Here is a 71,673-nt window from a genome sequence, read left to right on the forward strand (position 1 = left end):
GCTGTTGTATATGTTGTAAACAGATCTAAAGAAAACGTGAGCAAGTATGGGCATATGGTGGAAGAAGTTAAACATTTTATCAATGGTAGTGCTAATTGGAGGATTCAAGCGGAAAAGGGGACTGCATCTTAGACAGTCCGATTTGCCGGCAACTAGAACACTCATTAAAGGCGGTGTCGGTAAGTGCGTTGGGGGACGTGTAAGTGGTAAACTAATTCTGCCAAGTCTAAAGCATTGCTCCAAGAAGATTCAATTTTTTTAGCAAAGGAAACAGCTTTCAACGTCTGATTAATAAGAAATAAATTAACATAATTAGCAGATAAATTTGCTTAAGAAGCAGAAGTTTTCCTTCAAATCTTGATCACATTTTACTTCAATATGGAAGTGTTTCTCACTTGCGCAACTTTCATCTGTGTCGGATTTCTTATTTTAAAAGCCTACGTTGATTCTAGTATTAATTTTCTCCTCTCTTATTAATTTCGATCACAGCATCCGATTTGATTCTTAGCATCACAGGAATACTCTTGTTTGTGAACTGTATAATGGAGTAAGGGTGTGTCAGTGTGAGCGAGATCCTAAAGGAAGCTAATATAGTAATATGCATAGTGAAGAAGCCTGAGAATATTTGATTCCAGGCCATCTAATGTACATCCAAATATTGAGTCCGTAAGACCTACGAGAGAAATGGGATTCGGTTCAGAGCTCAGAATTAAAGAGGTCGAGACAGGAAAACAACTGTAAGATGGTGAAGCTGAGAGTTCACTCACCCCAAGCAAATCGAAGTATAAAGTAGGAAAGCCAGGTTGTTTACCGTGCAGTGATCTGAATCATGAACAAAGACAGGATAGAGATGACAAAACTCAGGCCAAGTGAAAATTCTTCAGAAACTCGCTAGAGGCAGTTTGTCAAGGCGGATAAAGAAGAAAGACAGAATAATTGTTTTGCATCATAAGGCTAATTTGAGATGGGTTTCACAAATCAATCGGTGAAGCATGGTGAATACAGATGAACCATTGACCGTCAATCCTCTCAAATACATTTGTAGCAAACTGTACCCCCCATTTGGTACCTTCAGTCTTAACAAATTCCCGGCATGTCACGTAGCCTACATCCCCCTTAACATGAACCCTTACATCTTTCAGTTGAATCTCTAGGGGGAACTCATAGTCTGCCCATACAAACTCCCAGCTCTCCATAACATCGTCATAACCAGATATCCCACTTGCACCTGGGTGTACAACACAGGCCTCATTGCCTTTGGCCCAAAGGGTTTGCATAGCAGCTAAATCCCCAGTCCTGAATGAGTCGTAAAATCGAGCATTTGCTAGCAATACTGAAGTCTTGCTATCCTCATGGAGATTTTTAAGGCTATCCCTGATTTTTGCTGCTTCAACATAGTTTTCCTCGGCAATGGCAATCTGTAGGTCCTGCTCCAAGGTTTGCTCATCCATTATAATGCTTTCACCACCTAAAGGATCCTGCGTATCCTCTCTTTTCACTTGGCATGGTCTCAATGAGACCAAGCTGGAAGCTTGTTGAAAGAATTCTGCACTAAGTACACAGAATTATAAGTGCTCAAAACTCGTGCCTAATAAAAAAATTAGAATATGATTCAGGAAAAAAACCACGCACTGTGGACGGTCGATGGACTCAAAATTGCAGTTACACATGATGGTGTAATTATTAATTATGAGTACAAGCGGACGGGGCAACTGAATATAACAAAGAGAATGTCAAAAGCATCTGACTTACTGGATCTTCTGGTTTGCAAACTGAGGCGACAACAATTAGGCAAATCCCGGTTCCTACATCCTTGTCCAAAGGGTTTAGCAAAACCTATACCGTATTGCTTCAGGAAAGGTTTTGAAAGACAATGAAGTTTTGCAAAACTATTGACAAATGAACAAGGCAAGCCATGAACTTCCCTGGTACTAGAAGCATCTCCCTGTAGAAGTAAAGGTTAGGAGAGACATATATAACTATGACTGAAACAAACACATAAAAGAGCTGTGGACAACATAAATTGAGAGGTATAAACTTTGGAATCAATTGTCTTACATACCATTTTTCACATGAAGACAATATCTGACTTATTTACGCAAGTTTAGCAATCCAATCTCAATTTCAACTCAGCTAAATATTGATTTGATTATAATAGCAGGATGCCAAATATCATCAATAACCAATACACTTTTAATACTAGCATTCATTAATTTCAACCTCAATTAAGGTATATAATCAAGCCACAAGTAAGGTACTTGAGAAGCCGTTAAAATGAAAGAGCCTCAAGCACTTCTACAAGTTTTAAGTATTTTCCACCTCTTTTTTCCCTCTCACATTTACCAAAAAAAAAAAAAAAAATTCCAAAAGCCACAGCCAAGAAAATTGAAAATCCGAAAGAGGGTTTTACTACAAGGGTTTATTTATTACAAACCTAAACATTGGGATCCGGATAAGTTAACTCCAGAAAACTACTTAGCTCCTGATGGCTTCTAACAGCAATTTATGGCGATCGGCACACATGCCTAAGCCAAATGTACCATGAACTGAAAAGCATTAAATAATAAAAACCTGGAACCTTTCGAGCGAAACAAAAGATAACTTAGATAAGCGCGGAAATGCATAACTCACATTGTAGCAGAAGCTAGATCCATGTAGCGCCATGGTTGAAGAGTTCAATTACAAAGAGGTCAAGAATTATGAAGAAGAATTGGGGGTGGGGTTTTGACCGTCTCTTATACAAAGGACTGCTTTTTTATCTTCTCAGGGATCGGATCACAAGCGACAAATTTGTATGTCGGCATGGGACCAAAGGCCATACGAGGAAAAAGGAAAGGCAAATCGGCTGCTGGGCTTCATAGTCTGATGGAATGGAAAATGGGCTGTGCTGGCAGGCCAGGATGAATGGATCTAATGGAGTTGCACTGCCAACGTTTTTTAAGGATAATTAATGTGTTGGAGTTTTATTTTTTTAATATAATAATTTATTTGTTATGATACAATATTCTTAACTTTTTTTTCTTCTAATTTTATCCTCTTTTATAGAAAAAATGTTATCTTACTAAGTTATGTTATTAGAAAACTGCAGGCGAGTTTGTAGACTTGCACGCAAATGCCACTGGAATGAATAAAACTCTCCGTTTCGAGAGTTTCAATTTGTGACTTTATTTTTTTCTTTTATCTTTTTCTCTCATTGGGAGAAATGGGAGCAAAGGCAGCTACGATCTGTTTGCATTAGTCGCAACCAATTGTTCCCCATTCTCCCTCTTCATCTCAAATGCTAGCCTCGATGGTCTCATTTCCAATAGGACGAAGAAGCCACCGTGGCGATGGCATAACTCTCGCGTGCTGCTACGTGTAGAGACTGTATTGATCAGCTCTATTCGAAGCTTCATCGACTGCACTTTTTAGATCCTGATCTTGCGAGTACCTAAAATCGAGGATTCGAATTCTCAAAAGAGCTTGTAGTGCCAGCTTAGATGCATTTTCGAACTAAGAATTCTCAAAGAAGATACAGGAATTGACACTCCAGTTCCAACTTTAGGGAGGACAACATTGTCACCATCGCCATGGATGATTCGGAATCACATATAGTTTTCAATTCCAAGGATGTGAATAGTGCAGATAGTAGGAGCAGTTTCAACATTGGCATCAACTTTGTACAAACTTAGCACCAAATACCAGAAGGTCCAAACCTATCCTCGGAGCTCAAGCCTCTATGGCCAGAAATGTGGCAAGGGCCACCGGATTAGGCCAGAAGAGACAAGATAATTTGTAACACCTATTCAAATTCACACTTAAATAAACTGACTTCGAGGGAAGCACCTCTAGAAAGGGAAAAAAGATAGAAAGAAAAGGGGAAATTTAGGTTTTTGATTACTTTTCAGATGCCTTACATTTTTCCCCTTACGTTACAATTTACATATGCTCAGAAATTGAAAAAGGCTATGAGCCTACTGCTGGACTCGACTAAAAAGACTGGACTACTAGACTGATGACAAGAAATAAACAAAACATCTTCTAAAGGGATAATGGCCCCCACGACCCAACTGACTCAAACTAACTGACTTTGGGCCTAGCCCTTACAAATAAACCCAGCTTATGACTAACTGATAACCCAGCCCATGACTAACTTACTGACTCAACACTTCCGTTCACACACAACACCTCACTTAAGACCTTACACGTGTGCACCTAGGGCTCGATCCCATCCTCTTCCTCATAGCCTCCCCTCCATCGTTTGTGTCTCCTTTCTAGGGTTCCATCCACGCCGTGTTACAAATTCCTTGTGAGTATCGAGCGCAAGGTGAACAACGTGGATCTTCTACTTTCACTTCGAATGATTAAGCGAGAGATGCAATGGCAGGAGGGATACTTCATAGAAGTAGGAGAATTGGCTTACCACTCGATAAAGAAGGCCTTCTAGTCGACGGTGTTCATAATCAAAGAACTGCAATGCTACACGTTGCATATGAGAGAGCTTCTGTTTTACGAAGATGTGCATGGGATTCTCACGCTGGTTCAGAGAGAGATGCACGCTTCGTTCATGTGGCTCTTTCAGTAGGTCTTTTCTCACACTCCAACCTTGATGGTGTACATGATGATTCTCCTCGTGAACGTCTATTCCATATCTCTTGCAACCTGAAACTTATCTTTTTCTTTTTCTTTTCATTTTTTAATATAAGAAACTAACGTGGAGTACATAAGCAAACTTGCCTGTGTGAAGCAGAATTGTCTTTTGGAAGATGATAAAAATATAATTTTTTATAACTTTATTTTGTACAATTGTCTTTTAAAAGAGTGAAAAGTATATTCTTACTGAGACATCCCATTGAGATTAGGTCCTGTTATTTTTTTACTTAATAATTAAAGAAGTATTTTTTTTAATGATTTTGTATGATAATGTTAGTTTTCATCCTAAATATTGTCATTTGTAATTACATTTATTGATATTATACATTTTAAATGATTTCTTTGAAGAGAAGTACTGTTTTAGACATAAAAAAGTTTTACAAAAATAAACTCATAAATTGACATGGCTTAATTTAATATGTCAGATTGTAAAATTAATTTTATTATAAAATAGATCTAACCGATCATTTGAAATCAAATTAATTTATGAGTTTATAACTTTTGTGAATTCAAGTTTCTTCCTCAAGGTTAAATCAAGATTTGGTATAATTATTTTTTTTCCTGTAAAAATCTTAGGGTATAGGACTATGACTCAAATCTTATATCCTAGTTGATTAGGATCCAAACTAAGAAGTATATAAAGGAGTTATTATCCAGGAAAGCCGAAGGGATCTGGACCTACTACATTGGGCGGCCAACCAAGAATAACTTTGCATCGGCCATCGAATTTATAACCACAATGACCAATTTCTTCTATATATATTGAAAATGCTATAGCAGGCCGTTTTCTTCTGTGAAGACGAAGGAAGGTCTCTAAAAACAAAGACTCGGTCTTCAAAGACTTCCTGGAGATAAATTTCCTCCACCATTTCAGCTAATTATGATTTGTTTTTACAGATGAGATGAGTTAAGATAAAAATTAAATAATATCTTGTTAGAATCTATTTTTTTAATAATATATATTTTTAAAATTTGAAAAAGTTGAATTATTCATATTTTTTTGTACGAGAATTTGAAAAGTTATAATTATTAAATGAGATAAGATAAAAATATGCTATTTACTCAGATTCTATATATACTAATAAAAATTTGATAATTTTGAGAAAAATAATGGAAATGGATCGGTTAATCTTTCCTAACATGACAATTGCTTTTCTTGTGCTGCATTGCTGCCCAACGGCTCCACCACCATAGAACATTACTTGGGTTAGCAGAATAAACGTTACCTGGGTTAGCAGAATAAAGTTCAAAATTCACATACTTTCCCTCCATTTCTTTTAAATATCATGATTTGGATAGGTTAGGTCCTTGAAAATGAATCTCTGACTTGGTCAACTTTGTTCGGTCAGGATGTTTAAAGGAGTCCATGTTTTCTATTATATTATCATTTGAATTCACCCCTTTTTTTAATGCAGCCCTTTTGAAAACTTCCAAGTCAAACGTTTTAAATATGGTTGGACAGGTTGATGATGATTGAATTTCAAATCACGTTTGAATCGGACTATCGGAGGATCAACCATGCTGCTCAATAACAATTATATTTCATCCCACTTGTTTAATTTGTTAATTGACATGTTGATCCGATAAATAATATTTGTAATTTTAAGTGTACAAGTTTCACGTATTTTTAAAAAAAAAATAAATTTAAAATTATAATGAAAAAAATTATTTTGTTTAAAACTGTTATATATACAAAGAGATTATATAAAATAAATCCATAAACTAATTTGATTTTATGAAATTTATTAGATCTATTTTTAATAAAAATAATGTTAAAATCTAACGTACTATATCAAATCATATTAATTTATAAATTTATTTATATATAATTTTTTTATAATTAAAATATTTTTATTTTTCTAAGAACACACGTCACTTTTTTCAAAACTTTTAAAAAGTAGAACAATACCATAATTACAAATCAAGTACCTTGAATTTCGAAGTTTCGGTATTATAATTATTCAAAGAGTTTTGCTATATGCAAACACAATCGCGTATTAATTTGTGTATTAATACTGATTCATTCATACTTAAAATTTAAATTAATACTGTTTTCAATATAATCTACTTTTTGATCAATCACATCATATTAATGTACAGATTAATATATAATTATACTTACAACTATAATTTTCCTTATCCAAAACTAAGGAGTTAAAATATATGTACGTCGCCCATGTGTGGCTGTGTCAGGCGCCAGTGCCTTATTTCACCTCCATAGAATATGTCAAGCAACATGATCAGGAAGCGAGGATGGCCTGGGGGAGAGTCTTCACATGAGCCACTGTCCAGCAGGGGGACCCTTCATGTATGGTCTTAATTCTATGGTAGATTTGATCTCAGGCATGCATACAGCTGGTGTACGTCTGTTTTGAGAGTAAAATGGGCACCAAACATCTGGGCAGCTACAGGTTAACTTGATGCTCATCATGTTGAGTAGAAGGGAGGCTAATGCAACAATACAAAATAAGCCATCCAACCAATCAACAATATCACTCAGTGGCTTCAGTTAGGAGGTCCTAATTTGTAACAAAAAATAATAACGTAATTTTTCACAACACTTAACATAATAATATTTTAAAAGGAGGAGTATTTTTGTAAACTACCTTATAAAAATATATTCATTTTATAAAATATTGTGAAATGTGTTGTATATGTATCATTATTCTATCTGGACACTACAAAATAAAATAAATAAAAAGAGCCGGTAGACCTTAAATGATGGGGATAGATCCTCTAAAAAAGACTTTTAGATATATAAATACTGAGATGTAGAATATAAATCAATTGACAAAAAATAGTTATTAAAGTTTTTAAGAAATTAAGCATTATTTCATAACATTTGGGAATAATCTTATTGGGCAGAAAATAAATAAAAAGAAACATGTTTCAGTTTCATACTATAGAGAAATAATATTTGCAGTCGTGATTATGCAAGCATCACGTAATTTTTTTGAAAAAAATAAATTAATATGAGATCTATATTAAAAAAAATTAACTTTTTAATCGTAGACCTTACTCTTTTCAAATCAATTGTGCGATATTTACATATTCTACCACTGTATGTAGTATTATTTCATACCATAATATTCTAATTGTTCCACCAAAAATCAAGATAATATTTTTTAAAAGAGCTAGTGGTCCTTAAATGATGAGTGAAAATATATACAGTCATATAATATGTAAGTTTCACATATTCATTTAAAAAAAAATAGATTCTATTATAAAAATAATAATTTTTTTCCTGCATGTAGTAGTTGTACATTCTATAACTGTAAATATTATTTTTATAATATAAATTATTATGAAATGTCTCATTCACAATAATGTATGGATACATTAGCATGTGAGCTTTATTTATTCGAGATTACTTTATAAATTTAAAAAAAAAATTAAAATTATTTAATTAAAGAGTTTGAGTTAGGATTTTAATAAGTTATTTTAAAATAGTAATTACGGAAGCAAATATTCGTACGAAATGCGATTGATGCAAATCTGCCTTCGGATTAACGGTATCGTTAAGATTTGCTTGGAAGGGACGAGACGTCGTTATCGCGTCGAAGAAGCCGCCGTTGGCCGAACCTCTAGAAGAAAATAATATATTATTATTGTTGTTATTATTAATTTATTTATAATGTATTCATGTATATGTACGGCACAGCGCACACCACAACGTGACGGTCGGCTATTGCGACCTTTAGACCTTTGACTCCAAAATATTATTTTCAAGTCCAAATTGCTACGCCCTTCCCCCGTCCATTTTTCTCAGGCTATTAATATATAGAAAAATAATATTTATAATTATAAATTATGTCATATAATTATTTTTAAAAAATTAAATAAATAAGAGACGTGTTAAAATAAAATTTATTTAATAATAGACTTATTTTTTTTAAAAAGATTACGCGATTTTTATGTATTTTACGATTATATGTAGTATTACTTTATTAAATAAATATTGAAATGTGGACATCTATTTTCTAATATATTTTATAACTAATAAGGCACCCACTTCATAAATAATATTTATTTTCAAAATTTTGAATTTTAAGCAAAAATTCTAAATTTTACTTGCATATTTTAAAAAAATGTTAAATATATTTAAGAAAAATTTATAAAAAAGTTATTTTTTTACATATTAATTATTGATATACAAAAAATATAAAACTTGAATTTAAAATAAAAACTAACAATGAATTTTATAAATAACATTGTAAGTACAATAAGAACTATTCTTTATATAATATCTCCTTGAGGTCCATTGACACGACTGTCTTAGATTAGAATTTTGAAAAAATTAATATTATAATAACATTTTATTTACATTTTAACTCATTTTATCTTATATTATCTAAATTTCTGAATTTTATCACTCAATAGAAAATAAGCACATGAATTGAGAGTTATAATATATTAATAATTTAGAATTTTTCAAAAAATATTGAATATCTAATAAATAAATATTTAAAAAGTTAAATTTCAAAATTCCACCAATCTTTCATTTCAGTCGGAAGTTTCGTTGCTGCTCGGAACTTAATACGGAGCGCTATTTCAATTTTGCTTGCTCTTATAAAAGGCCTCTCCTTTTTCATTTTGCATTCTCAACTGTCGATCCGTGTTCAACTCGCGTGCCCCAGGAGTCAGCCAAAAGCAATAGAGAATCAGATATAGAACAGAGAAAGAATCTGAGGGGTCTTTTTATTTTTTTCGATTTATATTCAATCGGATAAACGCGTTGGGGTCTAACCTACCACTTTTGAATTATCAAATCCCCTTCCCTTCATCTTCTTCTTTTTCTTCGTCGTCGTTGTCATTTTTGTTCATTCAGATCTCAATTGCCGATTACGAGGTCTCGATCCGTTGCATAGCAGTGAAACGCCAAGTTTTGGGTGTTACTTTTTCTGGGTTTTCTCCAAGCTGAGGAGCGGGATTTGCCGATACCGTATCGACGAATTTCCGGCGATGAATGATGTTGACCTCATTGGTTTGGTTGTGAAGTAATATGGAAGTGGTTGTTACACGCCAATACCATGACGATTTACATTGGTCGCGAGGCTTCGAAGGTTGGTTAATGGTTACCCTCTCTTATTCGGTATCTCTTATGCTATGCAGCTATTTGTTTGTACGTGATTCATATTGATCTGGTTGGTTTCTGTTTCTGTTTGTGGGGGTGAAGTTGTGGAAAAGAGTTTGCGCAGAGACATCGACAGAGATCAACCTTCTTGCAGAGAATTGGAAATACCTTCTCGCCGGTCTCATTCTTCAGGTTTCTCTATTTTGATCGATTGCTGGATAGTCCGACTTTTACTTTCACCGACGTGCATTTCCCCCCCTTTTTTTCTGCGAGAATGTGTTAAAGAATCCAAGTTTTCCAACACATTGTAACTCCTTTCTTGACACTTTTCCAGTTTCCCCAAGTGGAAATAATTTGGAGAATGGCGGGCTCTTTTTTTTTTTTTTTTTTTTTTTTTTTTTTTTTTTTAATTTCGAAATGCTGGAATCAATTTGGTCATGTTTGGGGGATTCTTTCAGATATGTTTGATCTGATTCATTTTGGAGAATGAAGTTTAAACTTGCATTTTGTGTTTATATCTTTAGTTGTATGTCAGTGTTAATAGAATCAATTATCTTGCTTCTCCTTTTACTCTTAAAAGCAAGAAAAAGTTCTTTGTAATTTGAGATTGCTCATTATTCATCAAAACCCAAAAAGCCCTTTCAAGTTTTTATTATTTTTTGCTTTTTACTTTTCATTGGGCTTTGGTTGAATGTTTGGATACGGTAATCTTGTCGCCATGTCTTCCTTCTAACAGCCAAGGCTATCATGACATCCCATTGCGTTTATGAATGTCATTATGTATTCAGATTTTAAATTTACTTGGTTATACATTTTTTCTGTTGTCGAGATTGTTTTGTTTTGTTTTTTGAATTTTATGCCGTTTTCTTTTCTTATATATGTCTAACAAATACAATTCTTGCTGCAGTATGTACATGGTCTGGCTGCCCGAGGAGTTCATTATCTTCATCGGCCAGGGCCAATACTTCAGGATGCTGGGTTCTTTCTTCTTCCGGTTTGTATCCATTTGTTCTTTACTTTTACTCTTAGCATTATTTCAGTTCTGTGTAATGTACTTATTATAATAAATTTATTTCCTTACATTTCATTTTCATGTGAAAATAGGAGCTTGGCCAAGACAAAGCTTACATCAGTGAGACTCTGTTCACCTTCATTTTCTTATCTTTTATCTTGGTAAGGTTCTTTCCTTTTTTCTTTGTTCACTATCTTGCTCTTATTGCTTTTGATAGTTGCATCTTTAGCTGTTTTGTTTTCCTTTTCAAAAGGGCAGTAGATTTTGTGGATTTGAAACTGCTCTGTATTTCATTGCTGCCTATTGTATTCACATTTGTGGAGACAGTTTGAATTCATTACACTCATGGAGACATCAATGGGCAACATTCATGCTCAGTGAAACTTGCCGCTCTCGAATGTGAATGTACAATATATATTTTTCTCTCTCTCCATGTGTGTGTTGATTTTCCCACTGGCTTCTCTGTCTTATGGGATTCAGACAAATTAGGATAGCAGTGTGCATTATTTTTCAGCACGGAGACAAGGTGTGTGAGATTTGGCTTGCAGAATTTCCTGCTAAATTAGTTGCCGGGCAAGAAGTCTAATGCTAAAGAAGTTCTGATCTTATGGTTTTAATCGTTCATGATATCTACTGTTTCTAATGACTATCATTATACAGTCTATTAATTGCTTGGAAATTTTCTGGCATTTTTGTTAATTGATATTCATGTTCTATTGATGCTACCATTCCTTAAGTATTCCTGTCGTTTGTCACTAAGGTTCTTTTTGAGTTCTGATTTCCTGGATCAATTTTGCTGAGAAAGCTGTATTTACTTTACCTAATAATGTGTATGTTGTATTGCAGTGGACCTTCCATCCATTCATCTTGAAGAGCAAAAAGATCTACACAGTTCTAGTATGGTGCAGGGTTCTAGCATTTTTAGTTGTAAGTGACAATAATATTGTGTTACTTCATCCTTTTTGTGCTGTCCTTGTTCATGTTTCGAGGTTCCTTTTTGGCTTTAGCTGATGTAGATTATGGCAAAATATATGATAGACTTTGTTGTAATTTCTATTTTAGAAAATTTGTCAATAGTCTGAATTCTTATGGCCTGCTTTGTACCACTCAGTAATGCTGGTTGTTTGGCAAAAGTTGCTGTGATAGGTACTCCTGTTGAAGAGCATACCATTACATGATTGATTGATAATCCGCTACTGTTCTTTATCAATTTGGTCACAAAAATTTGTAGTTTTTAGAAGAAAAATATTTGTGTTTTTCATAATTATTATTTGTATTTTAGTGGTACTAATTGATTTCATGATGCATACTTCCAAGCATTTGAATAATGCTAAAGTGTTGCTTAATTAACCAAACACTAAGTTAATAGAAATTCTGTAATGGCTGTAGCAAACTAACCTGTTATAATGAAGAAAGAAGGAAGAAAACTCTACCATATGAATCCAAACTTAGTTTATTATAAGTTTTTTTCCTTTCTTCTGTTTTCTGCATTATTTAACTGTGGGGTTGGGGTGGTGATGGGCTTGTCAACTCTGGGGTTTATATGGGGAAGATATTATGCATGGAAGTGATGTCCAAAGTTTTCTGATAGTTGGTTATTGACATATTGTGTATTTGTTCGCTTCAGGCCTCTCAAATTCTTCGTATATTTACATTCTATTCTACCCAGCTTCCTGGTCCAAACTATCATTGTCGTGAGGTAGACTCTTTGATACGAGTTTATGATTTTGTTTTGTACCCTGTTGTTGCTGGACTAGGGTTTATCTTGAATTTATTTTATTTTGTTTTTTTACCAAACCTCCCCTGTATTATGAAGGGTTCAAAACTTGCAAGGCTGCCTCGTCCTGATAGTATACTTGAAGTCCTCTTGATCAATTGTGAGTGGCTCTTTTATATTACTCAAGTTCTGTGGCTTATTGCCATGACATAGTTCTTTTATTTGTGTTCATTATTGGTTTTGAATATGCAGTTCCTCGGGGCGTAGTGTTTGGTTGTGGGGATTTGATTTTTTCATCGCACATGATTTTTACTTTAGTCTTTGTGCTCACATACCAGAAATATGGCACGCTAAGGTAAACTGACTTGCAAATATTTCTAAATTTGGGTTGACTTACAAGCTATCTGATTATACCAAGTGCTGTCATGCTAGGTAGTTTTGACTCATCTTAGATTTTTGCCAATATGCATCACCGCAGGTGGATAAAACAGCTTTCCTGGTTGCTTGCTGTAATCCAGAGTTTCTTGATTGTAGCATCCCGCAAACATTACACAGTTGATGTTGTCGTTGCGTGGTATGGTCTACTTTGCTATCAACTTTTGTAATTTCTGAATAAAAGTTTATCTTCAATTATCCTTAGTTCACCAAATGGCCGCCCTGCAGGTATACTGTTAATTTGGTGGTGTTCTTTATAGACAATAAATTGCCAGGTTAGGTTATTTGACTCGGTTATTGCTATGTTTTTTGGTTGGTTATATTTGAGCTGCAGCATTAACTTTTGTTGTTCCTCCAGAAATGCCTGATCGTACTGGAGCAGCATCGCTCTTGTTACCAATGAGTACCAAGGACAAGGATAGCAAGACCAAAGAAGAGAATCACAAACTCCTGAATGGAAACTCAGGAGACCCTGCTGATTGGGTATAGCGAATCTGTTTGTTTTATTTGTTCTTGTGATTGAAACATTTGTATTATGCTGTGACATTGGCATTGTATTGATTCCAGTGGCAGAGAAATCACGTCAATGGCAAGACTTTGGAAAATGGAAATACAGGACATCCTGATGCTGCAATGAATGGTGTGTAGATAATCAAAGCTGATGCTGCTGCAACGACTGGAGCTTTTACAAGGACCGCTGGTTGGATCATCACGCTTTTCAAAGAGTTTAGTTGAATGTATGGTCGGCTTTTTTCTCGTGATACTGATAACTTAATTTCTATTCCTATGGAAATGGAATTTGTCTTGTTTCTTTACGCTCCTTTATGTCGTGGTTAACATAATTTAATATTAGCATTGGCTTTTACGTTTTAATTTTCCATATTTCTCCTAGTCCCATCATATTTCTACCATGCAAATGTTGTTCCCTTTTGTTCTGCTGGTGAATCACTCGTCCCCACAACCTTGGCATTCCCACGTTTGTGAGGTAAATGCTGTTTTTCTTCTGTGATGCGAAAGACAGATCCCTGTCAATATGATAAAAATTCCTCGGTTTATCTTCTTCTCGTTTGACCTCGATCTCTCTTTCCAGAACAGTTGGGCTCCATTTTGTTACAATGACATTTTGGTTTGGAGAAGAAATAAGGAAACTGTGCTGTTATAGCAAGGTTCTATTGCGGTTGAGCCATAAGGGAAATACGAACTCATTACAAATGGCTAGGTGATGTATGCCACACATGACAGCTTTGCCTTTTATGCGAGTTCTATTACTTGTAAGTGGGTATGTAAATACACCACTTAGTTTGAGACCCATTGTAGTTATAAAAGAAGTTCAGAGCGCAAACTTTTATATATTGGTTGAGGTGGCAAGACTTTTACGTAAGTAATATGTTCAACACGTCTATGTAAGCTTACAGATAGAAAATGATAAGATAGTTTGTAGCATAGTTGAAAATGATACTGAAGAAAGGAGATTTGTTGATCTTCGTTTCTCTCGTGTATTCAATATTTTGTTTGAATTTGAGGGATATGGACTGTATGACAGCTAGTTTTGCTTTGTTCATGTGGGCTCGCTCCCTTTCATCATGCGTGTTGTTTTTTTGGCACTTGAGAACATTGTGTTACCATTCTGGGACAATGTTTAAATTAGGATAAAGAAATGTGATATCCCCACCATTGCCATGGCCTAAAAAAGGTGAGCCTGGTGCAATTTAAGCTGTAAAAGATCATGAATTGGTCAATAAAAGAGAAGCAAGATGGAGTGAGAGAGACTGGTTTGGTGTCATAAGTGGAGATGCAATATCATCATTTTTGGAGGCATGCATAAATAAGCCCCACACACCCTTTCACGTACTCTGTAAAAGAGGGTCCTCTTGAACCGCATTTGGGTGGCAATCATGATCACACCACCTGCCAGACACAGTACGGTAGCCAAATTTATTTATATTTCTTCCTCTTTTTTTAATATGTATTGGGCAGTGACGGTGCTGTTTTGGTCCCAAATTTTGCAGTCAAAAGGTCAGCTAACCTTTTTATTTTATTTTTTTATTTTTTTAAACTACAAGTTCATTTTTTATTCTCAATTCAGATCATATTATTTATAATTTATATATATATATATGTATTTATGTATAATTTATTCATATATAGACTATTATTTTAAAATATAATTAATATATATTTATATATAGATAATTTATTCATATATCGACTATCTCAAAACGGTATATAAAATAGTACCGGTATCAAACTATTTCGTTTCAATACTTTGATTGGTACGGTATCCGGTACAGTATTCAAAACATTGGTTTCAATTTAGCAAGATCTTAGAAAAATATATTTAAAAATATATTTTATTCATTGTAATAAATATAGAATTTGGTATCTAGAGGCTTTACATACATTAAAAAAAAATCTAAAAAGTATTTGAACCTTTATTTAATGAAATGGATTATATATATATATATATATATATTTAATCAAAGAAGTAGTTAATTAATTAGATATTAAAAAAAATGTACTAACGAATAATGCTATGTACAAGTCCACTATATATAAGTTTTAGATCAAGAAAAAATGAGTGTTTTACACTTTTCACAATAGAGTCTACGTTTTTCTTTTTAAAAGAAAGTACGTGCAAAGCTTGTACAATTAAAACTTGTATATATATATCATCTATCTCATCTTATATTACCTGAATCCACTCACGAATTATGAATTTACGTTCTATCCACTGATCCTCCTTCTCCACTACCAATGACCTAGACAACAGACTTTTCGAACCAGTAATAGTGGGAGCCCAGCCCATGAGATGGGCAATGAAGTTGAGGGTGGCGTTGTATTTTTATTTTGAAAAAATATAGTTATAAGTATAATTATGTATTAATCTGTGCATTAATGTGATGTGATTGGTCAAAAAGTAGATTTTATTAAAAATAATGTTAATTTAAATTTTAAGTATGAATAAATCAGTATTGGTGCACAGATTAGTGCGCAATTATATTTTTATGTAGTAAAACTCTTTTATTTTTATTGGCATCAGTTATGCAAAACTAATTTTGAAGTACGCAGGCTCTCTACAATTAGTTATTAATAATTCGAGAAAAAAAAATACTTTTTAGGATTTATTTGTAAGCACATTTCCAATAATTCAAAAGAAAACACTCATATTTTCGTGAAATGTAGTGAAACGTGTAAAAAAATCAGGTATATATATATATATATATAGGGTTGCATCGTTTAGTTTCCAGTCAGGGTAATGATACACCACCAACTCATTTATAATTTATAAACAACTTTAAATATAATTATTTTTTTATTATGTTTAAATACAAATTGTCAAAATAAAATTTAAAATAATATTATTCTATTACTAAGTTGTATACAAGTTGTTAATAAAAAATAAGTTTATCATTTTCCTTCCAGTTAAAGCCATTTCATATTGAGCGATACTACGGTCATGGAATCTGGATCTTGAATTCACATCGAATCAGTTAATTTATTTTATTTTGATTTTTGGATTTTTTATTCATTTTTTATGTTTTTAAATATTTTTTAGAAAATAAAAAAATTCACAACATCATTAAAAAAAATTTACTTAATCACTAAGTTAAAAAAAATAATAATTCGGTAAAAAAAAAAAAAAAAAGCTCCCGAAAGCTTATATCTTGACATTATCTATGCTCCAATTATCAGTGTGGTTTATAGTTCTTGAAAACAAAACTATATTGTTTATTAAACAACCGCAAGATGCCTTTCCATTGGATAATGTATTTATCGACTCTTCACACTGTATTTACCGCTTAATTTCAAACTTCTCTCTTTTAACAACAACTTGGCACTGATTCCGCTAGACTACTTTTCAAGTTGCAGCTTTTCTTTCAGATAAATGATGAGGGAGATCTTGAACAGTTGCAAGCATGGAGATACAGCTTTCCAAGGTAAGGAATTTGCATTAATTGCCATTTGATTGCTATTCAAAACTGTCTATCTGTACCTGTTCAAGGGGATGCTATGCAAGCTCAGGTGGCTGTCTCCTGAGTGGCCTACTCTGCTTTGTATCTTCAAGCTTGGGATAGGCAATGATGCACAAGAGACTCAACGATGGCACAAACTTGGAAGCCAAAAGAAACAATTTTATTTTTATTTGTGTCCTTTTTTTCGTCTGTATTTACAAATTTATTAATGTAAATCTGGTACGGGTCTGGTTTTGCAAGTTTTTATTTGCAGAATTATTAAATCAAATTTCTTTTATGTCCCCCTGTCCCCTTTCCTTGCTCAATGCCAATGATCGGATTGGGAGGATCAATGTCGTTTGATACTGGAGATGGGTGTACAAGTATTCCACCTGATTTTGTTTTTTTCCTTTTGCACTTAAGATGGCTTCATTGGCTTGTCTGTTTTCCTTTCTTTTCTTTTTCTTGTAAGAACTATACTGTTTTTGTAAAATCTATTTGTGACATTAACAGGGACTGCTCGACAATGCATGCATCACCTAAACTCACCCAATAACAACAAAAACTGAGTCGGTCAAACCTTTTCTTTTCCCTTTTTTTTTTTTTTTGACCCTGATACATAGTTCTTCGCATTCCTTACCAACGAGTGGCTATTATCAGAAAGCATGATTCCTTAATTAGTTTGGAATGTTAAAAATCACAAATTAGTTTGCCTATCAAATGATTCTTGTGTCTGTGTTTGCGCAAATGAGAATAATATTCAAACCAAGCATGATATCATTGTCACCACGCAAGAAGATTCGGAAAATACATATGTACAACCCAATATGACCATCCGGCATCGTTCCAGAAAATGCCAAAGACATGAATTTTAAAACCTGATAATTTTGTGGTATTGTGAGAACAGTGGAAATATGCAAAAAGCAAACTCTACAAGCATGGAGGGGAAGATCATCAAGTTGTATTTTTATCTTTATAAACGTTGGGAGGCTTGAACACTGAAACTCTCCCAATTTTCGTAACAGTAGCAACAATTTTAGCAGGCCCTTTTACAGAACTTGCTTTCTTTTTCCTCTAAACCCCTTCCTCAGTCATGAGTAACACTTATGCAGAATTTTATTACGATGGCACATTAAAATGGAAGAGCCATGATAAGACAAATGCAAATACCACGCAAGCAAGCAGGAAATTCAGGAACCGGTGGCCATGCCAGAAGCTTCGTGTCTCTGCTATGGGCACTGGTGCGACTGCAGCTGCTGTTGTGGCATCGTTGGCTTCATTTGAATGCTCTGTTGACTCGATCTCAATCGATCCGAAGACATTACGGGCAATAGAATGGCATATCTCACATGTTCTAAAACAAAACCAAGCGAACTGAAGTAAATATGGTACGGAAATAATTGAACTTAAAAAATAGTAGTATGAGTATCATTATTCATTGTCTAATGAGGTAAACCAAAAATATAGGCCATGACATCCAGAATTGACAGCTTCATACATGTTTATTAACTCTTGTGCAACACTTGTGCGACATTCTATATGCAATCTCAAGAGGTTGCGATGATTAAGGAAAAATAAGCAGTGAGGAGTAGTTAGAACAAGAAGAATTTAACCGGAATTCAAGAAGCTAGAAGAGAGAACAGGCCAACCAGAAGAAAAAAAGAAAGTAGCGCAAAGATGACAACGATCCATAGAGATTAAAGATTGCATACAAAAATGAAAAGTAAAATTGAATAAAACATGAAGCAAAAAGATGTGGATTTAACAATGGCCAAAAACAACTACAAGTTTCTATGGTTTGCTAACCTATACGAGAAGAATACTTGAGAATACTAACTCCTAAATTATTGTTCAAAATGCAAGCATGACCTTTTGCCTGTTAGTTTACAAAGGACAAGCAAATATTTGTGTGTCACATGCAAACCCAGCATAGGAATAGCGCATTGCCTTCGTTGTAAGTATCGACAATCAATGGCATTTTTTAATTTTGGCAGTTGGCAATGAAACTGTACAATGGTCTCAAGAAAGTACTGAAGATGGTCTTGTCAGTTAGCTACAACACTATTAGACATGTCTGACAAATAGCAATAGCAATGCACAAAGACTCTTAAAGAATCGAAACAAAGATCAGGAACTGTAGAAAGAATACAGTCTCAAGATACTCTTAAGTTGTAAACATATACCAGTCTTCTAAGGTGAAGTGTGTGGTTCTTTGAGTTTCATCAGAAACAATGATTGAATATCATAATTTGAAATTGCACATAGGCAATTAGAATATATTAAGTGCCACACTAGCAAGCAATATTCTTCCATTAAGATAATTGATCAATTATGCGATCAAATTTCCACTTTCATAAAGATTAGCAAGATCAGAAAGAAGCTCCAGAGAGATTCCTATACTCTGAAAAAGGACACAGCATCAAGGAATCGTTGGTGTACTTGGACATATCACTGTGATTTCGGAAAGCTTTACTCTTTTACAAATCCCTCATCTTCTTTGAAAAAAATAGTTTCTTCTTTAAATTATACAAAGCTAGCTGTGTTCTTGTGCCCACATCCTCATAGCTACTAGGTCATCAATTATGCTTTACATCTAATAAACATAACTTGATCAAAACCTAATTTCTCAAATGATTTGGTTAATTGTAATTCATTTTCTCTTATGGTGCGTAGTAACATTCCTTCAAGAAGAGGAAATCTCAATCAAGAGTGTCTCAAAGTCTCTTATCAGAGAAAAAAGGTCTCAAAAGTTTACAAAATTACGTCCAATAAAAAATCATCATAATTTACAATCATGTGAATGAAACTAAAACACATCCACTATATTAGCTCTCTGAAAACACAACTTTCTATAATGCTAAGAACCATCAAATGCTATCCATCATTTCCAGAAAAAAAAAAAAAAAAAAAAAAAAAACATAAAAATTAGCAGGCAACCAAGCCGTTAAGATCAAAACAATCAAAGAAAAAAGCAAGGATTTTTACTCACTTATTTCCCTTAATCTTGAACCAGGCCTCAGCACAGTTTTTGTGGGCTGCACCCAAATCGTCCTTACAAGAACAACCCAACTCTATGGGAACACCGGATTCATGGCTATTACTCTCCAACCCAAGATGACAAATCCTACAATCTCTCTCGGCTTTAGCCAAATGCACCTTGATTTCGGGGACCCCACTCTCATTCTCCACCTCCACCGAGCACTCCGAGGATGACGCCAAAGAGTCCCTCCGAGAGACCGAGCCTTTCCCGATCTCAGGATCATAAACACAGGCGAAGCTGTACTCGTCGTAAGACCCGCCATTCGTGGAATAGAACTGGGAATAGCACGAGCTCTCGTCGGCGTCTGTGAAGCAGACGCTACCGTCGGCGCTTCCGTCACTTCCGGCGCGGCGGTGACCCCCTTGTTCCAAATCGATGTGGTGGGCCATTTCTACGGTCGACATTGCAACTACAACCTAGAAGCGGAAAAGTCTTTCGGTTGAGGAAACAAAACGAAGACCTTGAAAAGTTAGGAGCTTTGGGTTCCGCATCTGCTTGTTTGAGTAATGAGAGAAAACCTAAGTGATTTAAAGAAGTGGGTATTGGATTAGGTGACCCATCTTCAACTCCATTATTGTTTGTTGCAAAAAGTAAGATAAAAATAAAATAAAATAAGATGCAGAGAATTGAAAGTTTACATGGAGAGTAGTTTTGCAGAATTTCAGGCCAAAGACATTAAAAGAATGCAGAGAAAGAGAGAGAAAACACAGGAGGCCGGAGACAGTTTCAAGGTGTTGAAGAATGGTTTCTGTGAGAGAGAGAGAGAGAGAGAGAGAGAGAGAGAGAGAGAGAGAGACTCGTGCTTTTGAAGAAGTCTGGGACTGAGGCACTGCCGAGACGGAACAGAAACGTGCAGTGGGTGCACTGAGAAGAAGAAACAGCAGATTTTACCGATAAAGAAGCTGAACTAAAAAACAAAAAACAAAAGGAAAAAGATAAAGAGAAAAGAAAAGGCTGTTGGAAAATTTGTTCTACACTCTAATCTCATGTCCTCCATAGATTCTGTACGTTGGAAGGTCCTGAGACGGTGATTCAGAGATTGCAAACAACATCTGTAGGATGTGTGGATTGAGGGGAAACGTACTTCTTTTCAGACTGAAATGATCTGTTGTTTTATGCATTTTGTTTTATTTTCTTTTCTGAGGTTATAATAATGCATGTCGGATACTTTTAATTATTATTTTTCCTCGGTTTTCTCTGTTTGTTTGTTTTTGTACACACATTATCCGTATACTGTTTATGTTACCTTTTTCTTGAGAAGACCGATTGGTCCTTGTTCTTTTTAGTGAAAAAACGTGTAACTGAGGTTAAAGATTATGGGTAAAAACGTCTATTCATATTGCTTCCATTAAAGTACACTGGCATGTCCTAGTATCAGAAAAATTGATACGCCGATGAATACTTTAACAGGTAGACGACGAACGGACGAAGGGCCATTATTCAGTGCTTCTCATGAGATATTAATCAATGCGAAGAAATAACTAACAATAATTAATATCAATTTATCATTAAATATGTTGCATAAATTATTCTGATTAAAAATCATCCATCCACGTAAAAAAATACTTCATCAACGCTGAAAATAAAGGCTAGTGATCACTGATCATGCACCTTTGTCTTGTTTGCCCCTGATCTTCTGCCTTTACGTGAAGAACACAAAAGCTACCATATAAAAAGAAAAAGAAAGAAAGAAAGAACAAAACTCCAAATGTAGTTGTTACAGAACACCCAACTCTCACTTCCCGACAACGGCCTTTGGTTTTTAGTTGGTTGCTTTCGTAAATCTGTATACTAATTATTCTTTGAAATTACTTGAAAGTCAGATATGGTAGGCTGCTAACTGATCCAAGAAACCAAAATTAGACAGGATTATTTTCATTTTCCTTTTTGCATTTCAATGATTTGATTGAATACGTCAATTGTTTTAAGAAAATATTATAATTACAAATAAATTAAATAAAAATAAATTTACAAATTGATATAACTTGATATGATATGTTAGATTGTAAAATTACTTTTATTATAAAGTAAATTTAATAAATTTCATGAAATCACGTCAGTTTATAGGTTTACTTTGTATAATCTGTTTGTGTATGTAATAGTTCTATTTTTTCTGATATCTAGTTAATCACATTATTAAAGTTTACAAAAAAAATATGTAAAAGTGACTGGATATATATTTGTTGTTATCGAATCTATAATAAAGCTTACGGAGAACTAATAGGGGTGACTATCGATTTAATCGGATCGAATTTGAGCTTTAGTTTGGGACGTTTTTTAATTTCATATTTAGTCCATTTAAAAAAAAAAATTGTGAGCTTTCAAATTTCAAAATTTCAAAAATATTAAAAGCTAAAACTAAATCTTTCACTATTAATTTACTTCTATACTAATATCTAACTTATTTTTATATTAGACTTATACTATAGTATTTAATCATATGATATTATGATACTATAGTATTACATATTATTTTTAGTGTCTAATTATATGTTATTATATTATAACATTACATGTTATTATATTATACTAGTATATAACTTATTTATAACTTATTTCTACGCTAAACTTATTTATAGTATCTAATTACATGTCATTATACTTTACTAAATTAGCATTACATATTACTAACTTATTATTTTAGATTTATTAATTATTTCCATACTAATGTCTAATTTATTTATATACAAGACTTATACTATAGTGTCTAATTACACGTTATTATACTACCATCTAACTTATTTCTAACTTACTTATATTCTGGACTTACTAGTGTCTAATTACAAGTTATTATATTTTAGTAAACTAGTATATGTGTTATTAATTTACTTTATTAGACTTATTTAAATACTAGTGTCTAACTTATTTCTATACTAATCATATGATGTTTACACATTCTATCATTAGTCTATTTATATTATAGTATAAGTATATTATTTTATAATAATTAGCTCAAACTAATTTATTATTGAATTTAACAATTTAAGTTCTAGTTATATAACTATACTAGTATATATGATAAATACATAGAGAAATACATATTTTTATAACATATGTACAATATCGAAGTCGGATTCAGAGTTGGAGTTGGAGGGCAAAGTCGGAGTTGGAGCATAAAGTTAGAGTCGGTTCAAATTGGAGTTGGAGTCAGTCCAACGACATCTCTGACTGAAAAGTTTTAAAAAAATTCCAACTTCGACTCTGTTTTGTTGGAGTCGGAGCGGAGTCGAAGCCAAATTAGATTCAGAGTTGGATTTTTAGATTTTTGCTTAGCCTTAGGGAGAAATGCTACAGAAAAAAAAAAAAAAAGATTTTATAAAAGTAAACTTATAAACTTACGTAGTTTTATGTCATATGTTAGATTTGTTTTATAATAAAATTAATTTTACAATCTAATAAACCAAGTCAAGTTACGATAGTTTGTAAAATTATTTTTGTGTAATTATTTTATAACTAAAATATTTATCATTATCTGATATCTTTATGGGAAGATGAGCATTACGAACATTTTGGTCTTCGTCGTCTGCATATTCTATTTGGAAAAATTTAGTTGTAAGTACAACTGCGCACTAATATGTGCACCAATCTAATGTGATTGGTCAAAAAATATATTTTATTAAAAAATATTGCTAATTTAAATTTTGAATATAAAGAAATCTGTATTAGTACACAGATTAGTACGCGACTTTGCTTATACATAACAAAACTCATTTAGTTTTGCAAAAGAATTTCTAATTTTTCATTTTTTGTTAAAATTTTAAGATTTAAAGTGAGAGATACACAAACTAAATTTAATATTTCTTATTCACTTAGAGCATTCTTATTGGTTTAGGCAAAGTTTTAAACAAGTTCGGCTAATATATTACTTTTTAGTTTTTGGCTAATCACTCAAAACTTGAACTACACTTTGTAACCAAAAATAAATAAAATAAAATAAAATTTGAACTATACATTGGATTACCTATCTCACTTTTCATAATAATAAAATAATACTATTTTAAAATTTTTTTATCTACTTATTTAATGCATTATTTATTTTTAAATACTTTTTATTTTTATTTTCATAATTTCCAACAATCATATATTAAAATATATAAAATCAATTTGTCAACCTAAATTAACTTTATTTTCAAATATAAAATATTAAAATATATACAAAATATATTCACAAAGGAGTGAGAAATAATATAAAATTCATTTGGCTTAGTTATGTTGAGTTACTTAGCTCATAATCAAATTTACACGCAAATACCTAATCAGCAGTTTTAAGGGGCATATTAGCTAAATTTTAGTTAAGAGTTGGAATAGCTGCTTATTTAGTATTGAGCGGATATACTCTTGACCCCAAAATTTGAAGATAAATTCTATGAATTACTTCTAAAATTTCAATAAAAATTTTATGTACAGTAATTTTTATGCATCTTATTAATATGATTGGTTGCATTATTTTTTTAATATAAAATAATTACTTTAATTAATCATATCAGTGAAGTTCATAAAAAATAAATAAAAATAACTGTACATAGTAAAACTCAAATTTCAATATATATATATATATATATATAAAAATAAAGATCGAGGTCAAATTAAGTAACATTTACTTTCTTTAGCTGTTTCAGGGGAACCTTATCTAAATTCCACTTTTTCTTCTTTTTCTCCTCACTTGTTTGTCCATTTGATGAATTCCATTTCATACCTTTTTGGCATTATCTGATCCTTATCGATATCATACATAGTATAATACGAAACGAAGCAACAATATTAAATAAAATAGGAAACTGTTTCAAATCTCTTTAACACGTCAAATGTGGAAAGGAACCGATGCGCTTTCTTGCTTATCATCAGGAATTGAAAGAGGAGTTAGTGATCTTCAGTACTAGTCTTTATAGTGGGGCTGGTTTTATGCATGGCAGATAATAAACAGTTGAATATTGCATCTGGGTTTTCTTTTTTCTTCCCAGCATTTATTTCCTCCCTTTTCTTTTAAGTTTTCCTTTGATCATCAAGGAGCAGTTTCTCGACAACTAAAGAAAACAAAAGTAGGATCGGATGTTATATAATATAATTGGTTCGGTTCATAATCCTCAAAGGGAAGCACACGAGGCCTATAAAACTACTCAGGGGTCTTGTTGTGTTTGTTCACCAAACATATTGAGAAACTGAATGCAGGAGTAGATCACCCAGAAAATAAAATAAATAAAAAAACGTGAAATTTCCTGGATAAGGGAGTTCGAGAAAACGACAGTCTACAAGTTCAAATCAGAATTGTTCTTGGTCTAAGGACTCTTTATGCAGCCAAATGCATTACTTGTAGACTCATTTTCATGGTTTCAAGATTTTCCACGTAATTGCATCCAGTTAGGACTTATCTCCCTAGCAACTTGGGGCTGACTCTTAAAGACTTACTTGACAGTAGATATCATCTCCAACTGTTTGATCAAATGAACAGTTCAACGTAGAGAAATATATACAGCTCATTATGTGGAGTCTTTACGTACTGTCCAAGAATCTTTAATAGCGCTAGGGCCTATATACTGTATCAATTTCTCATCAGAATTGAACCATCTGATTTTGTTAGGCATTTGTAAATGATGCCAAGTGACTGTGTCAAGGACTATAGAAGAACTATGGAAAGTACACCTCGAAAATTTTTAAGTGCATGTTTGGAGTTGTGGTGGAAAATATTGCTTTTAACTTAAGACTTATAACTAAAAGCTTAACATAATAAGCTCTACTATTAAAAAACTATTTATTGTTGGGGATCCGTATATGTAAAGCACTTTCAAACATATTAAATTTATTTGGAAACAAATTTAAAAACCACTTTTTGACGTAGAAATGACATAAAATGGCATATACTTGATAAAAATAAAATAATAACAAAAATATATAGTCTAATAGACTTTTCAATAATTATAGTAAAAAAGAAAATCTCTTCGACGATGCATAAGTGATAGGAGAAGAATGAAAAATATTGATGGGCAAAGTCTTGAGTAGATTATATGGGAATAATAAAAAATATATATTAGAAAAGTTGTCATTGTGCTAAAATGATGAGGGTCATTTCGTAATATACATAGGAAAGTAAAATAGAGACTATTTTTTTTGAAGTGCTTCTGACAAAAAGTATCACTTTGATACTTTTGTTGAAACGTAGTTTTCTGCTTTTCCTAAGTTTAGAAGTACTTTAATATAAAATTACCAAAAAGATAAATTTTGTCATTTAAGCACTTTAAACCGTTCTACCGCACTTTTTAACCCTCCTACCGCAATCCCAAACAGGCCCTAAATATGCTCACAAAATGTGTCCACTCATATATTTTATTTTATTTTTTATTTTTTCTTAATGTTTAAGGAATTGAATATTAGTGAATAATTTGTATTTTTTAATTTTTTTTTCTTAATGATTAAGGATGTTTGAAAAATGCTTCAAAAAAAAAAAAAAAAAAAAGAGAAAAAAAAATTCATTAATTTACACTGGTGTGCATATTTGGGGTGCACACCAAATTTCATGCCAATTAGACTCTTGTTGTTCCTTTGTTAAAACCAAAATGGCCATTCACTCTACTCTATTCAAAACGCCCCATTTGCACTTGAGCTCCTTGAGATGTTATACTGCCTCCTAGCTAGCCGCATCTTCTATTGCTCTGAGGCTACTATTTTCTAACCCACTCTATCTTAATTAAGCCAATCAAGGTTACTTATATCTGTGGCTATTAATGCAGGCAATTCAAACCTTGGAAAGGATGGAGGCTCTGTTAATTCAAGGAATTCTCACTCATGCATTCCTCCTCCAAAATACCAATAGAGGGACGAATTGAATGAATTTTACATTTCACATGGGCCAAATGATTGGATTTCTTCGGATGATAATTCCTTGGTTTTTTCTACAACTGCATCTTCTGCCATGCTTCCATATTTTAGTTTAATCTTGTCATCCATGCTTCAACGACTTAATTGGGGTCATAGAAATATTCCAATAACTCTTAAGGGACGTTTGTAGAATGAGATAAGATGTGAATTATATAATTATTAATGAAATAATTTATGAATACTAGTAAAATAGTTTGAGTTATGATGCTTATGGGGTTGTGGGAAATGAGAGGGAAAAAAATTTAATAAAAAATATTATAAAGTTAAAATGTTGTTAGAATATAATTTTTTAATTTTTTCAAAAATGCTAGTAATAGAGATTTTTCCATTCCTGACATTTGGGCAAACGCCGGAATGCGTAAATAGCGACCCTCCTATACCGACATTTATTTTAACCATTACCAGCACTTTTCAAACGCTGGCATATCACGATTTTTTGTAATACATACACATATAAATGATGACTTATATAATTTAGTATATTTTATCACTTTTAAACTTTAAATTTTAATCTAATTTTATTTATTTTTGTGATTTTAGATTTCATTCTAATGTGATTTTATTTATTTTTATTATTTTAGATTTGAAGAAATTAAAAATTTTAATTTTAACAGCCCATCATCAAGAGAGAGTTGGATATTAAATATGAGTAATGCTATGTACAGTCGTTGAATTGTAAATACCGGGTAATCGTTTTAAAAAAGAGTGGGGTCCATGATTAAAAAGTTAGTTTTTTTTTTTTCATGTAGATCTCATATTAATTTATTTTTTTCAAAATAACTGCACGCTGCTTGTACAACCACGACTGTAAATATAATTTTTCATTAAATATATGCTTGAGTGAGATTTAAAGTTAAAAATTTGACTTGATAAAAGCTAAGATGCCACGTGGAAAGAAAGGAGTAGCCTTCTTTACTTTGACTGGTTAAAAGGTTTCGAAACTGTGATATCTTGTACGCGAGACGTACGCTGGGCCAAGTGTATTTGGACGCAGCAGGAGATTGGAGACGCTGGGCCTCTTGGATTTGCACGATACGGATGTAAACTTTATTATTATTATTATTATTTTTTCCCTCTTCGTTTTATCGAAAGAGGCTGGGCTCTTGCACAAAAGGGATGAAAATTAATTTCATTTCATTCGAAGACGAGTTGTGACTGAGAGGCTAGGACTGCGATGAGTATATTTTAGTAATTATTTTCTTCCATTTTTATCATAAAATTATGATAAATTTATTTATATTAAATTTAATTTTTAATATGAACTAATTTTTTTTAATTTTATTTTAAAAAAATAATGTAATCTAATTTCGAGCTATATTTATTTGTTTATGCTAATTTAAAGTAATTCACTTCTATGTTTATCTGATTTATTTTGAGTTTATTACTTTTAATTGACTATTTATTAATTAGATGATTTTGATATTGTGATTTGTTATCGAAAGAAAAAATTATATGATAGATTTTGGATATTTCGACATATGTAAATATAGAGATCAATAGACTTGTATAAACCTATATAGTATTAAAATCAACATTTTAATGTTTTCTTGTTTTATTAATTTGCATATTTGTGTAAAATGATAAACAAGAATATTTCTAATTAACTGTCGAAAGAAGCTTTTGGATGAATTGAAGATTTGGTAATAAATAGAAAGAATTAAATTCAATTAGTTAGATGAGTAAAGTATAGCGAGGTATTATGTAAAATTGATTTTTCAGAAGTTTTTTTTATTATTAATTTGATATTCGAACAACAGTTTTTTTTTTCTTTTTAATATTTTTTTAAATTTATTTTATTTTAAATTATAATTATAAATAATCTTAGTAACATTTTAAAATAAAGTCAATATTAATATATTTTCGATTCTTGTGAAAAATAAGTTACCATGCACCGATCAACGAATTAACACAATTGATATACAGATAATACGCATGCTGCAGAAAACAAAAATGGGACAAATCGCCACATCATCAACATCCCTTCTTTTTTATGCCCTAACTAAAATAAGAAAAGACGGCATTATCTGCTTACTGAATCTATACGTGGGATAATTGAATAAATTAATTTTCTTTTATTATATATTGTTATATACATTTTTCATACATATATATATAGTTATTTGTACAAGAGATTGGATAACGAATTCTCTCGTCTTTCTGAAGGTCATCAACCACCGCCGCCGCCGCCACCACCACCACAACCCCCACCACCGCCACCGCCACCACAACCCCCACCGCCACCACCGCCATCGCCACCCCCACCGCCGCCATCGCCATCGCCACCGCCACCGCCATCTCCACAATCTCCGAAACAAGAACAATCTCCACAATCTTCTGGAGCTTCACGTTTTTTCTTGCGAGGTGTATTGTCATCTCCTGGATCTCCACAAGCAAAGATGACCATTGACACAATTGAAAGAAACGTCACGATCATGCCCAACAAAACTAGCCCCCCCGAGCTCACGAACGCAATATTATCTGATCCACCATCTGCATGGGCCGCAGCGACTTCTAGTTCAGAAACAAAAACTCTCACCATTTTGGAATTTCCTAATTTATCTCTTGATCCTTCTTAGTTATGAACTCATTCTATATATATAACTTCAAACCCGTGTCCTAGTTGAACTTTAAAACCGTGTTGTTTTCTCTTTCTACATACGAAGTTTCCTCGAGAATATAACGAAGACGAATTCGCTCTTCTGGTCTACGCCGGCATGGGTCTGTGAAAGGAAAAGTCCAGGCCATTTTAACAGTTAGTGTGAAGAAAAGTATTGAGTCATAGAAGTACGGCGCCGTGAAGCTTTGGCGAAGTGTTTCGTGTGACGTGTCATTTTGACCAAATTTATTCAAACACGTTGATTGGCAAAAAGTATATATTAAACGAGTTTTGACATATCACACTTAATTAATTTATTTATTTTTTATTTTATTCTTATTAAATTAGTTGAGTTATTTTATTCATCATCACTATATTACATATTTATTAAATAAAAAAATGTGTAATGTGTTGTGTCAAAATGATGAGAAAGTTTTTCAAATCAAATTAATTAGATATCTTCACGTTGTAATTAACTCCATCGGTACTCCTTCAGAAGATTTATCCGAGTCTAGTATCCATATATACTTGGATCTGGACCTGAGTGTTTTATGCAGTTCAATACCCATCCGAGTTAATTCAGATTATGATTCGGGCCGATATCTAGATAAACACGAGTTTTTATAACTCAAAAATTTGGTTACCCGAGGTTGTAGCTGAGTTTTATTTTATTTATTTTATATTTTTTTTTACATAAATACGTACGAAAGAAGAATGAGGGAATCCAAATTCCATCAAACATCGATGCCAATAATTACAAGGTAGAAAGTAGATCAAACGGATAGAGAAGAAGGGATCCAAACCCAAAAAAGATTGAAAAAAGAGGTGTTTTGAATTTTGTAGAATGAAAAATAGTTCTTCAGTTTATTTCTCAAAATCAATAATTGAATTTTTGTTATGATCCTAAGGTTTAAATGTTTAACATCCTAATTAGTATCCAATATGTTAACGTCGTGTTTTATAAGCTTTTAGGCCGGGCTCCTCGGGGGGTCTTCCTAGTTATCTGCACAAGCAAAGTTACTTCGAGGTCCAGCAGCCGGGTGGCAGCTGGTTGGAGCCTCCGATACCTAAGTCAGTAGGAGAAAAGAGAGAAGACTCTAAAACCAAGTTATATGTTTTTAGTTACCTTCGCTCGGCATTCAAGCGGCGGCCTTTATACCTGCACCTTGGGTTAGAGACCCATGCCCTGCTCGCCTAGCTCAGAGGTGCCTCCTCCCAAAGCCCATTTAATGTGGCATGGTCTCCAAGATGGGGTGTCATGTCGTGGAGTCCTATCAAGGTGGTGTGTTGCTCCTTCCATGGTAAAAGGGGACAAGGTGCTCTCCGTGCTATGGCCCACCTTGCCCATCTGCTTGACCTGCATTATCCCGAGGCTAGGAATTCAACAGATGGGCTGTCTTGAGTCAAATGGGTCTCAACTTGGCTTTGGGCCAGACACGGAATCCACTTGGATTAGGCCGATACTTTTGGAAAAAATTCCCCAATAGTTACCTCGCCAATTCCTATCGGAAGATTTCAATAGGAATTCCAACAGTCTTTGGCTTCCTGGTTCCTGGCACAAATCGCTGGGGTTGCTTCCACTTGCTATTAGGTACTTGAAATCAATTGATTTGGGTCCCTCACTTGGCCGGACTTGTGAGCGGACGGGCTGGCGGTTCACCTACCACCATAATGGAACATCCAGATAGCCCTTTTCTTGCACACATTGAGACCCACATCGTTCAATGTGCACGGGCGGTTTGAAGCAGTTCTAACTAGGATTCCCCTCCGTTGCTTTGAATTCACTAGGATTAGGTGGCTATGTGTCCCTAAGCTGGGTCATAGCATTTGTCCCTTAGGACCCTACATATAGCTGCTAGGGAATGGGCCCGATGTTTATCGCTTATAGACTCTCCACATTGCCTTATTTATCGCTTAGGACACTGTCCTTCGTCCTCGTCGTTCTTTCATGGCTCCCAAAAAATCTGCTTGTGTTGCTCTGAAGAGCTCAAGGAATAAGGCCGAGGTTCTCCTACCCTGCCTAGTCAGCCCCCGGTGGTAGGGGTCTATTGGAGCTCCTGCAGCCAGTCAAGGGTTCGCGGGCTCTTCATGGTGCTCATCACTGGTTCCCTCCAAGCTTGACGCCTTGAGGCGAGTGTTCGACATAACGGGGTGCACAGTCCTTGACATTCCATGACCGAATGAATGGGTTGTGGACCTCGAGGGTTTCGCCTACAAGGGAGCACTATTTCCTTCTATGTTCCTTGACGGTCTTTGGTTGCCCTTCTATCTCTCGGTGTGTGACGTGCTGGACATGGTTGGTGTGGCATCTGCCCAACTCCTTCCCATCACATGGAGGATTCTGGTGGGTTGCTGCGTGATTTGGCGACGGGCATTGGAAGAGGCTCGTGACACTTGGCCTAGTAGGGAGTTCTTCCTCACTCATAGAGTGCTGAAGAGGAGGGGAAACATCTGCGGCTTTGATCCCATCTATCCATTGATTCGCCTAGAGCAGTAGTATGACAAGAGAGCGTCAGGTTCCAAGTACTTTTTCTTTGTTTCCTACTTCGGGTGGAAGTCTCCCCCAGGGAAGTCTTTGGAATAAAGCTATCTCGGGATTGTGCGGGACTAGGTCACCTCCTACTCGGAAGAAACCTAGTCCAACGCACTGTTGAGAAAGGGTAGCCTGCGATAGTATCTTCAAGCGCATGCGATTTTGCACCAGGCGGGGGTCCTCGATCCCACTGGGGCCCACTGGCCACCCGTTGCGCCTGCGATCCACTAGTCCCCCAGTGAAGGGGAAGGGGAAAAAGCTGCGGCAGAGCTCGCTGGACTCCAATGATGTTGCTCCCTCCTTTCCTGGCCTATCTTCCATGGGGGTTTCTACTCAAAGGCCCCTTCCAGGGGTGGTGGAAGGGGTATTGCTACGCTTCTAAGTTAGGGGAGATGGCTTTCTTCCTCTCAGATGTCTGGGGAGTCTGTGTCCTCTTCGTCGTGAGGGCACGCCCCTCCCCCTGTAGGTGTTGGCCCTTCAAGCATCACTCCGCATGCCCTTTCTGTGTCTCCTTCTGTTGCCCAGATGACTAACACAAGAGGGGGGTGAATTGAGTTGTATTAAAAAAAATAACAATTATAAATCAAATATATAATATAAAATATAAACAAAATACGAAATAGCAATAAATATAAAGAGTAAGGGTAAGAGAGAAGTAAACTTAGTATGTTAATGAGATTCGGCCCCATCGCCTACGTTCTCGCCTCAAGCTACCCCTTGAGGATACCCAAATTTACTATTCAACCTCCTTCAGGTGGAGATAGAAACCTATTACACCTTTGAACAACACCGCTACAAAGGATCTGTGTAGAACACCCTCTACACTTACAATCACCTTACACGTGGTGATTCAACTATTCCCTGTGTAGAACACTTTCTAGACGCACAAGGGTTATACACACCTTTTTACTGATACAAGAGCTGATAGTGGGTAGGTTATCAGAAAACACTCATCAATGAGTGGAATAAGAACAATACAACACAAACTATATCTCTCAAACTGAACAAGAATCAAGGCTCAATGCTTAGAGAAGAGAGAATGAAAGTTTTGAATGAATATTATATGATCTTGGTGTTGTAAATGTGAAACTCTCAAATGATCTATTTATAGGCATATAAGACTTCATATTCAAATTTAAAAAGATTCACATGTCAAAGACAACATCATTCACTTTTTCAAAAAATTCAAATAAAAGACTCTTCTTTTTCAATTGTCAAAGACAACATCATTTATTTTTCAAAAATTTCAAACCTAATATTTTACTTTTGGCATATGACAAAAGGAGCACACTTTACTTTTCAAATATTTCAAACCTAATCTTTTACTTTTTGCATATGACGAAAGGAGCATATTTTACTTTTTAAATTTTCCAAAGAAAATCATCTACCTTTTGCATAAGTAAAAAAAAGCATCAATCATTTTTGAAAATATTCAAATAAAACGTGCATATGTGAAAGATGACAATCAATCATCTTTAATATTTTCAAAATTCAACCATTTAATCAAGACATGCACATGTGAAAGATGACTATCAATCATCTTTCAAAGTTTTCAAATTTAATTTTTAAAAAATTCATGCACATGTGGAAAATATATTTTAATGCTTTATGATAAAATATTAATTTTGAACCTTAATCCTAATTTCGAATTTTTAAGAGATTTACAACATTACTCTATGACTTTAATGTGAACTTGTTTCCTTCTTGCTCATGCTTGTTTCCTTTATGTGCTTGACTCCATTGTGTAGTAACTTGAGCTTGAGACTCCTTTATTCTTTGAATTTATTTATTATCATCAAAATCAATGTGTAGATATATAATTATACAAAACTTAAAACCTTGGGTTCAACAATCTCCCCCTCTTTGATGATGACAAATACTTGATAGAACCTGAAACCTGTATTAATACTTAAGCTCCCCCTGAGAATGTGCATTAGTTTTTCAAGCAAAAGTATGAATATAATTCCAAACATATATAACAAGTTTAGCAATTAAAACAATGTTAATGTTCTAGTTTAACACTTCTCCCCCTTTTGGCATCATTAAAAAGGATCCGCAACAAGTAAATAGACTGAAGAAAACGGTGCGTTAGTAGAAACTGTAGATAGTTGAAAAAATGGATCCATCCGTGATTCGACAAGTGTGGCTGGAGATTTGAAAAAAATCGCCTGATGTTGTTGACAATCGAGTTTGAGGGCTCCGATTTTCTAAAAAAATATCATTTTCACCGATTGGTAAAAAAAATCACATTGCTATTTGACTTGGATGATAACTCGTCTTGTTCTTTATGCTATCTCTATAAAATCAGTCTTAAAGTTCATCCAATCCGCATCAAGTTTTCTTCTCATCTCTATAACTCATCTGCATTTCTTCAACATTTTCGTTTTAAGCTTTCAATTATTTTCTCAATGGCTCATTCTTCTAACATTTCTCTAGATCCATCCATGAGGCATTCTGCACCTCAACCTCCTGTCCTTTCTGCAGCTGCCATTGGTGCCATGTTGCATCAAGAAAATAATAATTTGGCTAATAAGTCAGATTCCGATACTATCTACGACTTGGTGAGTTTTGGGACTCGCTACTCCTCCTCTATTGTTGTTTTTTCTCAATGGCTACAAGTTAGAAATCATGAAGTTGAAAAGTTAAAAGAACAAATTATTATACTTCAACGAATTGTTCAAGAGTCTCACACAAGGGAAGGAATCATTCGGCAAAAAAATAAACAGTTGAAATATTTATTAGATTCTTCATTCCGCTTGCCGGTTCCCATGGATAAGAATGACATGATATTGTATGAAGAGAATGAGCGTCTCAAACTTGAGGTTAAGAATCTCAAGTTTATGTAAAAGTATTTAAAAAATCTATCTCTATTTTTATTAACTGTGGTCTATCTTTTAAGAGATATTCATAGCATGCATCATACCTATTTCTCTTCTGATCATACATAATCTATCTTCTGGTAAAGGTTTTGTGAAAATATCTGCTAACTGATCATGTGTGTTTGTAAATTCTAGTACTATATCGCCTTTCTGTACATGATCTCGAAAAAAATGATATCTTATTTCAATATGCTTAGTTCTAGAATGTTATATTGGGTTCTTTGAAAGATTTATAGCACTTGTATTATCACATTTGATTGGAATGTGATTATACATGAGTTTAAAATTTTCAAGTTGTTGCTTCATGTAGAGAACTTGAGCACAACAACTACCCGCAGCAACATATTCTGCCTCAGCAGTAGATAGTGCAACAAAATTTTATTTTTTACTAAAACAGGAAACTAGTGCATGACCTAAGAAATAACATGCTCCACTAGTACTTTTTCGATCTATTTTACAACCAGCATAATCAGCATCTGTGTAGCTGATTAGATCGAAAGATGTGAACTTAGGGTACCATAACCCTAGGTTAATTGTACCACTAAGATATCTAAGAATGCGCTTAACTGCAATTAAATGTGATTCTTTTGGAGATGATTGAAAGCGTGTACACAAGCACACACTAAACATAATATCTGGTCTACTGGCTGTCAAATATAATAAGTTACCAATCATACCTCGATATATTTTCGAGTCAACTGGCTTACCGGATTCATCTTTATCAAGTTTAGTTGATGGGCTCATTGGTGTTCCAATTTCCTTAACACCTTCCATCCCAAACTTTTTCAGTAATTCCTTAAAATATTTTGATTGATTGATGAATGTCCCACTTTTTGCTTGCTTAATTTGCAATCCGAGAAAGAATGTAAGTTCTCCCATCAAACTCATCTCAAATTCTTCCTGCATAGTCTTAGCAAAAGCTTGACACATATTTTCATTAGTAGCACCAAATATTATATCATCAACATAAATCTGAATCAAAAAAATATCATCATTTTCATATTTGTTGCCCAGATGACTAACACAAGAGGGGGGGTGAATTGAGTTGTATTAAAAAAATAACAATTATAAATCAAATATATAATATAAAATATAAACAAAATATGAAATAACAATAAATATAAAGAGTAAGGGTAAGAGAGAAGCAAACTCAGTATGTTAACGAGGTTCGGCCCCACTGCCTACGTTCTCGCCTCAAGCTACCCCTTGAGGATTCCTAAATTCACTATTCAACCTCCTTCAGGTGGAGATAGAAACCTATTACACCTTTGAACAACACCGCTACAAAGGATCCGTGTAGAACACCCTCTACACTTGCAATCACCTTACAAGTGGTGATTCAACTATTCCCCGTATAGAATACTTTCTACACGCACAAGGGTTATACACACCCTTTTTCTGATACAAAAGCTGATAGTGGGTAGGTTATCAGAAAACACTCCTTAATGAGTGAAATAAGAACAATACAGCACAAACTATATCTCTCAAAATGAACAAGGATTAAGGCTCAATGCTTATAGAAGAGAGAATGAAAGCTTTGAATGAATGTTGTATGCTCTGGATGTTGTGAATGTGAAGCTCTCAAATGATCTATTTATAGGCATATGAGACTTCATATTCAAATTTAAAAAGATTCACATGTCAAAGACAACATCATTCACTTTTTCAAAAAATTCAAATAAAAGGCTCTTCTTTTTCAATTGTCAAAGACAACATCATTAATTTTTTTCAAAAAATTCAAACCTAATCTTTTACTTTTTGCATATGACAAAAGGAGCACACTTTATTTTTCAAATTTTTCAAACAAAATCATCTACCTTTTGTATAAGTCTAAAAAAGCATTAATCACTTTTAAAAATATTCAAATAAAACATGCACATGTGAAAGATGACAATCAATCATCTTTAATATTTTCAAAGTTCAACCCTTTAATCAAGGCATGCACATGTAAAAGATGACAATCAATCATCTTTAATATTTTCAAAGTTCAACCCTTTAATCAAGGCATGCACATGTAAAAGATGACAATCAATCATTTTTAATATTTTCAAAGTTCAACCCTTTAATCAAGGCATGCACATGTAAAAGATGACAATCAATCATCTTTCAAAATTTTCAAATTTAATTTTCAAAAATATTCATGCACATTTGGAAAATGTATTTTAATGCTTTATGATAAAATATTAATTTTGAGCATTAATCCTAATTTTGAATTTTGAAGAGATTTACAACATTACTCTATAACTTTAATGTGAACTTGTTCCCTTCTTGCTCATGCTTGTTTCCTTGATGTGCTTGACTCCATTGTGTAGACAACTTGAGTTTGAGACTTTTTTATTCTTTGAATTCATTTGTTATCATCAAAATTCATGTGTAGATATATAATTACACAAAACTTGAAACCTTGGGTTCAACAATATTTAATGAAAAGAGTTGTTTCGATTTTTCCTCTTGAAAAACCTTTTTCAATCAAGAAACCACTAAGTCTCTCGTACAAAATTCTAGGAGCTTGTTTGAGTCCATATAGTGCTTTTGTGAGTTTGAAAACATGATTTGGGGAAATATGATTTTCAAAACCTGGAGGTTGCTCAACATATACCTCTTCATTTATAAAACCATTTAAGAAAGTACTTTTAACATCCATTTGAAAAAGTTTGAAATCTTTATAACAAGCAGATGTAAGTAGCATTCGAATAACTTCTAATCTTGCGACTGGTGTATATGTCTCATCATAATCAATTCTTTCTTCTTGATTAAAACCTTGGGCTACAAGTTGAGCCTTATTTCTAGTAATGATTCCGGACTCATCTCTCTTGTTTCTAAAAATCCATTTTGTTCCAATAATGGTATAATTTGGGTCTAGGAATAAGTATCCAAATATCATTTCTTTCAAATTGATTCAACTCTTCTTGCATAGCTAGAATCTAAGATTCATCAAGAAGTGTTTCATCAATATTTTTGGGTTCAATATGAGATAGAAAAGCAGTATGATTGCAAATATTTCTAAGAGATGATCGAATACTTACACCTCGTGAAGGTTCTCCCAAAATTTGTTCCACTGGATAATCTTTAACAAATTTTCACTGTTTGGTTATATCTTGTATTAAATTTTGATGATATTTCCTGATGGCTCCATGTTGAACTTCCTCTATTGTGTTCTCTTTGTTGAGATTAAGACTTTCCGTATTATTTATACCTCCTGTTTCTTTATCAATAGATTTCTTGGAGAGTGGAGAATTAGATTCATCAAATATTACATGCATAGATTCTTGTACAGTCAAAGTCTTTTTATTGAATACTCTATAAGCTTTACTATTAGTAGAATAATCGAGAAAGATACCTTCATCAGATTTTGCATCAAACTTGCCTAAATTATCCCTGTCGTTCAAAATAAAACATTTGCATCCAAATACATGAAAGTAACCAATGTTGGGCTTTTTCTCATTTCAAAGCTCATAGGGGGTTTTATCTAACTTAGACCTTAGCATAACTCAATTTATAACATAACATGCAGTACTTACCGCTTCGGCCCAAAAATAACTAGGCAAGTTGTTCTCATTGAGCATTGTTCTTGCCATCTCTTGAAGAGATCTATTTTTCCTCTTTACTACCCCATTTTGCTGAGGAGTTCGAGGAGCAGAAAAATTATGCACAAAACCATTTTCATCACAAAATGTTTCAATATTTTTATTAACAAACTCTTTTCCCCTATCACTTCGGATACTTGAAATAGTATAGCCATTTTCATTTTGAATTCTCTTGCATAACTTGGTAAAGGCAGTATGTGCCTCATCTTTATGAGCAAGAAAGATGACCCAAGTATATCTAAAGAAATCATCAACAATAACAAATGCATAATATTTTCCTCCTAAACTTGCAACTCTATTTGGTCCAAAAAGATTCATGTGTATCAGTTGCAATGGTCTAATAGTGGAAATATGTTTCTTGGTTTTAAAAGAAGTTTTTGTTTATTTACCAAATTGGCATGCATCACAAATTTTATAATTTTTAAGAAAATATGTTTTTGGTAAACCTCTCACAAGATCATTTTTTGAAAGTTTGGAAATAAGTTCCATGTTGGCATGACCTAATCTTCTATGCCATAGCCAACTAGTTTCATTTTGAACTGAAAAGCAAATAGAATCTTGTGAGGTAATTTCTTTAAAATCGATTGTATAAACATTATTGCTTCTAAAAGCAATAAAACAAATATTACAATAATGATCATTCAAAATAATGCACTTATCCATTTTGAAAGTAACTGTAAATCCTTTATCATATAATTAACTTATGCTCAAAAGATTATGTTTTAGACATTCAACAAGTAGAACATCTTCAATTATGAGAGAAGATTCATTACCAATTTTACTTATTCTCACGATCTTCCCTTTCGAGTTCTCTCCAAATGTCACATGTCCTTCTTCTTTAGATCTAAGATCAAAGAACTTAGTCTTGTCTCCCGTCATGTGTCTTGAACATCCACTATATAAAAACTACTTGTTTTTGCTTGTGGATGACTTCATGCATACCTATAAAAACAATTAAAATGATTTTTCTTGGTACCCAAGTTCTTTGGATCCTTTATTTATTAGTATTAGAAGAAACAAGATTTTTAGGTACCCATATAGCCCTAATAGTCATTGTATGATTTCTTTTAATAAGACAAGTATGATAATTATGACTATTTCTGTTACAGAAATTGCAAATAGCATGAGATATATATGAAGAACTTGATTGATTATAATAATATATTTTTTTGAAAAAATTATTTTTATGAAAAGAATTTTGAATATTGGCCTTTGATGTAGAAGGATTATCAAAGAAATTTTTATAAGGTTTGCATTTTTGTTTTGACATATATCCCAAACCTGCATTGTCAAAAACACATCTTTGACTACTAAGAAGTTTTTCAAAATTTCTTTTTCTATTCGTAAAGTTTTCAACAATATTTTCTAAATCGGTTTTCTTCTTATTCAATTCAAGATTTTCATCTTTTAAAATGATACTTTCTTTTCTTAAAATATCAATTTCATTTGTTAAAGAAGAATTTTTCTTTTTCAAAGCAGTATACTTAATACCCAATTTTTCAAATGCCTCATAAACTTCTTCTAAAATATTTTGCAATTCTTCATATGAAAGATCTTCAATATTATCAAGATTTGTTACCTCAATGTCATCTTTAGTCATAAGACAAAGATTTACAGATTCTCCATTGCTTCCTTCACTATCTGAACTACTTGAATTATCATTCCATATAGCTTTCATTGCTTTCTTGCCCTTGTTTCGATCTTTCTTTAGCAGATGACAATATGGCTTGATATGATCAGGCTTATTGCATTTATAACAAATTAAAGTGTCATTTTTACCTGAATCTTTTTTGGAAAACTTTTTGAAGGATTTTCTCGGAGAAGTTTTATTTTTCTTTAAGAACCTCTGAATTCTTCTTGTTATCATCGCAATTTCTTCATCTTTGTCTTCATTTTCCTCATTTTCATCACTTTCACTTTTATGAGGAACTGCTTTAAGTGTCAAGCTCTTCTTTGGCTTTTCTTCTTCTTCTCCTCTTTTCAATGTGTACTCATGGTGATAAGTGACCCGATAAGTTCATTCACTTCAAGTTTCTTGTGGTCTCTAGTTTCAAGAATCGCTGTCTCTTTTGATTCTCAGCGTTTTGGAAGAGAGTTGAGAATTTTTCTTACTATTTCCACATTGGAATAAATTTTGTCAAGAGCTGTCAAGCTGTTTATGATGTTAGTAAAACGAGTGTGCATACTAGAAATAGATTCATCATCATTCATCTTAAACATTTCATATTCATGAGTAAGAATATAAATTTTTGATTCCTTAACTTGCGAAATTCTTTCATAAGTAACTTTCAAATTATCCCAAATTTCTTTTGCCGTAGCGCAAGTCATTATTTTATTAAACTCATTTCCATTGAGAGTATTAAATAATAAATTCATAGCAATTAAATTCAAAGTATAAAGTCTATCGTCTTCACGATCAAACTCTTTTTCTTCCTTTTTGACCTTTACTCCATCAACCATTTTTGTTAGAATATAAGGTCCATTTACAATGCATTTCCAAATTTCTCGACTTTGAGCCTGAAGGAATATTCTCATTCTAACTTTCCAGAATGAGTAATTATCTCTACAAAATAGTGGAGGCCGACTGCTAGATTGACCTTCGGCCTTCACTAAATGAAGCTGCAATGTTAGCCATAAGATCTTAACTCAAAAAATAGTTAATCTTATAATAGAGTTTTTAGTTCTGATACCAATTGTTGCCCAGATGACTAACACAAGAGGGGGGGTGAATTGAGTTGTATTAAAAAAAATAACAATTATAAATCAAATATACAATATAAAATATAAACAAAATATGAAATAGTAATAAATATAAAGAGTAAGGGTAAGAGAGAAGCAAACTCAATATGTTAACGAGGTTCGGCCCCATCGCCTACGTTCTCGCCTCAAGCTATCCCTTGAGGATTCCCAAATTCACTATTCAACCTCCTTCAGGTGGAGATAGAAACCTATTACACCTTTGAACAACACCGCTACAAAGGATCCGTGTAGAACACCCTCTACACTTACAATCACCTTACACGTTGTGATTCAACTATTCCCTGTGTAGAGCACTTTCTACACGCACAAGGGTTATACACACCCTTTTACTGATACAAGAGCTGATAGTGGGTAGGTTATTAGAAAACACTCCTCAATGAGTGGAATAAGAACAATACAGCACAAACTATATCTCTCAAAATGAACAAGAATTAAGGCTCAATACTTAGAGAAGAGAGAATGAAAGTTTTGAATGAATGTTGTATGCTCTTGGTGTTGTAAATGTGAAACTCTCAAATGATCTATTTATAGGCATATAAGACTTCATATTCAAATTTAAAAAGATTCACATGTCAAAGACAACATCATTCACTTTTTCAAAAAAATCAAATAAAATGCTCTTCTTTTTCAATTGTCAAAGACAACATCATTTATTTTTCAAAAATTTCAAACCTAATCTTTTACTTTTGGCATATGACAAAAGGAGCACACTTTACTTTTCAAATATTTCAAACCTAATATTTTACTTTTTGCATATGACAAAAAGAGCATACTTTACTTTTTAAATTTTTCAAACAAAATCATCTACCTTTTGCATAAGTAAAAAAAAAAACATCAATCACTTTTAAAAATATTCAAATAAAACATGCACATGTGAAAGATGACAATCACATTTTTAATATTTTCAAAATTCAACCCTTTAATTAATGCATGCATATGTGAAAGATGACTATCAATCATCTTTCAAAATTTTCAAATTTAATTTTCAAAAAATTCATGCACATGTAGAAAATGTATTTTAATGCTTTATGATAAAATATTAATTTTGAGCCTTAATCCTAATTTCAAATTTTTAAGAGATTTACAACATTAATCTATAATTTTAATGTGAACTTGTTCCTTTCTTGCTCATGCTTGTTTCTTTGATGTGCTTGACTCCATTGTGTAGACAACTTGAGCTTGAGATTCCTTTATTTTTTGAATTCATTTGTTATCATCAAAATCAATGTGTAGATATATAATTACACAAAACTTAAAACCTTGGGTTCAACACCTTCGATCACGAGGGATTCTTCCCTACTCTCTCCAGGGGGAAGGCGCCTAGCCTCACTATTTTCTTGTGTTTCCCGTGGCCACTTTTCTCGTGCTCTGTTGGGCCAAGGAGGGGGCACCCGATGTGGTTACCGTTGAATGCCGTAGTCCAAGACCCATTCTAGCTGGGGCCTTGAGTGCTCCCAATCAGGTCAATCTTTGGGGTACAAACCTTTCCATTATGGCGTATTTTAGTACATTTCTCATGGTTTTATTGGATGCTCTTCTAATAAGTTGCTGATTGGCAGCTTATCCCGGTGGTGGATGAACGGGAGGGGTTAGGCCCTGGGGACCATGGGGTCTACCATGCGCTCCTTATGGCTCCCCGCCAGCTTGTGGTCGAGGCGGAGCTTCCTGAGGAGCTAACGAGTTCCGTTGCAGATTTGCAGGAACACCTGTGTAATGCGGTGTCTGACTTGTAGAGGTCTTAGGAGGAGGTCGCCATGTGACATCATGACCTGGTGCGTGAATTGGAGGCACAGGAAACCTTGGAGGGGATGCTTGTTAGTAAGACAGAGGAGCTCGAGGAACTACGAGCTGCGCATATCTCTCTTTCCAGGAGGTGTGATTTCATAGAGTCTTCCCATAGGTGTGCTGAAGATAAGTTCTTGGAGGTTAGCCAGACCCTCTTGGAGTGGATAAAGACCCTCAAGGCCGTGAGGACCAACATGGAGGAATTGAAATTTGTTTCTCGGCAGTAGTAGCAAGAGCTTTCGTGGGACGAGGTGTGGTGCCATGGGTTCTTCTCTGGTAGGGAGGCGCTGAAGATATATTTACTAATGAACCCTGGGTGTGACCTGCTCTCGCTAGATCTTGAGTTCTTGACCCCGGGTTTTGCTACTTTGGAGGCCGGAGCTCAGATCGGGTGGACTTGATTCCCAGTGCATTCTTAACCGAGCTAGAGGCTCTAGCAGTGGCCCCGATGTCTTTGGAGGTGGACCCTGTCGAGTTGGAGGAGGAGCCATGAGCCGGCCGAGGGGCTTTTAGCTTTGTTATCTTCTTTTTCTTTATTTATAGACACTTGTAAAGCTTTTGTTCTTTGTACCTTGGTGATGGGGCAGCCCTTATATTGGCTGATTTATTTAATCTTTTTAATGTTCACCGGATGCACGCTCTTGGGTTCGTACCCTATGTTCTTTTCTGTCCCTACTTGCACGTCTCATGCTGCAATAGGTCGAAGGGATGAAATCTGAGAAGGGACTCTTAGAGAAGCATAGACTGAGTTGCTTCTTGAGTGGATTGATGGATGAAATCTTGTTGCCAATAAGAATGCTTAATCCCGTTAGTTTAAATGTTACTTTTGGATTAGCAAAGATATAAGAGGAGTATATTTTGAGGTTTAGGAAAGCCCTTAGATTGACAATGGGGATTAAAGACAACAATTCTCAAATTTAAGTTGAAAATGTGGGAAAGAATGGGCCAAATAAATAACTTTCAAAGAAGAAATGTTTCTTCTTTGCAGACAAATGAGAAGAGGAGGAAGGTATTGTGCTTCCACTATGAAGAGAAGTAGAATCCAGCACATATGTGCAGGAACCCAAAGGTTTACCTTTTGCAAGTAGAGAACAATGAATGGAGTGAAGGGGAAGTGGAGGAAGTGGATAAGATGGTTCTAACATCAGAGGTGGTGAGGATAGAAGAACAAGAAGAAAATTTAGAAGTTCAATCCATGCCATCTCGAGTTCTCCTAGCACCATGAGATTGATGGGGGGTTATTGGTGTTCAACCAGTAGTCTTTTTGGTTTATTTTGGTAGTACACAAAACTTCTTGGATTCCCAATTTGTAAAATTAGCTAAGCTAAAGGTTAATGGAGGGCCTAACTTGCATGTCAAGGTAGTTAATGGAGGGAAATTGTTGAGTAAGGGAAGATGTGAAGAATCCCATGTCAAGATTCGGGGTGATAAATTCTCTGTTTCTTTTCACCTATTGACATTGGGAGGTTGTGATGTGGTTCTTGATGTTCAATGGTTGGGGACACTTAGGCCTATTATTTGGGATTTTATGTAGATGACTATGCAATTTTAGTCAAGGGGAAAGGATGTAATGCTACAAGGCTTGTGTGCTAGGGATACCTCTATGGAGCATGGAAGTCATTTCTTGAGGTCGTCTTCAGTAAGGATGCAAGGATGGTTTTTACAACTGGTTTTTGCTGAAGTCAGTAAGCAAGATGACATGACTCAATTTAGAACTATCTGAGTTGCTTAAAGAATTTCGGGAGTTGTTGAGGAACCAACTAGGTTACCTCCTCCTAGATCACTTGATCATCAAATTGTGTTGAAGAATGGAACCCTACCTATCTCGGTTAGACCCTACAAATACTTTTTTTTTTTTTTATAAGAAAGTTGAGATTGAGAAGTTTGTGCTGGGTCTCTTGAAATCAGGTGTTATATAGAATGTGTATTGATTATAGAGCTTTGAACCAAGAAACCAACAAAGAAAAATTCCCCATTCATGTAATTGATGAGTTGCTGGATGATCAGTTGTTTGGAGCTCAAGTTTTTTCCAACTTAGATATGAGATTTGGTTACCACCATATCAGAGTGAGTGGGGAGGATTTGCGAAAGACAATGTTAAGGACCCATGAGGGTCATAATGAATTTTTAGTGATGTCATTTGGGTTCACCAATGCCCCTATCACTTTTCAAGAGTTGATATGATGTGTTTAAGCCTTTCTTAAGTACACTAGTGTATAGAAAGACTTATTTTGATCATATCGAGTACTTGAGAGCAATCTTGAATATTTTGAGGCAATACAAATTATTTGTGATGTTTTCTAAGTGCAAGTTTGGAGCAATTGAAGTAGACTATTTGGAGCATTTGATCTCGGCCATATGGGTTAAAGCTAGCCCAGCCAAGATCTCATCCATGTTGGAGTGGCTAGTTGTGTATTCTTTAAAATCATTTAGAGGGTTTCTTGGACTTACTGGCCAGTATAGGCAGTTCATCAAGGGTTACAGATCTATTGCAGCACCTCTAATAGCTTGTCGAAGTAAAATGCCTTTGAATAGACTCTACTCAATTCAAAACGCCCCATTTGCACATGAGCTTCGTGAGATGTTATACTGCCTGTTGCATCTCCTACTGCTTTGAGACTACTATTTTCTAACCCACTCTCAAGCCAATCAAAGTTACTTATATTATATCCGTGGCAATTAATGCAGCCAATTCAAAACTTGGAAAGGATGGAGGCTTTGAGAATTGAAGGAATTCTCGCACATGCATTCCTTCGAAAGTACCAATAAAGGGACGAATGGAATGAATTTGACATTCCACAATGTCAGATCATGACACAGGGTTTCTTCAGATGATGCCATCGTTTTTTCTATAATTGCATCTTCAGCCATACTTCCAGATTCTAATTTAATCTTGTCAAACTCCATGCTTCGATGTCTTTAGGGTCGTAGAATTCCAGTGATTCTTATTTCTTAATAGCATTTATCAGTTCTTCCTGGTAAAATCTTTGCGCGCGATTGCAGCCGGCTATTTGTTTGCATGAATTGCATGTGCTGCATGCAAGTATGATCCGATCCTTAATTCGTTGAAGATTTGATATTATCATGATAATATCAAAGTAAAATTATTTTGATTTGATTTTTATAATGTTTAAATAGTCATCTTATCTTATCTCAATGTAATTTTTCTATAAATAGATATATACATATATATATATATATATATATATATATATATGCCTTTTATTCAATAACAATTCAAAAAGTAAAATTATAGCATTCAAAGTCTCTTTCCTCCATCTTCTTTTATATTATATTTTATTTTCTATCATCCTCCCCGAAACTACATCCCCGAAACTACTTTTTAATTTGGCCAAAGAAGAATAACAAATGGCATGAATCATGAAGACAAACTGGCTGGCCGGCCTGATGACATACCAAACTTGCAAAGCTGCAGTATATATAATAAACGATATGACAGGGCAAATTTGTCTTTAGCTTGAAATTATCAAAGAAACTTAGATTTTCTGCTTATAATATGAGACAATAATTAGAATATTCAATAGAATAAAGCTTCGTTTTAAAGTTAAACTACAAGCAATTGACTTTCGACGCATGTGCAAGTTAATTCGATGGCCTATATAAGTCTCTATAAAATGGTGCCAAGACTACAATATCCATATCTAGTAAGATCAAGAGAGTAATTAGGAAATCTCCGATAAAAAATGATTAGAGATTTTGTTTCTCTAGATGTTGGTGCCCATGCACATGATGAATTGGGTGTTGCATTGAAGAGCTCAAATGGACTACTTTTGGTGGGTATGGTTGTCATGTCTCTCTCAATTATATCAATGGTTATCTTTGCTTGTGGCAATGATAACAATGATAAAGGCCGTGGTGGTGGATGTGGAGGTGGAGGTTGTGGATCAGCAGGAGGTGGTGGTGGAGGTGGAGGTGGAGGTTATGGATCAGGAGGAGGTGGTGGTGATGGTGGAGGTTGTGAAGGTGGAGGTTGTGGCGGTGGAGGTTGTAGAGGTGGAGGGTGATAATTAAGAAAGATGTGAGAATTCACTAGCTAATTATGTCTTCCAATCTCTTCGTAGCATTAAGTATATATATTATATATAGAGCAAATTAAAGAATAATTAAATAACAACATTAATAAAAGAATATTATTATATATATTCGATTTTCCAGCTAGCATATATATATATATGCATGCAGTATTCTCTGTAAGCTAGTTAGCTGCATCTTCTCCTAATTTTGTTGTAGTTCATGAGCATAAAGAATATGGGAGTTATTGATGTGGCGATTTGCCCCCGTTTGTTTTCTACTTCCGCATTATCGATCTACATATGATTCAAAGTAAACAGCCGTTGAGTTTAGTATTATTGATCCTAAATACGAAGAGAAGACAATATATTATATATGCATGCCATCGTTGCATATATTTGGAGAAAAGTGAAAGCATATGTCAAGGCTCCGATTAATTAGATAGCAAAAGGAAACTGGTACTAAAAACCTAACTCTGAAATCCCTAATTTCCTCCCAAGTTGCTTCCTCTTCGACCGGACCGTGCCATTTCACAGGGATTAATTTTTATGCTTATTGGCAACGATACGATAGATACAAGTAGGAAGAAGGGGAAGAGAAGAAAAAAATAGAGTTTTTGTGAGATAATTGAGCCTGGGCCGAAACTTTGGGCTTGGGTCTTACATGGGCCGGGTTATTATATTCCCCGCTCTTACAAAAATCCCTGAATTTGCAATAAAAAGTGCTTTCGTTGTATAAAGACCAACTAGTTACAACGGTTATGGATATGAACTATCTGCACAAATACCGATGCCATATATGTATTCGCAATCATAAAATTTCGTGGCTAAAAATGACTAATTGCAATAAAAAAAGATGATGTTTGGAATAGACGTTTCCAAACAAGGCATTTGTAAGAGTAGGACAACGGTATCTCATGGTTGCAAATCCTCTTTTGCATTGAAAATTTGACTTTTTGCAATCATTTTTTTCCATGCAATAATCAGATTTTTGGATCTGGACCCACCTACTTAGAATTTGAATGCAGAAGTAGATCACCCAGAAAATAAAATAAAATAAAGTGAAATTTCCGGGATAAGGGAGTTCGAGAAAACGTACGACGGTCAACGAGTTCAATTCAGAATTATTCTTGGCCCAAGGATTCTTTGTGCAGGCAAATGCAATGTAGACACATTTTCATGGTTTCAAGATTTTCCAAATAATTCCATGCAGTTAGAACTTTTCTCCCAAGCAACGCGGGGCTCTCGTAAAGACTCAGAAGTCTTCTTTTTCAATAAATATCATCTCCAAGTGTTTGATCAATTGAACAGTTCAATACAGAAAAATATAGATACTGCATTAAATGCTCATCTGGAGTCGATACCTACTGTTTCAAAATTTCAGAAGAGGACCATCTGATATAGTTAGGCAATTGAAGATGATGCCAAGTGACTGTGAAGGGACTGTAAAAGTTATCTTCTAAACTTTCTTAGTAAAACACGTGCAAGCCTGCAGATAAATTACAAGCAACCATAGAAAGAGAGAGGGCGCCGAAGAATATAGCAATAAAAAGGAAATATATTGTGCTCAGACAAAATGCTAAGAGGAACTGCAAAAGACGAAAAGCTGATGCAGAGAAAGGTTTTTAGCAGGAATAGCAGACGAGAGTCGCTACAAGTTCTCCAAGGCAGGCACCTACCACTACACTGATAGATATATGACATACCTTTCAATTCCGTAAGAAAATACAACGTCGTCTCGATCGATTATCAGTTGAACTTATGCAACTACCATTTCTCACATTGCATCACCTAATGAAACCATAAAGAAATGGTCTATACATACTATTGTACCAGAAAAGTTTGCCTCCTGTAGCACACTAAACAGTCAAGGAAAACAGAGAAGAGTAGAGTAGAGCGCACTCTAGTTGCTTGACACAAGGCACAAATGGAAATAAACTTTTGATCCTTTCCCGTGTATTCTTCCTGATTTATACAGTAACATTATAGCATGTATATATATACACATTTCAGTGAGACGAAGAATAATTACAATGATCAATCCTATGGCTGTCATGGACTCATTTAGTTACACAAGAATCTTCTGGAATCTTGACAGGTGTACTACTATGAGTAGTGCTTGGAGAAGATTCGTCTGGAGGCCTAGAGGTTGGTGGTGCACCTTGCTGCTGCTGGTGTGAGGGCAGTGTTGTCTCAATAGCCCCCCTCGAGTCAAGCCGCATTGGAGAGATGGTGAGGCTTGATCGAAGAAAATTGAACCGGGTAGTGAAAAGTGGCTTGGTGAAGATGTTGGCTATTTGATCCTTGCTTGAAACAAAGGAAACTTTGAGAGATTTGGCAGCCACACGTTCACGTACCAAGTGGTAATCAAGTTCCACATGCTTGGTGCGTGAATGTAAGACTGGATTTACAAACAAATAAGTTGTACCAATATTATCACACAAAAGTGTTGGAGGATTTGGTAGTGAAATACCAAGTTCTCTAAGTAGTGATTGTAACCAAATTAATTCACATGCAGTGTTGGTGACTAACTTGTCCTCCGCTTTGATTGATGAGCAGGCAATCGTGGGTTGTTTCTTGGATCCCCATGAGATAAGATGTGAGCCAAGGTACACGCAAAATCCAACAGTGGATTTGCGATCATTAGGAAAACCGGCCTAGTCAGAATTAGAAAAGGCACACAAGGAAGTTTGAGAAGAAGCAAAAAAAAAAAGAAGTCCAAAATGGGGGTTAAGATGCAAATAACGCAAGATGCATTTAACGGCTTGGCATTGAGGTACGCAAAGGCTATGCATAAACTGGCAAACCTTGTTAACCTCAAAAGATATGTTTGGTCGTGTAAATGAAAGATACTGCAAGTCGCCCATAATACTTTGGTAAAGTTGTGGATCCTAAAAAGAGAGTCCAATCAAAACTGAGAGTTTTGTAGACAGGGACATGGGTGTTGAAACTGGTTTAGAATTAGGTATGTTGGTGCGTTTCAACAGATCCAATATGTATTTAGACTAAGACATAAATAGACCATTGGAGGTTCGACCAATTTCAATTCCTAAAAAATAATGTAATGAGCCGAGGTCTTTAATTGGAAAAGAAGAACTGAGAGCACTAACAAATTTGGAAATAAGGATAGTATTGGACTCAGTGACGATGATATCGTCAACATAGATCAACGCATATAGTGAAATTGTAGATGTAATGAAAATAAAGAGTGATGAATCTGATTTTGAAGCAATAAAACCATGAGATAATAGTTTAGTGCTTAATTTAGAGAACCAGGCCCGAGGGGCTTGTTCGAGTTCATAAAGGGACTTACGCAACTTACACACATAGGAAGGATGATCTGGATTTGCAAACCCTAGTGGCTAAAGCATGTAGACATCCTCCTCCAGGTCACCGTGTAGGAAGGCGTTTTGGATGTCCAACTGATGAAGGGGCCAGCCAGAGGAAACAACAATGGAGATTAGAGTTTGGACGGTTATGGATTTTATCACATGGTTGTAAGTTTTGGTAAAGTCGAGTCCCGCTTGTTGGTGGAATACTTTGGCAACCAAACGTGACTTGCAACGTTCAAGAGAATCGTCAGCTCGCTATTTGGTTTTAATAACCCATTTGGATTCGAGAACATTGAGTTGAGAGGAATATGGTATCAGGTCCCAAGTGTGATTATGGAGAAGGGCTTCGAATTCAGAGGCCATTGCAGCTCTCCATTCGAGGTATTTAGAGGCTTCTGTGAAGGGGGTGGGTTCCTTTAGTATTGAAATTGATTTCGAGATGGTGGGATTTAGTGAGGTGGTCATGGGTTTCGGGGGTGGCTATGGAATTGTGCCTTCCAAATGGAGTAGAGATTTATGTATGTGAAGTTTGGATTGGGTGGTCATGGGATGAACAGAGGGTGGGTGAGGAGGCAGAGTGGCTGGTGGCTCAGTGATTTCGTGAGGTGTAGAGGAGTTATCGGGTGGGGAAGATGACCTAGAGATGTTTGGGGCTGCTGTCGGGTTGGGTAAGGCACTCATTTATGGCTAAGGTGTATTTGTGTGGGGTTGGGCTGATATGGATGGAGAGTGGTCAGGCCCAAACGATGAAGGATGGGGAGAAAGGCTAGTGTTTGGGCTAGAGGGATTGGGGTTGGTGGGTTCTAGACATTGAGAATGGGGAATGGGTAAGGGAAAAAAAGCAGGTGGCCCATTAGCTGAAGGAGAAATAGATTCGGCATGTGAAGCCGTGGAGAATGGAAATGTTGATTCTTGAAATTGGACATCACGTGAGATGTATGTCCGTCCAGTTGGAATATGAAGGCATAAGTAACCTTTGTGGTCTGGGCTATATCCCATGAAGATGCAAGGTTTAGATCGATAATCCATTTTATGACGGTTATATGGACGCAAGTTGGGTCAACATAAACATCCGAATGTGCGAAGAAATTTATAATCCGGGGGATGTTTGAAAAGAGATTCAAATGGGGATTTTTTGTGAAGTATGGGTGTTGGCATTCAATTTATGACAAAAATGGAAGTGGAAAATGCCTCGGCCCAATACTTGTGGGGAACAAAAGCATGGGCTAAAAGGGAGAGCCTGGTTTCCACTATATGTCTATGTCGTCTCTCAATAGTGCCATTTTGGGCATGAGAGTAAGAGAAGTTATGTGGTGATTGATGCCTATGGATTGAAAAATTTGGTGGAAGGGTTGAGATTTCCCTCCCTAATCGGTTTGGACAGACAAGATTTTGGAAGAGAAGAAATTATGAACATAGTTGATAAAAGCTAAAAAAACAGTAGGCACTAGATTTAGAAGATAAAGGAAACAGCCATATGTATTTGGTGCAATCATCAACTATAGATAAATAGAAACGACATCCATTTGAGGAGGGCACAGGTGCCGGTCCCCATACATCCAAAAAAAAAAAGAGCAAATGGTGTGTTTGAATGAGAAGGGAAAGGGGGATGAGGTAGGGAGTGAGACTTGGCTTGAGGACAAGCTCGGCATGGGGATAATTGGCCACTGTGTGTGACAGGTAAGTGAAATTTATTTAATGTGAAAGCTGTGGTTTGGTTGTGGGGGTGGCCAAGATGAGAGTGCCACATGGTAGGGGAAGTTCTTTCACCAATTAAGGCATGGGTGGAGGGGGAGGAAGTTGAAGGTGGCATGGCGGAAACATCATTTGGAAGAACGTAGACCCTGTCCTTAACGCTGCCCTAAAGGAGAGTTGCTCGGGTATGCTAATCCTTCACAAAGTGAATCACATGCTAGTCTCTAGCAAATATAGTGAATGAAATCATACAAAGGTGAAATTAACAATTACAATTTCAAAAAATCCGAGAATCACGTGCTATGAAATAGACTTGTTGAGTTTAAGAACATTGGAGATAGATTAATCTGAATTTTTGTATCAACTGGAAGATTTATACACCATTTAGTTAGTCAACCAAGTGAATTACATGTAACAAAGCTTGCTTCTTCAAGTGCATGAGAATGAGGTTAGAATTCCAAGATCGACTACCAAGAGGCATTAACAACTTCAATCTAAGCTAGTTAGCTGCATCTTTTCCTAATTTTGTTGTAGGTCATGAGCATAAAGAATAGGCGATCGAGTTATTGACATGGCGACTTGCCCCCGTTTGTTTTCTACTTCAGCGTTATCGATCTACATATGATTCAAACTAAATAGCCGTTGAGTTTAGTATTATTGATCCTAAATATGAAGAGAAGACAATATATTATGCACGCGATCGTTGCATGTATTTGGAGAAAAGTGAAAGCATATGTCAAGGCTCCGATTACTTAGAAAGCAAAAAAAAAAAAAAAAAAAAAAAACTGGTAATTCGAGGGACCAAACCTCCAAACCAGAACAAATAAATACAATGACTCTTTAACATACTTTTGAACAAGACCCAACATGACTCTACAATTTACTACCAGACTGCATGTGGCCCACGACTTAACAATAACAGACACACTAAATGCAAATTAAAATAAACATAAACCATCAAATCACTTTGAGGGCTAAGATTCACTTGAGCTTTTTAGGGACATGATAGAGACCCCCTGTCTTCGAGAACCTTGTCAACTAGGTATTCGAATCTAATTCTAAAATCCCTAATTTCCTCCCAAGTTGCTTCCTCTTTGGTAGGACCATGCCATTTCACAAGGAGCTCTGTTGTTGCCATTCTATTGTGCTGCTTTAGACGTCTTTGCCAGATCTTCTTCGACTCTGGAAGGAGGGAGCTGTTGTTGTTGGTTGGAGGCAGCTTCAGTTGAAGGAGTGTGGTCTGACTCATTTGTTGAAATACTGCTCTGCTTTCTTTTTGTTGTTCTCCGTCTGCACCTTGGCTTCTTCTGGTCATTCTTCTAGGAGGTCTAGGTTTTCTTTTAATCTTTAGTCATTGAGGTTTGGGTTGGAGTGCTGGACTTAGTAGGTAGGCATTCCTATCTCCACAAGGATCACCGCCTCTCTTCCATAGGTGAGGGTGAAAGGTCTCTCCTGTAGGGGCTCTCATGGTCGTCCGGTAGGCCCACAGCACCTTCAAAAGTTCTTCGGCCCATCCTCCTTTATGGGCCCCCAACCTTTTCTTCGAGGTGGCCAATAAAGTTTTGTTGATCGCCTAGGCCTGTCTATTAGCCTGCGGACGCCAAAGAGGAATACTTGACCTTCATCCCCAACTCAGCGCACCATTTTCGGTTTTCATGTGAGCAGTCCAATTGTTTACCATTGTCCGATACGAAGCTTTGGGGGATGCCAAACAAGCAAACTACCGACTTCCATAGGAACTTCGTGATGGCTCGGGTGGTGATGGTTGCCAAGGCTTCCACTTCACCCACTTGGTGAAGTAGTCGACTGCTGTGACAACAAACTTTATTCCTCCCTTGGCCACCAGAAATGGGCCAATTAAGTCTAGTCCCCATTGCATGAAGGACATAGGGACATGATTGATGTCAATTCTTCTAGCTAGTACCACGCCATAGGTCTGTGTTCTTGACTCGCAAAAGGCGATGGTGGCGAAGAACTTACGGTAGACTTGGTTGGTGACCAAGGATCATTGTGACAGTGATAGGGAACATCGGCATGGCCGTGGGTGGCTCCAAAGGCTCACTATTGGGTTGCACTGACTAACATGTTGTGTTGTTGGTGTTGAGCGACTTCCTGTGGTGTGCACTAGTGAGAATGGTGAGGGACATTAGCGAGGAGCTCCAAGGAGGTCGGAAACCACCACGCCGGCGACAAACAACATCGGCGAGCAAGGTGGTGGTCAATTGCTGGACCTTCACAGTGAGCTAAATTGAGCCATCTTCTCGCATTGCGACTGGAGAGGATGGTGAGGAATAGTGGCAAGGAAGACCAGGGAGGTTGGGAACCACCATGCCAGTGACAAACGACTTTGGTGAGCAAAGTGGGTGTCGGCATGGGCTGGCCGGCACATGGATGCCTGGTTTGGTGGTACTTTGGCAACGTGCATCCTCTGCCCACGCTGTGCCCAACATGATTAACTTCCGGTGTTAAGGAACCACCCCACCCTGCGTCAGAAATCACCTACGATGCAGGGTGGTGGCTCCACCAACTCATGGACACCAGTGTATGGGCCTCCAGCCACTCGTCAATCTTTGGCCGCATTGTGCAAGCGTGCACAGTGTGCCACTGCGATGAGCAGCTAGTGGGGGGCTTTTTCATCATGATATCTCCGCCATGTTGGGTGGCCGCCCATCGAATCCACCATGCTATGGGGGTGGTGGCTACAGGTCCTTCCTGAGGAAAGATCAACTAGGTGCAATGGCATGCACCCCTTACGTACGGTGTGCTTGGCATGCACAGTGCATCTGTCATGTGCACATAAGCTTTTAGAGACGATCTTGTGAGCTGCGGAATTCACCTACTCTACTTTTCAACATTAAGATTAAGAAATTGATCTCACAAACGGCATCAATGTTTTAAAATTTAAAAAAGTTGAATTATTTTTTATATTTTATTTAAAAGTTTGGTAAATTTGTAATAATTAGATAATGATTATATGAAAAAGTTGAAAATTCTTAATTAAAAAGTATTTATATTTGTGATATTTAGATATTGAGATGAGATAAAATGAGAGAAAATAGAATCATCTCTAAGGCTTTAAATATTTCTTATTCACTTAGTATTGACCGGAATAAACTCTTGACCCCAAAATTTGAAGAAAAATTCTGAGTTCTAAAAATTCTGAAAAAATAATAAAAAGAGGTCAAATTAAGTAACATTTACTTTCTTTACTATTCATGGATCGGTGATCCTTATCTAAATTCCATTTCAAGCCTTTTTGGCATTATCTAATCCCTATCGACATCGAAGCACAATATGAAACGAAGCAACAATATTAAATATAATAGGATACTGTTTCAAATCTCTTTCACACGTCAAATCTAGAAAGAACGAATGCGCTTTCTCATCATCAGGAGTTGAAAGGAGGAAGGTGGTGGGGTTGGTTTTTTGTGGCAGATAATAAAGAGTTGAATATTGCAGCTGAGTTTTCTTTTTTTCTTCCGAGCATTCATTTCCCTCCCTCTTCTTTTTTAGTTTTCCTTTGATCAAGGAGCTAGTAGTTTGTCGACAACTAAAAGAAACCAAGAGTAGGATCGGACGTTATATTGGTTCGGTTCATAATCCTCAAGGGAAGCACCCGAGGCCCTATAAAACTCATCAGGGATCTTGTTGTGTTTGTTCACCAAACAGTAAACATATTTTTGGATCTAAAACCCCACCTACTGAGAACTAAATACAGGAGTACACCACCCAGAAAATAAATAAATAAATAAATAAATAAATAAAGGTAGTTATAAATAAAAAAATAAAGGTGAAATTACGTGGATAAGGGAGTTCTAGAAAGAGACAGTCAACAAGTTCAAATCTAAATTGTTCTGGTCTAAGGACTCTTTATACAGTCAATAATTAAATGCATTAAAATTTTCCAAATAATTGTGTTAAAGATGTGTCTCACAGGCCAATTTGAAACCGCTCACCCAAAAATCGTCAAGGAAGCTGGTGGGGCTTCCCCTGAAAAACACTCTAAAATCGTCAAGGAGGCTGGTGGGGACTTCCCCTGAAAACACTCTGATGCTTAAGTCAGTGAAAAGAAATAGCAGTCAAATTATTCCTCTCAATTATCAAAGATTACCTGGTATATATAGACCTGCTTGCGATACTTATCTTATTTAGGATTTATCGGTGCAGATCATTACTTGATATTTTGAACAATCATGTTATTTCCTGGTGTCGTTATCCTTCCGTAAAAGATGGCGAGAGGCACATCTTCTCTTAGACTCTTCTTACTTATCCCATTGCGGCCCCTAGATTTGCCCTCTGTGTCGTTTGTAATATAATGGGCCTCTTTTGGTGTCTAGGGCCTTTTGGTCTGAATAGTCCCTCCAGCTACCCCGCCAATTCCCTTTACCTTTTTGGTGGAGGGAATTTATATTGATCAGCTTTGCTGCCGTAGGAGTGCTGGGTGTCCTCCACACGGGCCTTCTTTTTGCCTTTAATCCTCATGCGCATGTGTCACTTCTTGCTTCCTCTTTGTGTATGGGCCTTGTTACGTGGAGGGCGAATGACCATGGACATAGGCCCATACTATCCACGGCCCTCAGGTGCTCGCTGGCCCACCGTACCCCTTTTTCTTTGCCGTTTTGTACCATTTTTTTTAAAATACTATGGATTGCCCATCATTTCCCGTTGCTATTGGCAGAAAAAGTGGAGGGTTTTCTTGCGATGGTTATACTTCATTTCCAGTGTCGAAGTACACTTTCTTTGTTTGTTGGCATTCTGCATTCTATCTTTCTTCAGATACCCTATCTTTTGTCCTCCCTCATTCCTTTCTTTGTTGTTTTTTCAGCTTTCCGAATCTCTTTCTTGCCTTCGTTCTTTGTCTGTTATGATCCTTCGTACTGTTTTTACTTCTATCAATTTCAATGGCCTGGTGAAGGTGAGGTTTCTGAGAATCCCTTCAAAGTCCCTAAGGGGGATGACTTTTGCTGGGTACCGATGACGTTTGGGTATCCGAGAAAAGCATTTTGCCAAGATTTGGGAAGAATTTCGTATTCCTAAAACTGTTATCTTGGTGGCTCCCGAGTCTGGATGCTGCGACGACGAGGGTTTTGCTAGTAAAGTGGCTATCACCATCCCCCTCCTGCAACATGGGTTGAGGCTCCCCTTCTGCCACCCTCTTCGTGACATTCTGGACGTCCATAGCATAACTCCTGCTCAACTACACCCTTTTGCATTGAGGGTATATCTCTGCGCTTGTATTGTCTTCCGTATGGTTTTGGAACCTCTCGCCGACCCTTATCCTGACCTGACTGGTAGGGAATTTTTGGCATTTTATAACGTGAGAGAGGTTGCCAAGGGTAATGTGGTTAGCTTCCGCAAGAAGGATAACGGGCAGACGCTGGCCCGGTGTGAGACTCATTATTCCAACCCTAAGGCGTGGACATCCAAGTTCTTTTTTATCATTGGTCAAGGTTGGCAGTTCCTCGCCTCAGAAGATGTCTTTCATGACTTTCTAGTTCATTCAATCTGGCGACCCATTCCTGACGAAAAGAAATTGTGGTTCAGAATGGAACCTTTTTCACGCCGCGAACTGGCTCGGATTGAGACCGTCAGTTCCTGGGTTGAGGCTAACCCTGAAGAGATTCACACTGATCTCTTGTTGACCTTCGCCCACATTAATCGGTTCTTGATGTCTCCCAACCGATCTTATTTTCAAGGTCATGACTTTATGATCTCAGCCATCATTCCTCCTCCCATGCCAAAGCCCTCTAAGAAAACTTTGAAGCGTGATCCCTCTAAAGAAAAGAAATCTCATTCAGAAAAGAGGGGGGAAAAGAAATCACGACCAGAGAAAGAGGAAGCCACTGAGAAAAGAGGGAAAAGGAGCAAGAAAAAGAACGATGATGGCGGCCAACGAAAAAGGGCCCGTTCTGGAGACTCTTCTCCCCTTCCTCCTCCTCAAAAGAAGACCCTGGCGCCATCTGAGGACGTCTAGGAGTAGACGCCTCAGGAGGATGTACAATCTCAGACGCCCACTCAGCTAGCCACCCCCGAGCCCCTGTTACCTCGGCTAAAGGATACCACCTTATTCTCGGGGAGTGAGCTCGGCCAGATTTCTACCCCGCCTACTACCACCGTTCCTCCCTCTCCACGGGCGTCCTAGTAGCCACCGCATCCTAGTGGCTTTAGGGATGTGGAGGTTTAGCCGACTTGGCCCTTTTTGACCTGGCCGCCTACCTCCAAGTTGGGTTTAGTTCGCAGGGAGCATTCCACGGTCTCCATTCCTGCGTTTGAGTTTCCTGTCCGGGAAGGGTGAGTGAGGCAGGTTGTGGCCGCCCTAAACCTTGACTCTGTTACCGGGGTGACGGCTTGTTTGCCCCCTCCTTCTAGTGGTGCCCACGAAGAGGCAGCCCACGTTTTGCCAATAGGTAGCCAAGAGGAGGCATCGAAATCCTTGCCCATAAGTGGGGCGGAAGGGGCCTCTCCACCCCATGAGGCTGAGCAGATTGACACAACAAGGGATGCTTCTCCATGCTTGATTGAAACAGGCGGTGAGGTTGGTTCATAGCAAACCGTCCCAGAGAGTCTACTAGCTACCATCTCTAGGGGAAGAACCCCCTCGTCAGTTGGCAGCGAGGCAGGACTCTCTCTCCCTTCCCTTCTTGCTTCTTCTTTTGGGGGGGACACTGACTCCCTCATTGAGGAGGAGTGGGAGAATTTCCTGCGGGAAGATGCCCGCCTTCGTGAGGTTGATTTGGCTTTCCCACCACTCCTTGTGCGCTTGGGGGATTCATCTGGGAGGATAGCAGCTTCGTCTACAAGGCCTGTTGAAGCCTCACCTTTAAGCCCTGGTGAGATTGTTGGCGGGGTTTCCGGTGGTGGTGGTTCCTCAATGTCTGTTAGCTCCCAAGTTGAGTCCGTTGCCCAGATGGCCATTCGTTTGGGAGGCTGGCTCTCTGAGGTACTACGCACTCGTTTGGTTGTTTGTTTTCGTTCTTGCACGGCATCAATGACCTAGCTGGGTGGATAGTGGCCGATCGTGCCCAACTTGAAGAGGAGGTCAAGGAGCGGTGCAAGCTATGCTATATAGCTAGGCGTGCCTCTAAGAAGTGGCGGGTTGACAGGGCTGAACAAGCAGTTTTAGCTGAGGAGAGGCATGTGCTGGAAATCCTACTAGAGGAGGCTGAAGGTTACTCTCACTCTTTGCAGGGTGATCTTGAGATACCTGAGGCTGAACTTCTCGAGCTGCGTGACACTGTCCGCCTAGCAAACGAGGTCAAGGCTAAGGATGACTTTGCCCTGACCCTTTTTCAATCTGGTACAGATTCAGCCAAGCTGCAACTATCAGAGGCTCAAAAAAACTTTGAGACTGAGTGCTCACGCTTGAATTCTGAGCTTGCTACCCGTGATGGGATGCTGACTTCTCTCCAGGGAGACTTGGCCCATTCTCAAGAGGGTCTAAATGAGGCAAACTCGGCTCTTGGGGTTAGTCAATAGAGGCTTGCCGAGAAGACGGGTGAGCTAACTGCTGTTTAGGAGGAAATTGCACGACTTCGTGCCCAGTTGTCTCGTGTCCCTGCAACAAGGGATCGGGCCTTTACTTATGGGCATGGTCGTAGTATTATGAAATTAAGGAACCATCTCCTGGCTGCACCAGGCACCAATCTTAGGCTTCTTGAGCGGAATTTGTTCCATCCCAAGGAAAGCGCCTGCTGCGAGGTTGACAAGTTTGGGCGAAAGGAGATACATGATGCTTTCATAAATGTGCCCCGGGCGTTTTCGCCTGATGATGCCCCTTAACTTGTGTCTTATTCATTTTGTATTTCTGTATTTTGCACATTCGTGATAATGGATTTGCTTTTGTTTTGATGAATGTCAGTTAATTTTGCCGTTGCATGCTTTAATTTTGCTGTTGCATGCTTTAATTTTGCTGTTGCACGCTTTTATTCTTGGTCTTTTATTTGTGGTTGGGCAGTTTTGCCGTTGTTGCCCTTGTTTGTTAGGTTGTTTGAGGTTAGTGGGTTCTGAGGACCGGTGCGCCACCCTTCATGGCACCATAAACTGCTAAGGCTTGCCTTTGGTGTTTAAGGTTGACGTGGTTTGAGGACCTATGCGTCATTTTTTCATTGCACTGCATGCTGCTAAGGCTTGCCTTTGGTGTTTAGGGTCTGCGTGGTCTGAGGACCTATGCGCCTTTTTTTCATGGCACCGCAAGCTGCTAAGGCTTACATATGATGTTTAGGGTTAGCATGGTCTGAGGACCTACGTGCCCTTTTTTCATGGCACCGCAAGCTGCTAAGGCTTGCCTCTGGTGTTTAGGGTCGGCTTGGCCTAAGGACCTACGTGCCCTTTTTTCATGGCACTGCAAGCTGCTAAGGCTTGCCTCTGGTGTTTAGGGTCAGCATGGTCTGAGGACCTACGTGCCATTTTTTCATGACACTGCAAGCTGCTAAGGTTTGTCTTCGGTGTTTAGGGTCGGCATGGTCTGAGGACCTATGTGCTCTTTTTTCATAGCACCGCAAGCTGCTAAGACTTGCCTTTAGTGTTTAGGGTCGGCGTGGTCTGAGGACCTACGCGCCATTTTTTCATGGCCTGCATTGGATATATATTTTTCCATGGGAACTCTTTTCATTGTAGAGAAATAATAATAAAGCGTACTATGCTCACAAATAGTGATAATGCAAGTTTTGACAAAATGTAAAGAAAAAGGGGAGCACTACAAAAGTCACTGTTAAAATTTTTTCAAGTGCTCTGTGTTCCATGTGTGTGGAAATTCTTTGCCTTGGTTGTCTTTTAACCGATACGATCCAGTTATGTTGTTGGCCACTACTAGGTAAGGACCTTCCTATCATGGTCCCATTTTCCCTTCATCTTGGGTAGTCACCCTGCTCTTCTTTAGGACTAGGTCGTCCACTTTAAAGGTTCTGGGCCTTACACTTTTATTGAAATATTGCTCGGCTCTTGTCTTTTCCTACAGCATCCGGGCTTCTACCATCTCCATTTCTTCCTCTAGTAAGTCGAGGTATTCTTCTATTTTTTTATCGTTCTGGGTGCTTGAAAAATGGCTCGTTCTATAGGTTGGTAACCCCTATTTCCACAGGGGCAACCGCCTTACATCCGTAGGCCAGCGTAAATTAGGATTCTCCTGTTAGAGTGTTTGCTGTAGTTCTGTACGCCCAAAGTACACCTGGCAACTTGTCTGCCATTCCCCTTTTTTCTCTGCAACCTTTTTCTTAAGGATTGAGAGTAACGCCTTGTTTGTTGGTTCAGCTTGACCATTTGCTTGGGGATGACCTGGGGAGGAGTACTTTGCCTTGATTTTCAACTCAGCGCACCACTCCTTGTAGTGGTTTGAGTTGAACTGGCGCCCATTATCCGTTATAAGACTTTGGGGGATTCTGAACCTGCAAACAATATTTTTCCATAAGAAGTTTGTCACGGTCTTGCTTGTGATGGTTGCTAGTGGTTTCGCTTCCGCCCACTTTGTGAAATAACCCATTGCGACTATCATAAATTTAACTCTCAATTTTCTTGGTGGAAAGGGTCCCACCAAATCTACACCCCATTGGGTGAAGGGCCATGGCGCTGTTACAGATGTTAACCCCTCAGGGGGGGCATGTGGTACTGGTGCATACGTTTGGCATTTGACACACTTCTTGCTGAACTCTCGTGCGTCCTTTAAAGCATTGGGCCAATAGTAGCCCGCCCGAACCACTTTTCTGGCTAAAGTTCTTCTGCCGGAATGATTCCCACATATCCCCTTGTGTATCTCTGCAAGGACTTACTGTGCTTCTTGTGTGGAGATGCACCGTAGTAATGGGGTTGAGAATCCCCTTTTGTAAAGAACTCCATCGATGAGCTGGAATCTAGTCGCCTTTTTCTTCACCCTCCTCGCCTCATCTTTTATTTCTGGCAATTTTCCTTCTTCTAAGTATTCCACAATCTTGCTCCCCCATTCTGGAGTGTTAGATCCCAAGAAGCTAATTTCGATACCAACTTGTCAGCGGCCTCATTGTCCGCCCTCGGTATCTAAGTTATGGTGAAATACAAGAAGAGGTTGTGAATTTTCCAGACTTTTGCTATATATTTTTTTTAATTTTTTGCCTTTCGTAGCATATAGGCCCAACACTTGATTTACAACCACTTGCGAGTCTGACCTAGCTTCTATCTCCTTTACCCCCATTTGTGCAGCCACAAACAATCCTGCTATCAGTGCTTCATTGTTTGTTACTTTGAATGCCAGCGTCGCCATGTAGTGTCGTCCTTTTCCGTTAGTACTCAATAAATGCACTCCTAGGCCTCCACCTTCTCGGCAAGATGAGCCGTCTATGAATAGTACCCACGACTTCTCCGATGGTTCTATTGTTTCTTCTTGGGGAAATTTCGAGAATTCTGCCACAAAATTTGCCAGCGATTGCCCTCTGAAAGCCTTCCTTGGCTCGTACTCCAAATCGAACTTGCTCAGCTCAATCGACCAACCTATCAATCGGCCCGTGCTATCCCATTTTTTCAGGACTTTCGCTAGGGGGGTCTCCATGAGTACTCTTACTGTGTGAGCTTGGAAGTAAGGTTGGAGCTTTTTGGCCACCGTTACTAGAGCGAAAGCTAACAGTTCAATTCGAGGGTACCTTGCTTCAGCCCCTTTGAGTGCTTGACTTATGTAATATACCCGATGTTGGGCAGCCTCCCCCTCTTTTACTAGGACGGTAGATACAGCATTCAGGGAAACTGCTAAATATGCGTAAAGTACGTCACCCTGCTCTGGTTGTTTCAATAGGGGTGGACTGGCTAGATATACCTTTAATTTTTTGAACGCTTCGTCACATTGTTCATTCCAAGGATGTACCTTCCACAGTACTTGGAAAAAATGGAGGCACTTATATGTTGATCTGGATATGAATCTTCTCAAGGAGGCCACTCTACCCGCCAGCCGTTGCGTCTCATTCAGGTTCTATGGAGGCTTCATGTTGAGTATGGCTTTTATCTTATTTGGAGAAGCCTCGATTCCTCTCTCAGATACAATGAAGCCCAAGACTTTTTCCGACTGGACCCTGTAAGCACACTTTGCTGGGTTCAACCTCATTTTATAGTGGCGTAAGATCTCAAACTTCGTTTGCAAATCCGTAAGGTGTTGGGTGGGTTCCTTACTCTTTATCAACAGTCATCCACATATACCTCCATAGATCTCCCAATCTGTTCTTTGAACATTCAATTTACCAACCTTTGGTAGGTCGCCCTTGCATTCTTCAAACCGAAAGGCATAACTTGGTAACAATACAACCCTCGGTCTGTGATGAATGAGGTTTTCTCCTCGTCTGCCGCATTCATCCGTATTTGGTTGTAACTTGAGTATGCGTCCATGAAGCTCAACATATGATGCCCTGCTGTTGCGTCTACAATGACGTCGATGCGTGGTAATGGGAAACTGTCCTTGGGACAAGTTTTGTTGAGATCTGTGAAATCTACACACATCCTCCATTTCCCATTTGCCTTTTTTACCATAACTACGTTGGATAACCACTCAGGATAATGGGCTTCCCTGATGAAACCAACTGCGAGCAATCTTTCCACATCTTCGTTAATAGCGGCATACTTTTCTGTACTGAATGATCTCCTTTTCTGTACTGAATGATCTCCTTTTCTGTCATACTACTTTGTGTGTTGGGTCTACGCCGAAGCAGTGTTCGATGACATCATTATCTATGCCAGGAATCTCTTCATGGCTCCATGCGAAGATATCCTGGTGCTCTATCAGCAGCTGTTTTAGGGCTTCCCTATCCGTCGGTGGGACCTGTGTTCCGATTCGTGTGGTGGTCTCGGGCGGTTGGCTTATAATGTCACAAGCTCCAATGGTTCATTGACTTCGGCATGTTGCTGGTTCTGGTCGTCCCTGACCTCAATATCTTCCTCAAAAGCCAGTGCCGTAGGTGGGGGATAGGGTGGCGAGGCTTCATTCTTCTCTTCCACAATACAGATCTTGCTTTTGCAATTCCTGTACGTGGCATTCCTGTGCTAGGGTCTATTCGCCTCTTGCCTCACCTACTCCCTATCGGTTGGGAACTTCATCTTGAGATGGTAGGTGGATGTTACCGTCCTAAGGTGGTTAAGTGTTGGTCTTCCCAATATAGCGTTGTAAGAAGAGGGAGCTTTTACTACTAAGAAATCTGTCATGATGGTCGCCATCTGTGTTCCAGTTCTTGCTGTTACTGGGAGGGTGATCGCCCTTACGGGTTGGATGGTATCTCTTGAGAAACCCTTTAATGGCATCGGGGAGAGTCTCAACTTGTTGACCTCGATACCCATTTTTACGAATGCCTCCCAAAATAGTATATCGGTAGAGCTGCCTTTGTCTACTAGCACTCGCTTGGTCGTATAGTTGGCTATCACGAAGGTGATTGCTAAGGTGTCGTCATGCGGATACAACACTCCTTGTCTGTCTGCCTCTTTGAAAGATATCACCATTTGTTCGTTGCTAAGCTTTGGAAGCTTGTGCGCCTTGTCTGCTAAAAACACCTCTTCATATCTTGCTTTCCGTGCATATGCCTTCCGATTGGACGCTGAAATACCGCCCCCAGCAAAACCTCTTGCTATGGTTTTTATCTCTCCAATGGGTACCCTGTTCTCGTTACTTCTTTGGGGGGCTCTATCCGCCCCATTTTGGCGATTCTTGGCTTGGCGCCTTTTTTCTGGACTTTGACTCCGCCAGGTTTCTTGTCTAGACTCTTGGCGCCTTCTCGGCCTCGACTGTTTTGCGACCATTCATTCTAACTCACCGGTCTCTGCTAATTCCGCTACTCTTTTCTTCATGGTCTTGCAGTCTTCAGTCCAGTGTGAGCTTGTCTGGTGATATTTGTAGTATCGACTGCCCGTCCTGGTAGGGCGACATTCTCCTCTTTCCTTCCCTTCCTCTCGTATGCCTAGATTATTGTGTATTAGCCTAGGACTGTGATCTGAGCACCTCTTCCGTGCTCTTTCTCGCCTACTCTCCTTAGCTTTTTTGTCAACCTGCCCGTTTCTTCGCTCGGTCCCCCTATCTTCCTTACCAGGATCCACTAATGCTTGCAGGGTGTCTTCCGCATTAACAAAGTCGTCAACCCTGTCCATGAATTATCTGAGGGTGGAAGGAGTTCTTCGGGCCAACTTCGCCATAAAAAGGACTACGTGGCCATACTCCTCCCAAAAGGGCGGCCAGAGTGATCTTTTTATCTTGGTCATTCGTTGTCAATCGTTCCTTGTTGAAACGAGCCAGGTAGGCCTTTAAATTCTCATCCTCCTTTTGTTTGACAGGTAGTAGGTAGGTAGCTGGGCCCCGACGCCTCCTGCTAGGCATGAACTGGGTCAGGAACTGTTTTGCCAACTCTTTGAAGCTGTCTATTGATTTTGGCTTGAGGGTCCCAAACCATCCCCTAGTTTTCCCTTTTAAAGTCAAAGGGAAAGACCAGCACGCAATCTCTCCAGGGAAACTGTGGAGCGTGATATGAGCTTTAAAGCTCTCTAGATGATCTACTGGGTCTTTGGTCCCATCATACATATCTACTTGAGGAACCTTGAATTTTGGCGGGAGTGGCATGACCATAATTCGTGTGCTGTATGGTAGATCTATCTGATGTAGTAGGAAAAGCCCCCCATCTTTTTTGCCATCTCCTCATATTTTCCCGCTAGTTCCCTCACCTCGTCATGCATTCTTTCTTTTTCTGCCCGCCCTGTATCCGCTTCGATATTACAATGTGCCTTTCCCTCACCCTGCTCACTATGAGCAGGCGCATCGATATTATCAAAGTTGGCATTCTTCTGTCTCAAGTCGTCGTTCTCTTTTCGCAAGATTTCCATACCTTCTAGGGCTTTTCTTAATCTTTCCTCTGTTTTTGCTAGTCGTGCTTCCATTGATGGCTGTAATACATCCATCACTCGGCTTGCTACTAAGCGTGTTATAGTTGACATGTAAGAACCACGCTAAATCACCCAGATCCCACAGACGACGCCAACTGTTAAAGACATGTCTCACAGGCCAATTTGCAACCGTTCACCAAAAATCGTCAAGGAGGCTGGTGGGGCTTCCCCTGAAAACACTTCGATGTTTAAGTCACTGAAAATAAATATCAGTCAAATTATTCCTCTCAATTATCAAAGATTATCTGGTGTATATAGACCTACTTGCAATACTTATCTTATCTAGGATTTATCGGTGCGGATCATTACTTGATATTTTGAACAATCATGTTACTTCTCGGTGTCGTTATCCTTCCATAAAAGATGGCGAGAGGCACATCTTCTCTTAGACTCTTCTTACTTATCCCATTGCGGTCCCTGGATCTGCCCTCTGGGCTTTTGTAATATAATGGGCCTCTTTGGTGTCTCGGGCCTTTTGGTCCGAATAGTCCCTCCAAATTGCATGTAGTTAGAACTTATCTCCTAGCAAAGTGGGGCTGACTCTGAAAGACTTGAAAAGTAGATATCATCTCCAATTGTTTGATCAAATGAACAGTTTAACATAGAGAAATATATATAGGCCTCATTTAGTTACATAGTTCAGATAAGATGAGATGATATATTTTATTTAAAATTAAAGAAAATATTATTATAATATAATTTTTAAATATTTGAAACTATGCACCATCTCTGAATTAGTTTAGAAGAATGATATGGCCTATGGATGGATGCCTGAGCTGATTGAACGGTCATTTTCTAATGTCTAATTAAGTTAAATTTTCTAGTGAGACCACAGTTTAAATGACTGATCATTCATAGATACAATGACAAAGCAGGAGTGTTCCTATTTTCAACAATTTTCTTCTGTTATCTCGAAAATTCCCTTTCTAACAATTAGGAGATGCAATCATTTAATGCAATATATCCCTTCACCTTCAATCCGTTAAAAGAAAATAGACTCAGATCAGAATAGGTTGATAGCTAGCATATTGGCCTTCATGCCCGTTAATTAGCCTCTTGTATGTTGTTCATTCGTCCATTTTACTCTATATGAAATTTTAACAACCGATACCGCACCGGTTACATTCCTAAATCGGTACTTCCAATTTTTTAGTTTCGGTCTGGTTTTTTCGATATTATATATATAGTGTTGAGAATTTGGACCTCCCAAATTCACCCCAAAGGATCTACTATTTACAGGAATATTAAGAAAAATAGAGAAATAATAACAACAAAAGATTTTACGGGAAAAAAGTCCCAAAACAGGAGAAAAACCACCAGACCTAGAGAAGAAAATCCACTATATGAAAAATTGTTACAATCACACAATTTCTCTTTTCATCCCAAATACACCCGCAAAGCTTTCCTCACTAGCAAAACTTTAAGTACTTCACACTTCTTCCCATTTTACAAAAATGGACAACAGAGGAATTTAACTAGAGTCAAAAGTTACTAGCAAAACATTTGACTAGTGCACTTTACTAAGGAGGCTAAACCTCCTTTTATAGGCCTTGGGCCTTAATCCTTCTTCATTTCCCACCTATGTGGAACTAACTAAAGGAGCAAAAAACTCAACAATCTTCACCTTGCCACTTTGGCTGGTCCTACAGCCAAGCTCCACCTCAATGAAGATCTTCATAACTTTCGCTGTTATGCTCCATCATAAAAGCATATCCACTTAGAATAAACAAATTCCAAGTATGTCACTTCGACTGATGTCGAAAACAACCTTGCTGAAAATTATGGTGTAACTTCCACCTTTGTGTTTACTGAAAGTTCATCAGCCATCGACATGAATTTCCACCACACACCCTGCATCAATGCCAAATCAATGCCTGTGTGCAAACTTATGAACCCGCTAACATTAACACATCCTCTATCATAGCAACTTTGAGAATTAGCAACATGCCATAAGGAAACATATGTCCCATTTTCCATAGAGAGAGACACAACATTAGTATCAATATTAGTATTTCCATTTGTTGATTTGGAACCACTTGCCGAATATATATATTATATTATATATATATTATAGTATATAATAATTTAGTGATAATATATTGTAGTATATTATAATGTATAGTAATATAGTATTAGTATAAGTACTAATACTATAGACTATACTGATAATATATAATTATTTATATAGGATTTTATAATTTAATGTTATATTAATTAGTAATTTAGCATATACTACAAAATTATTTTATATAGAATTTTATATATTCTATATAAAAATTATATATAATATAATAAATTATATAAAACTATTTTATATAATATAAAAAATTAAATATATATATATATATGAATTGGTTTGGTCTGGTGTTAGAAAAAGAAAAACTTAGGTTCGGTTTGGCCTTTGGGATTTTTCATCTCAAATACAAAATTCTAATATTATCATTATAACTTTTTCAAATCTCCATACAAAATATAATAAACAATTCAACTTTTTCTTGACTTTTTCAAATCTCAAAATAATAATAATAATATTAAAATATAATATTTTAATATTTAATTTTAAAACTCAAAATTCTCATTTGAAAAATTTAAGTGGCCAAGCAGAACCTAAAACCAAATCAATTTCGGTCCGGTGTTCGGTTCGGCCGATTCACCAGTTTTTTTTCACCCCTAGTACCAATGAAGCTGGGAAGAATTGAATGAATTTGACATTTGACATGGCCACATGACAGGATTTCTTCACATGATTACTTGGTTTTTTCTATAATTGCATTATCAGCCATGCGCGCAGACTTCCATATTCTAATGTAATCTTGTCGAACTCTTAGGGTCGTAGAATTCCAGTGTCGATTCTTAATAGCATTTACCAGTTCTCTCTAGAAAAAGCTTTGCGATTGCTGCCCATTTGTTTCCATGATTTGCATGGTGCAAGTACGATCCTATCCTCCCGTATATATCAAACTACTTTTCAATTAATTGAAGAATAACAAATGGCAAGATGACACACGGAACGCTTGTATGGCTTGCAAAGCTTCACGTCGGTATAATTTTAGCTATGGCTATTTCTCCGAAGTTTCGTGAAGATCTTAAATTAATTTATCATATGCCTTGATTGGAACGCCTTGAATGGAACACATGTGGCGCTCGCACGCACACATATAATATCAAAGATATGAGTTGGCAACAGCACTAAATTTCAAGGAAACTTCAGATTTTCTGCATATGACAAATTAGACTATTCCAAAGAATAAAAACATGGCTTTAAAGTTAAACTACAAAGCAATTGACTCCTTTCAAAAAAAAAAAAAAAAAAACAAAGCAATTGACTATCCAGACCTCCCTTCAGGCTATAAAATGGTGCCAAGATTACTACTACATCCATATCTAATAAGATCAAGAGATCAATTAGGAAATCTCTGATAAAAAATGGTTAGAGATTTTGGTTCTCTAGACGCTGCTGCCCATGCACATGATGAATTGGGTGTTGCGTTGAAGAGCTCGAGTGGACTACTTTTGGTGGGTATGATCATCATTTCTCTCTCAATTATATCAATGGTCATCTTTGCTTGTGGCGATGATAACCCTCCCAGAAGAAGAAAAGCATCAGGTGGAGGTTGGGTTGGAGTAGTTGCTGCTTTTGGAGGAGCTGCAACTTGTGGAGGTGGAGGTGGAGGTGGAGGCGGAGGTTGTGGAGGTGGAGGTGGAGGCGGAGGTTGTGGAGGTGGAGGTGGAGGCGGAGGTTGTGGAGGTGGAGGCGGGTGTTAATTAAGAAAGATGTGAGAATTGATCACTGATTTGTCTTCAATGATCTCTTTGTAGCATTAAGTATATACATATATATATATAGTGAAAAGGAAGAATTAAATAACAAAAATAAAAGAATATTATTATATATATTCGATTAATCTCCAGCATATATATGTATGCAGTATTCTCTGTAAGCTAGTTAGCTGCATCTTCTCCTAATTTTGTTGTAGTTGAGCATAAAGAATAGTGGAATTGATGTAGCGACAATTTGTTTTCTAGTACTACTTCTGCATTATCTACATATGCTTCCATTGTATGGATGTTTTAAGAAAACCAAATTAGCCAGTAAAGTGACGGAAAACTTCTTTTAGATGATATATATATATATATATTAGATATTCAAAAATAGGAAACCTCATAGATCTGTAATTATAGATCCTATAATTAGAGATATATTCCATTGTCTTTGGGCAGAGCTACTCTAGATACTCGATCTTTTCTTCTAATAAAACTATGCAGTTCTTAATAATGTGATTCATGTGCTCTAATCCTTTAAGCTACGAGAAGGGTCTGGCTCCACAAGCTCACTATTGGGTTGCACCGACGAACATGTTGTGTTGTTGGTGCCAAGTGGCTTCCTGTGGTGTGCACTAGTGAGAATGGTAAGGGACATTGGCGAGGAGCTCCAAGGAGGTCGAAAACCACCACGCTGGTGACAAATAACACTAGCAAGCAAGGTGGTGGTCGATTGCTAGACCTTCATGGCGAGCTAAATAGAGTCGTCTTCTCGCAATGCGAATGGTGAGGAACACCGAGGAGGTTGGGAACCACCATGACGGTGACAAATGACTTCAGTAAGCAACGTGGTGGTCGGCATGGGCTGGCCGGTGCATGGACGCCTGGTTTGGTGGTACTTTGGCAACATGCATCCTCTGCCCACACTGTGCCCGACATGATTAGCTTCCGGTGTCAAGGAACCACCCCACCCTGTGTGATATCCCGTTTTTACGTGTGTTTTTATTGAAAGAAATTAAAATATTGGTTCTTTTATATTAAATTATCAAATTTTAATTGAATTTATTTTGTTATGAAATTTATTTTGTAGAGCTTTCTTAATATTAATTATTGTTTTGAGTTTAAGTTACTGTTTAATTAATTAATTTATTTTTTTTGGATTTAAAATTTTGTAGTTAGTTTTTACTAGTTATTTACTATATTTTAGCTAGATATTGTGTTTAGTTTTTTTTATTCGATTTATAGCTTTTAAAGTTGTTTTCGTTACGTTACATCAGTTTCTAGATTCCAAATATGAGGACTGGACCTCATTTCTATTCCCCATATTTTCTTTTTCTCCTTTTCTCTTTTTCCTTTCTCTTTCTTTTCTCTTTTTCTTTCCTTTTTCTCCACTTTTTCCCACTGGTTTCCTTTCTCTCCTGCACGCGAAGTCTCTCCCCTCTCCCTCTCGACGTTTTCTTCTTCCGCCTAGGACCGCTAGTATCCGCCGCTGTGTACCACACTGCCCACCCAGTTTTCTTCCCCTCTGACCGGTGATCATCTTCACCAAATTTCACTTCCATCTCAGCCACCGTTAACCACCACGAGCTCCTCCAAGCCGCGGTGTCTTTTCCCTCCAGCACCACCGTCGTTCCACCTCCGACCACCATCTCTTCATCGCTTCATCATCGACCTCTTGCCGACCTAAACCACCCATTTCCAGCTCCAATCCGTCACCGAAGCAGCCCCCACGACTTCACTTTCCGTTTTAGACTTTTTGGCCTTCCACCGCCGTTTTTGCTGCCATCCACCGCCGACCCTCACTTCCACTAGCTTCATAAATACTTCTAAGCCATTTCCTATCAATCCCAAGTATTGGTTCGTGCCCATTCAAAAGTGGGTATTTTACAACCCACAGCCACAGTGTTATTACACTGTTACGTTACTTTTTCTTCGCCTTTTTCAGCTCGTTAATCTTTCGGAAATTATTATATAGCGTTGTAAATATTTTTCAAGCTTCATTTTAGATTTGAACCGGTCCGATCATGTGTTAGAAAAAGAAAAATTAGAACCGAATCAATTTCGATCGATTTTGAGAAAAATAAAATCGATAGTGAATCACCAGTTAA

At 36.8% G+C, this 71,673-nt stretch overlaps 6 protein-coding genes and 1 long non-coding RNA gene across 8 annotated transcripts in view; 3 read left to right on the forward strand and 4 right to left on the reverse strand.

The window, feature by feature from the left end:
• Positions 1–851: 851 nt before the first annotated feature.
• LOC122278035 lies at positions 852–2,788 on the reverse strand. Its single transcript, XM_043088102.1, has 3 exons — positions 2,632–2,788; positions 1,753–1,945; positions 852–1,546 (listed from the first exon to the last, which is right to left on the reverse strand). Exons 1-3 carry the CDS (start codon positions 2,662–2,664, stop codon positions 972–974), a joined length of 801 nt encoding a protein of 266 aa, XP_042944036.1. The 5' UTR covers positions 2,665–2,788; the 3' UTR covers positions 852–971.
• A 6,359-nt stretch (positions 2,789–9,147) lies between these two features.
• LOC122279919 (phosphatidylinositol:ceramide inositolphosphotransferase 1-like) lies at positions 9,148–13,743 on the forward strand. The gene is made up of 12 exons (XM_043090824.1): positions 9,148–9,695; positions 9,809–9,898; positions 10,614–10,700; positions 10,811–10,879; positions 11,565–11,645; positions 12,346–12,417; positions 12,535–12,595; positions 12,688–12,790; positions 12,914–13,009; positions 13,099–13,145; positions 13,229–13,353; positions 13,438–13,743. Exons 1-12 carry the CDS (start codon positions 9,663–9,665, stop codon positions 13,516–13,518), a joined length of 945 nt encoding a protein of 314 aa, XP_042946758.1. The 5' UTR covers positions 9,148–9,662; the 3' UTR covers positions 13,519–13,743.
• A 4,019-nt stretch (positions 13,744–17,762) lies between these two features.
• LOC122279768 lies at positions 17,763–21,006 on the reverse strand. Its single transcript, XM_043090586.1, has 3 exons — positions 20,502–21,006; positions 19,813–20,381; positions 17,763–18,177 (listed from the first exon to the last, which is right to left on the reverse strand). The coding sequence occupies exons 2-3, from the start codon at positions 20,265–20,267 to the stop codon at positions 17,943–17,945; spliced, it is 690 nt and encodes a 229-aa protein (XP_042946520.1). The 5' UTR covers positions 20,268–20,381; positions 20,502–21,006; the 3' UTR covers positions 17,763–17,942.
• A 7,897-nt stretch (positions 21,007–28,903) lies between these two features.
• On the reverse strand, positions 28,904–29,275 carry LOC122278686 (glycine-rich protein 2-like). The gene has a single exon (XM_043088871.1). The coding sequence runs from the start codon at positions 29,273–29,275 to the stop codon at positions 28,904–28,906; it is 372 nt and encodes a 123-aa protein (XP_042944805.1).
• Positions 29,276–46,580: 17,305 nt separating this feature from the next.
• Positions 46,581–46,901, forward strand: LOC122278687 (rRNA 2'-O-methyltransferase fibrillarin-like). Its single transcript, XM_043088872.1, has one exon. It carries the CDS (start codon positions 46,581–46,583, stop codon positions 46,899–46,901), a length of 321 nt encoding a protein of 106 aa, XP_042944806.1.
• A 17,771-nt stretch (positions 46,902–64,672) lies between these two features.
• Positions 64,673–65,489, reverse strand: LOC122278688. The gene is made up of 2 exons (XM_043088874.1): positions 65,075–65,489; positions 64,673–64,983 (listed from the first exon to the last, which is right to left on the reverse strand). The coding sequence occupies exons 1-2, from the start codon at positions 65,487–65,489 to the stop codon at positions 64,673–64,675; spliced, it is 726 nt and encodes a 241-aa protein (XP_042944808.1).
• A 3,451-nt stretch (positions 65,490–68,940) lies between these two features.
• Positions 68,941–71,673, forward strand: part of LOC122279077 — a 5,208-nt gene continuing 2,475 nt past the window's right edge. For both annotated transcript variants that reach the window (XR_006229442.1, XR_006229443.1), the window contains exon 1: positions 68,941–69,579. This is a non-coding gene — a long non-coding RNA (uncharacterized LOC122279077). The remainder of the gene's footprint in view (positions 69,580–71,673) is intronic.

Source organism: Carya illinoinensis, chromosome 10 (genome assembly GCF_018687715.1).
Source record: "Carya illinoinensis cultivar Pawnee chromosome 10, C.illinoinensisPawnee_v1, whole genome shotgun sequence".
Taxonomy (NCBI): Eukaryota; Viridiplantae; Streptophyta; class Magnoliopsida; order Fagales; family Juglandaceae; genus Carya; species Carya illinoinensis.

Excerpts from the sequence above, each read along its gene's own strand:
- LOC122278035 (XM_043088102.1), bottom strand. The coding sequence starts at position 2,664 with ATGGCGCTACATGGATCTAGCTTCTGCTACAAT. Across the intron at positions 1,946-2,631 it reads GATCTAGCTTCTGCTACAAT|GGAGATGCTTCTAGTACCAG; the intron begins GTGAGTTATGCA and ends TTACTTCTACAG. Across the intron at positions 1,547-1,752 it reads TTTGCAAACCAGAAGATCCA|AATTCTTTCAACAAGCTTCC; the intron begins GTAAGTCAGATG and ends TACTTAGTGCAG.
- LOC122279919 (XM_043090824.1), top strand. The coding sequence starts at position 9,663 with ATGACGATTTACATTGGTCGCGAGGCTTCGAAG. Across the intron at positions 10,880-11,564 it reads TTTTCTTATCTTTTATCTTG|TGGACCTTCCATCCATTCAT; the intron begins GTAAGGTTCTTT and ends GTTGTATTGCAG. Across the intron at positions 12,791-12,913 it reads CAGAAATATGGCACGCTAAG|GTGGATAAAACAGCTTTCCT; the intron begins GTAAACTGACTT and ends GCATCACCGCAG.
- LOC122279768 (XM_043090586.1), bottom strand. The coding sequence starts at position 20,267 with ATGTCGACCGTAGAAATGGCCCACCACATCGATTTGGAACAAGGGGGT. Across the intron at positions 18,178-19,812 it reads TTCAAGATTAAGGGAAATAA|AACATGTGAGATATGCCATT; the intron begins GTGAGTAAAAAT and ends GTTTTGTTTTAG.
- LOC122278686 (XM_043088871.1), bottom strand. The coding sequence starts at position 29,275 with ATGGTGAGAGTTTTTGTTTCTGAACTAGAAGTCGCTGCGGCCCATGCA.
- LOC122278687 (XM_043088872.1), top strand. The coding sequence starts at position 46,581 with ATGATTAGAGATTTTGTTTCTCTAGATGTTGGTGCCCATGCACATGAT.
- LOC122278688 (XM_043088874.1), bottom strand. The coding sequence starts at position 65,489 with ATGGTCATGCCACTCCCGCCAAAATTCAAGGTTCCTCAAGTAGATATG. Across the intron at positions 64,984-65,074 it reads TTTGGGAGGAGTATGGCCAC|ACACCCTGCAAGCATTAGTG; the intron begins GTAGTCCTTTTT and ends TTAATGCGGAAG.